The sequence below is a fragment of the Nyctereutes procyonoides genome, unplaced genomic scaffold (genome assembly GCF_905146905.1).
Source record: "Nyctereutes procyonoides isolate TBG_1078 unplaced genomic scaffold, NYPRO_anot_genome, whole genome shotgun sequence".
Taxonomy (NCBI): Eukaryota; Metazoa; Chordata; class Mammalia; order Carnivora; family Canidae; genus Nyctereutes; species Nyctereutes procyonoides.
The window spans coordinates 73501633-73573721 of NW_026575125.1; the positions used below are offsets into that span (position 1 = coordinate 73501633).

The following is a 72089-nucleotide window of genomic DNA, read 5'->3' on the forward strand; positions in this document are numbered from 1 at the left end:
ATCCATGCAGGGACCCCGATGTGGGACTCCATCCCGGGACTCTGGGATGACGCCCTGAGCCAAAGTCAAATGCTCAGCCGCTGAGCCACCCAAGCATGCCTAAAAAGATTTTATTTATTTATTTATTTATTTATTTATTTATTTATTTATTTATTTGAGAGAGGGATGGAGGGAGGGTGGGAGGGGGAGAGAGAGAGAGAGAGAGAGAATGAGCTGGGGGAGGGGCAGAGGGGAAGGGAGAAGTAGACTCCCTGTTGTGCAGGGAGGCCAACATGGGGCTTGATCCCAGGACCCCGAGATCATGACCTGAGCCGAAGGCAAATGTTTAACTAACTGAGCCACCCAGAATGCCGCTAGTATAGGCATTTTAACAATATTTGTTCTTCCAACCTATGAGCATGGAATGTCTTTCCATCTTTTTGTGTTCTCTTTCTTTCATCAGTGCTTTATAGTTTTCACAGTACAGTTCTTTCCCCTCTTTTGTTAGGTTTATTCCTAGGTATCTTATGGTTTTGGTGCAATTTTTTTTATTTTTTTTTATTTATTTATGATAGTCACACAGAATGAGAGAGAGAGGCAGAGACATAGGCAGAGGGAGAAGCAGGCTCCATGCACCGGGAACCTGACGTGGGATTCGATCCCGGGTCTCCAGGATCGCGCCCTGGGCCAAAGGCAGGCGCCAAACCGCTGCGCCACCCAGGGATCCCGTTTTGGTGCAATTTTAAGTGTGACTGAGTCCTCCATTTCTCTTTCTGCTGCTTAATTATTGGTGTATAGAAATGCAACAGATTTCTGTATGTTGATTTTGTATCCTGTGACTTTACTGGATTTGTATATCAATTCTAGCAATTTTTTGGTGGAGTCTTTTGGGTTTTTCATATAGAGTATTATGTCAAATAGTGCAAATAATGAAAGTTTGACTTCTTCCTTGCTGATTTGTATGCTATTTATTTATTGATTTATTTATTGTTGCCTGATTGCTGAAGTTAGGACTTCCAGTATTATGACAAATAACAATGATGAGAGTGGATGTCCCTGTTTTGTTCCTGACTATGGACAAAAAGCTCTCAGTTTTTCCTGATATTAGCTGTAGATTTTTCATATATGGCCTTTATGATGTGGAGGTATATTCCTGCTACAACTACTTTGTTGAGGGTTTTATCAGGAATGGATATTGTACTTTGTCAAATGCTTTTTCTGCATCTATTGAAATGATCCTATGCTTCTTATCCTTTCTTTTTTTAATTATATGTATCACATTGATTGATTTGTGAATATTGAACCACTCTGGCAACCCAGGAGTAAATACCACTTTATCATGGTGAATTATTATTATTTTTGTAATTATTTTTTAGTGTATTGTTGGATTCAGTTTGCTAGTATTTTATTGATAATTTTCGCATCTATGTTCATCAGGGCTATTTGACATCAACCATAGTTTCTTCTTTCTAGATATGTCTCCTGAGGCAAGGAAACAGAAGCAAAAATAAACTTTTGGGACTTCATCAAAATAAAAAGCTTCTGCAAAGTGAAGGAAACAATCAACACAGCTAAAAGGCAGCCTGCTGAATGGGAGAAGATATTTTCAAATGACATATATGATAAAGCATTAATATCCAAAATATATAAAGAACTTACAAAACTCAACACTCCCAAAATGCATAATCCAATTAAAAAATGTGCAGTAGACATGAACATTTTTCCAAAGAAGACATCTAGATATTCAGCAGACACAATGAAGAGATGCTCAATATCACTCATCATCAGGGAAATACAAGTTAAAACTACAATGAGATATCACTTCACACCTGCCAGAATGGCTAAAATCAACAAGACAAGAAACAATAGATGTTGGCAAGGATGTGGAGAAAGGGAAACCCTCTTGCACTGTTGGTGGGAATGCTAACTAGTGCAGCCACTCTGGAAAACAGTATGGGGGTTCCTCAAAAAGTTAAAAATAGAACTACCCGAAGATTCAGCAATTACACTGCTAAGTATTTACCCAAGGAATACAAAAATACTCATCCAAAGGGATACATGCACCTGGATATTTATAGCAGCATTATCTATAATAGCCAAATTATGGAAATATCCCAAGTTTCCATTGACTGATGAATGGACAAGAAGCAGTAAATATTTACAATGGAATGTTACTCAGCCATAAAAAGAATGAAATCTTGCTATTTGCAGTGGCATGGATTGAGCTAGAGAGTATTCTGCTAAGTGAAATATGTCAACCAGGAAACAGATTCTTAAGTATAGAGAACAAACTGATGGTTATGAGAGGAGAGGTCGGTGGGGGCATGGGTTAAATAGGTTATGGGGATTTAAGAATGCACTTGTGATGAGCACCAGGTGTTGTATGGAAGTGATGAATTACTATATTATACACCTTAAACTATTTTCTACTGTATGTTAACTAACTGGAACTTAAGTAAAGACAAAAAAATAAAATGTACAGGACCCCTGACTTTATAATATTTGTGGGAATTTATCTTTGATAAACTTTGCTTGATAAAGCCACTTGATAAATAATGCCATTATGGATTTTGCTCGTAAATAATGCCACTATATACTTCATAAGTGTGTGTTTTTTAAAGCAGTAGTTGGGATAAAAGGATGGAGTGAGAGAACTGAGGAAACTGTCAGAAGAATTGTTAAAGCAATGGCTTTTTGTGGCTTTGACTGCCTAGCACAGACAGAGGGCTTATACTGAGACTATGGGGGTTGAACAGAGGGATGTGGCAAATCTGGAGGTTAATGTTAAGGTCAGCAAGAGCATTGGCAATAGAACTGAGGAATGAAATTCATGCTTACATTAGTTTTTCCCTGGGAGTTTCCCTCCTGGAGGACATCATCACCCTTTCTGCATTTAATCATTGTGCTTGGAAAGGCAGTTAGGATCACAGAAGCCTGAGGTGTAGAGAAGAAGTAGAAGTGTTAAGACATAATACATGACATCTGCTTGCTTGGGAGCTGAGAGATACTCCAGTGCCTATTGTATGCCAGGCACTGTGGCTGCTACCTTGTCTGGCTTGTCAGCTTTATCCTCTATATTACTGTGGTGTAGGGAGTTATCACATCCATTTTCTAGGTAAAGGGACTAGGGCAAAATTCAGTGAATTATCTTGTCTGGGGTCACACAGCCACTAAATGAATAATCAATCAGAGATGAGAACCAAAGTCCTAACTGCCAATCCTATATTCCTTTCAGGATACCATGGAGCCTCAATTAGAAATCCAATAGTTATAAGTCAGGTGATACAGATATACTGAATTACTGTGTAAGGTAGTGGATATTCTTTATTTTTGATAATCAGGTCCCAGTCTTTTCTCTCTGATGAGTTAACTGCATCATCTTGGACAGTTCCTTGGAGTTCTCATTTCCCAGTTGAATTACATGTAAAAGCCCTGGATTTAGGGAGGATCTTCTAGTCCTATTTAACTTATTTTTTACATCAGTTTAATGTTTCACTGTTTCCTCATTTTAGCAATTAAAGTATCAATGTACAGGCACTCACTCAAGAACATCAGATGCAGAACTTTTCTAAACTCAATCTTAGCTGATGAACAGATGTGAGATAAGAGGTTCTGATTGAAGTGGATTTCCAAGACCTGGATCTGTTTTGTTCCATGGCAGACACACACACACACACACACACACACACACACACACCCCAATGGGGTGTCAAATATAAGGAGAGGAGGGGACCTAGATGTGTGAGATGTGTGACAGCCATGTCCCACCATCAGGACAGTCAGCTGTTTGGACCACTCTGAATGCACTTCCAGTTTCATCAAGCCTGAAGTCTTTTGTCTCTCTAGTCTGTCTCTCCAGTTGTGTTTGTGTGTCTGTATAGGAGGTATACAAAATATCTTAGTGCAGTGGTGACAGAAGCCTTATGTTAGCAAGTGCAAAGAGCAGAATCAGACTGAACTTTGCCTTCCTTTAATTCCCTCAATTTTTGGGAGGTTTGAAAAACTTTTCACATACTTGATTGCCATTTCTGACTTGAATGGCTTGTTTTTATTCATTGCCAATTCATTTTCTTTATGTTCCTCTCCCATCATTTTATTGTTTGGTTGGATGTTAGGGACAGTGTTCCACTGAGCTGGGAACAGAAGAAGTAGTACATTCATTTTACAAATATTTGTGGAGTACCCCACTTTGTATCAGGCATTGTTCAAGGTCAGGAGAATCAGCAGTAAAGAAAACAGTTACAAATTCCTGCCACCCTGAAGCTTATATTATGGTAGTTATTGATTTTAAATATTGGAAAATTACTTATGGTGTCCAAAAAGAAATTTATTGGCACTGTTCTAGATGCAAGCGATATAGCGGTAAACAAAACAAAAATTTCTTTCCTGCTGCAGTTCCATTTGGGAGTCAGTCTGATAATTTGAACATGGTGGACCTAAGCATCTTTGAATTAAAAGTTCATTGACCAAAACCAGTGGGCTCACATGTTTATTTAAAAAAAATTATATTTTTTGTGATGGTTTATTGAGATAGTATTCACATATCATAGAATTTATCATTTATAGTATACAACTCAATGGTTTATAGTATATTTACAGATACATGCAACCACAATTTTAGAACATTTTCAGCACCATAACTAGAAATTCTGTACTCTTTAGCTATCATTCTCTTATCCTCTCATTCTTCCCATAGTCCTAAGCGACCACTAATGTACTTTCTGTTTATATGGCCATGCTTATTCTGGACACATCATATAAATGGAATCATACCATATTGATAGTCAACAATATATGACTTTTTGCATCTGGCTTCTTTCACTTAGCATAATGTTTTCAAGGTTCATCCATGTTATAGTGTGTATCATGTACAAATAGTATTATGTAGTGTGTATCAATGTACAAATAATATCCTATTATATGGATATACCACATTTCATTTATCCATTTATTCAGTGATGGGCATTGGGTTATTTCCACCTTTTGGCTATTGTAAATATTGTTGCTATTAAGTTTAGTGTGTAAGTTTTGTATGAATGCTTATTTTATTTTTTAAAGATTTTATTTATTCATGAGAGACACAGAGAGAGAGGCAGAGACATAGGCAGAAGGAGAAGCAGGTTCCCTGAGGGGAGCCTGATGTGGGACTCCATCCCAGGACCCTGGGATCACAACCTGAGCCAAAGACAGACGCTCATCCACTGAGCCACACAGGTGTCCCTGAACGCTTATTTTAATTCTTCTGTGTATATACCTAGAAGTGGAATTGCAGGCCACATCTTCATTTTTAAACCAAAACAGATATTATTTGTGCAAATTGACCAAAAGGAATGCACAAGTAAATAAACAGAACTGTTTTCATGGCATTACCAAATGGCTGATATGAACAAGAGCCAGCATGGAATATGGACAAATAGGATATCTGAAATTTTGAGAGAGGGCAGTTAGCAGTTAAGTTAATGTTGTTCCATACTTCACAAATAAAAGTTACAATTACAGAAAGCAGCCCGAGTTACTTTTGTTACTGAAAACACAAATTCACTAAGTCCATTCCCTGATTTTAGGCACTTAAAGTTGTATTAAATATTTGCAACACAATTCTTGTAAAGGCATAAATCAACCCACTCTGAAAACAGGCAAAACCTGCCTTTGAGTTTCCTAATTCAGACTACTGTGTATCTCTTAAAGTGAGCTGGCACAATTGGAATGCTATTCCTATATAACTTCACTCATTGGGTCAGAGGAACATATCATAGCCAGAGGCAACTTGACGCAGAATTGAATTTATTTAATACTTATTGTATTCAATTACCCCATCGTGACCTGCCAAGAGGAAGAATACAATCCTTTTTCTGATAAGAAAAGATGACATTACTAAATATAGCAAATGAAAGTTCATTATATCCTATCAAACATTCTTGTAGTCTGTCATTAAAAAGTCACTTCAAATATGCCTCTCCTTTAAGTGCTTAAATGTTCTAGAATGTGTGTGTATATATTATATATATGTGTGTGTGTGTGTATACTATATATATATGAATATATACGTATATATATAATATTCTACTTAGAAAGGTTGTGTAGCACATTAGTGATGTGACATGGAAAACTTATAACTCCAGGAAGGCTAAACTCAAAACCTAAGGTGGCCACATTGGTAATGTAAATAATGAAAGTTGGTATATGTAAAAATCAAGGAAAGAACATTTGCTTCTACATTTGAATACTCTCCCTCCAGTTTTCTTGAAATGAACAACACTGTCCTTTGGTACCCTACTTTTGGTTAAATGGAGGCAAGAAATATTTCAGTTTTCTCTATACTGCAAGAAAATCAATAGCATAAGAGCAAAATAGAAACTAACGTTCTGTGTCAGTGTGAGGAGTCACACATTAGAGAGTGATAAATACTATGGTGAATGTCTGATGAGGGAACTGCTATCAGCTCCAGCCAGCTGTTTTCCTGAGAGAATGTAAAAATGTAGGCCCCATGTGGCCAAACCCAATTTTTCAAGATAAGCCAGAAAGCTGTATTTATATATGAAATCTCCCATTTTTTAAGTGTTGACAATTATTTAAATAATTAAACGTTATGTGGAAAAAATTGTGGCCCTCAGGTCATTAATTTTTGTCCTCTGTTGTAAACTAATATGAATTGAAGGAATATAAGACATTTAAACTAGATAAGTTAAAATCAAAAGACAGATTTGATTAATATTTCACAATTATCTTTGTATAAAAAGAAAGTCAATTAGAAAATCATAAGTAGAAAAAGAAAGGGAATGAAATTAAAAACTGAAACATGAAGAAGCTGACATTACATACTTTATCCAGATATAGTTGATTTAGTAACCATATATATGTAGATATATGAAAGTTTTCATTGTTTGGGTTATATGGAGATTAATGAAAATGTTTACCAAAATTTCAGAACTATCAAGGATAAATATAATATTCAATGAGAAAAATGGGGACACTACAGCCAGCCTCCCAAAAGCCCTCCTAAAATAAGAATCGTTCTCATTTTTGACATGCCATGAGTAGTGTAAATATGGCTTTCTTGTATTATACAGGGATTCTCAGTTTATAGGCTCTTGTACAATGACCACAGTCTCTCTTTTGGCAAGAAGTGATGATATGTATTTCATATATCAGGAAATCAAGGGACAAACCATGGTACAGAGAAAAGACTAGGAATAAAACTTTTATTCATGCAAATCTCAATTACAAGTTCACATAGTGAAAGCGGAAATGTTAACCAGATGTCTAGAATACAGAAAGTCAGCACTAGTCTTTGCTAAGCCTTGAATACTATTTTAAAAATCTTATTAATGTAAAAGACTCAGGATACCTTTTGCCTTCATTTATAAAGTTTTATCTGCTAGTACATGGACTGGACAGTGTTTACAGAGAAAAAAATCTATTTGTCATTTGACTCTGAAAAAAACTCTACCAGTTCAAAATTCTCACTGCCAAAACTAAGCAGGAAGCATACAAAAACATAATTTCTTACTGAATAATTTTTCTCAAAATTAAATATTTTATTTTAATGTACTCACTAATGAAAGATTGAACGACAATATTTTTGCTTGTTGGTAATATAAATACAGACCCATACAAACTGAGAACAAAATGAAGGTTGCCTTCATTCCTATTTAAAGGATATTTGACTCCCATCCTCCAAGAAAGCAGTCTCAACATGAATACTTTCTATTAAATTCTCAAAATAAATATGGCTGAATACAAAGCATCCTTGTTCTCCCATTGACCCAATTCATTTTCATACACTGGAAATAAATATGGTTTGGCAGAAGGCATGAGAACAGTGTGTTAAAGTGAAGAAGTGAATGTCCACAATGAAAAGGCAATAGACTGTCTACTGAAAATATTAACTTCTACATTGAACATTAAACTGAGAATTCAAAAAAAACAGAAATAAAATAAACTGAGAATTCCAATTTTATTATTTTCTAGTATAATGGTGCCCAAATTTGATCACTATGCACTTAGATCAGCAAAATTATGTAGGGTCTTTATCTCTGTATAACTGCTCTAGTTGTTCTCACTGGCTTCTGTTGCACCTGGCTTTGCCTACTCCAGCATTCTTTGTTCCCCTGAAAATACTTAGTCTCTGAAGTTAGCCTTGTCCTACAGCCAACCATTCTCCATCACGAGGTTTTGGTTATGTGAGTGGTGGTGGATGGGGTAGGAGGCAAAAAGCAGTGGTGGCTTACTTGATCCTACTGCCAGCAGCCTGGCACTAGGTTGCTCCCTGCACTAGTGATTGCTGAGATGTGACAGATTTTGGCTGCAATTTTTCCCAGCCCTTTTATCAATGTAGTGTTTTCATAAATAATTAAATGTATCTTTATTATCATATGTACATACATACAATACTTTATCATGTGTATGTATAAATGGAAAATAGTAGTGAAGGAGATAGATATTGCTGAGTAGCAAAATTCCTGCCTAACAGGATTTTGATGAAGAATATCAGATAAACTATAGAAAGTGTCTGGTCCTCTTTTCTATAAAAATGGGATTTTGATGTAAATGAAATAGCATGCCTGTAATAAAGAGCATATGAAAATATACACAAAAGAGATGAAATGTATGCACATTTTTGAGCTTTGGCGCTATTTTTTTTTCAGTGTAGTATGTTTCCCGATGGGGTTGGAAAGAGGAAAGGATATTAAATAATGAGTTATCTTGTCTGATTCTCTAGTCCTCAGTTCAACAGCAGAGAAACACATACACATACACACACTCACTCTTACATATAGAAAGGAATTATAGTCATATCTCCAAGTGAGCATGTCCTATAAGTAGTTGGAAAAGAGTCTGGGGATCAGAGGGAAGACTGGGAATGACACATGGACTCAAGCTACCTGTGTCCCACATATATGTGCTGAACAAATGAATGGCTGTAAGTCATTATCAACAAATGAAACTATATACGGTTTGAATCTTTATATATTATATCTATATATTCTATATATTTTTTCATATATATGTATAAATTCCTATGTATTAATTAAAAATATTTAGATCTATTTATTTCATATTGTCTTTGTGTCTACAAAAATTGATACTTTTCCTTTGCAACAAAGATAGCATATTGAAATAATCACCACCTGCTGGTCAGAACCAGAATATATCTCTGTATATCTCTGGAGGTGGCTATGCAAGAATTTGGGGAGGATCTCTGGCCTGACCCAACAAACCCAGGTTTTTGGAGACTTGAATGGGACAGGCAGGCCTTCCTGAAGAATCAGATGCTACCTGGTTCTCTGAACTTGTGACAGGAAGTTCCATCCCTGTTTAATAAAGAGAAAGCTGCCAGTGTGAGTGTCTCTGAGGGAGTGTGTGTCTGTATTATGTGTGTGAGCATTTGTCTATGTATGTGGCTATTTTGGGCCATATCCTTTTAGACACACTTGTACATATACATATACTTCTGCACTTTGGGGTATTATCACAATAACTGGGATTACATTGTGTATACCTCATGTGTTTATTTTTTTAACTTAGCAATTAACTATGAATTACTTTTCAGGTCAACAGATTATATGAAATCAGGGATCAGATCATAACAAGTTGTTTCCTGTTTTCCAAGATTTATTCTCATTTACCTTCCTCAATTATAAAGCTAATGTATGTTTGTAATTGAAAGAAATCAAACAATATAGGTACATTTACATGGAAAATAAAATGATCTTATTTCTACCTCCTTTATCCTGCTGAACTATCCTTTGTCAATGGTGTGGAGCACATTTTGCAGATGCTTTTCTGAAATGTATATGTGCAATATACAAGCAGATGCACAATATGTATGAGCAGATATGCACACTTTTTTCGTAAGAATGGGGTGTCAGCAAACTTTATCATGCAATTTATCTTTTTTAGCTATGGATAAAATTACCAGGACTTTTATTTATAGGTTTATTGTTGTTGGATATCTTTTCATAAGTTTAATTACATTCCTATAGTTTTTTTAGATATTTTGTTTTCATTTATGTATCTCTTTCCTGATTCAAGAGAATTGCTTGTGTACAAATTATGTGTTGCTGTAAATGTGAATAATTTCCCTAATTTTTCATACATCTTTTAATTTTTAAAGCTCGTTGACTTTTATGATGAACTCATTTGACATTGTCAATTCATTATCAAGGTTTTGAAGGAGTGTTTTGAAAAATGTTTATTGCTGAACTAAGGAATTAATCATGATTTTGTTTTACATACTGTTTCATACCCTCCATTCAAAGTAGAATGTTTCATCTTGCCAAATGAGTATTTTTTTCCATTGGAAAATAAAATTTAATTAGAAGCTCATGCCATCTGGTGACCAAATCCAGAATTGCAATTTGGCCTCACTTGAGCAAGAGGCCTGAAAAGGAGGGAGAGAGGTAAAGAGGCTTTCCTGGTGGAAGCCCTCTGGAGAAAACTTTCTGGGGTTTATATGGCAAAGGAAGTATTAAGTGGTGATACAGAGCCCATGGATATTAACTCTTGTGATAGGGAGTTTTCTTTGGCCTTCTCTCAGATTAAATGAATGAATGCATGTATGTGTATGTTATAAATATAAAGCTGTGTGTAACTTTTTAAAAAAATGATCTATTTATTTTAGAGAGAGGTGGGAAGGGCAGAGGGAGAGGGGAGAGAGAGTCCCAAGCAGACCTTGCTACCTGATGCTCTAGATCCCATGACCCTGAGATCATGACCTGAGCTGAAGCCAAGAGATATTTAACCAACTGCGTTATCCAGGTGCCCCTGTGTGTAATTTTTCCATTTTATAATATATTTAACACATTTAATGTTTGAAAATATATAACTCAGCATTATTTTTAAAGGAATTTTAATTAATTAATTAATTTGTTTATTTATAGCATGAGCTGGCAGAGGGGCAGAGAATCTCAAGCAGACTTGACGCTGAGTGCAGAGCCAGATGTAGGGCTCGATCTCACGATCCTGAGCCGAAATCGTGAGTTGGATGCTTAACCAACTGAGCCACCCAAGTGACCCAGCCTTAGTTTTGTAAGTAAAAAAACAACTAGCTTTATCTTTTGCTCTCATAATTTTATCTTACTTTATTAATTAAAGATCACTGCACAGTGGCACCTGGGTGGTAGAGTTGGTTAAACATCTGAGTCTTGGTTTTGACTCAGGTCATTATCCCAGGGTCATGAAATGGAGCCCTACATTAGTCTTCACACTCAGCACAGTCTGTTTGGAGTTCTCTCTCCCTCTCCCTCTGCTCCTCCCCACCCTTGCCCCATCTCTAAAATAAATAAATCAATCTATAAAAAACATCAGTGCACATGTACCCCAAAGTCCCAGAAACACAGAAGAAATATACATTTGTGAGAATTATCTTGTATCTCCCTTCTTCAATTTCCATGTCCCACCTCTAAATAATCACTTGGTATATTTGTTAATATTCTCCATATATGTTGGTGTGGGATTGTTTATAATTTAAAATATGACACATGTGTGTTCTTATGAAAATAGAAAATTTTCAAAAATTAGGTTATGTTGCACATTATGTTCTATATCTTGTTTATATATCTCAATGCCTCTATTACATTTATTTTCATTTAGTTTTTGGTATGGTTGAGCAATTTTACACGTCTGATTGCCATTCATTTTTCTTCCTTGAATTACCTGTTGGTACATGTGAACATGGCTCTTTCATTTAGTCAGATTTCCTTATTTGGAAATTAATGGTATATTAATTATGTCTGTAAATTATTTTGCAAATGTGTTGTGTCTGGTACAGACCCTTCTCTCTGCACTGATCCCCTACCTGCCGATTTTCCCCCTGGACTTACACTACTGAACTGTGACCAATCCCTTCTGCCTTTAGAAAGCTGACCTTTACTAGCACCCAGGTCTTACTTCTGAGATCCAAACCACTGTTCTAGGGGCACTATATCTGTGTACATTGTGGCCCTTTTGCTCTGACCCTGGGCAGTTTTGTTCACTAGCCTTCTCAGTACAGAGTTGTAGACATTTAAGTATGGCAGCTCTTAATATGAATTGTATATTTTAAAATAAGAAAGAAGAAGGAAAACAGTCATTTCAGAATAAGGGTCATTATGATTTTATTAGTTTCATAAACAGTATTTAAAAATAACATCTTTGGGATTTTATTTCCTTAGCCAAATTAATATGTCAGGATATTAATCCTCTGGCCAGGACCCCTACACCAACTAGAAGATACTCATTATTAATTATTTGATGTATATGCTGTTGTTCTTTTCCAGTATATATCCTAATAAAATGCACAGATAGTTATCCAAATATAAACTATATATTTTTACAAACTTGTGATCACTCTCTCATATTGTGTTGATATTTACGTGTTTCACTTAGAATGAGAGCTCATTTGGCATTTCATTGGTTATATGGTTGGGCATGTTTTTAATGATTTTATGGGGCATTGAATGAGATTTTATGGGGCATGTTGCTTTGAATGAGAATTCTCTGTTGTAATCTTTGGGTCATTTTTCTGTTGATTGAAAGATTGAAGATGTTAACCTATCTACAATGTATCTTCCAAATATTCTCCCCACCTTTTTATATACTTTGTACTTTCAAATTTCGCTATATAGATGGTATAGCACATATACACAGACATGTATATACAGTGTGTGTATATATATATCTGTAGTATATATACAGACACATACTACCATATATATGTGAATATATATTCAAATATAAAAGCAGTAAAGCTCATTGTTCAAGCAAAACCCTAAATAATACACTTAGCTTCATTGACTCCTTGCCCACATAACAGAGCAGGAAAACACTGGCACTTTGCGTAATTCCAGGTTTTAAGCTCCTGAACAGTAATTTACAAGTTTATTTTCCCTGGGGAAAGTTATTTCACTTCTCTTAACTCCTATACCCTAATCTGAATAATGTCAACAATGAACAGCAACTTGAATAGCTGTAAGGATTAAGTTAAAGTATAAAGTACTCACTCACTAAAGTCTCTGTATAAATGTCAACAACCTTTTCTAGTTCACCCTCCAAAAAGGAAAACAGCTCTGCTGTCAACATCAACTTTGCTTCACACCTCAGAGACCAGATCGACTATATGGTTTGTACATCTGGGCATCCTGGCACAAGGTTCCATCTGTGTAATGAATATCTCATTGAGTAGCCATGTGATCATGACTCTAGGAGAGTTTAAAACAGTCAGTACTTAACCTTTGAAAACCCAATCTTGCAAAGGGAAGCTGTTGGATATATTGTGGAGAGAGAGAGAGAGAGAGAGAACACCCTATTCTTGCTCCTGACTCCATGTGTGACTCTGGAAAAGCATAGTGCTCTGTGGGCCTATTTTGACCATCTGTAAAATGGAAATAACAATACATTCCTCACAGGGCTCTGGTGGAGAGAAACAGAGAAAAGCCTATAGAAACATCTGGCACATTGTAGGACTTGGGTAAACATCAGTAGTGCCCAACCTGTCTTCTCCCTCTCATAAACTATTTGACTTTAAAGAGCATATCTCCCATAAACCAAAGAGCATATCTCCCATAGAGAGTATCCAGAACTGTAGCCAAGGAAGAGAAGCATACAGACATTTACCTGGTGTCATTCCTGTGTTGTGGGATGAATTAAATGAAGAATTTTGAGAAAGGTAAGAGAATAAATTGCTCTTATTCCTGGTGTTTTCCTGTTCCCTCCTTTCACCTTCTCGCTTGTTACTGGTGGAGCAGTTTCTGAGCCTCAGAAAAAGAGGGCATATATGAGGAAAAAGCAATAAAAGGTCTACTGGAGAGAAGAGTAGCTTCAGGAGGCCTGTGCCCATGCCAAACCACAGGATCTAGAGTGAGTCACTTCCCCAGTGCTGGCCTCAGCCATAACACAGAAGAAATATAACATAGGAAAAGTGGTTCAGGAAATGGTTTTGACCATGGGCCCTTTGAGTTACAAGATGCATGATCTTTAGTAAGCAGGTTCCTCTCTCTGAGTCTTACCTTTTTCTTGTATTTAGTGGGAGTCAGGATGGTACCTGTCCCTTAAAGTTGTAGTGAAGATTAAATGAAACACTACATTAAAAGCAATCAGAGCAAGTGCTGAGTACATCTTTGTGTCATTCATTCTAATTATCACTACTCCTCCCAGCCATTCGAAAGGGGAGTTGCGCAGGTGGGCTTCACATTGCCACATAGTGTAATAGTTCTGTGGTGCTGTAAGTTCATCACTGCTGGGAACAGAGTGGTTGACATACAGATTAAAGAAACATTGTAGAAAGCTCATGAGCAGGACCAGGTATTTATTTCCATTTTATAATATGAAACAGGTGTGACATTTCCAAAGCTATGGATTAAGATGCATTGTTCAAGAACTGGGACAGGTACAGTTGTAAAGGTTCAATAAAAATCAAAAGTTAAAAAGTCGATACATGTCTTTATATATCTGTCCAAGCCCATAGAATGTATACCACCAACCGTGAACCCTAATGTAAACTATGGACTTTGGGTGATTATGACTTATCAATGTATGACTCATCATCAGCGGCAATAAATGTGCCACTCTGGTGAAGGATGTTGATAATGAGGGTGGTTATACATTTGTGGGAGCAGGAAGCAATTTTCCCTCAATTTTGTTGTGAACTTAAAACTGCTCTGAAACAGGGACACCTGGGTGGCTCAGTGGTTGAGTATCTACCTTTGGCCCCAGGGTCCTGGGATCGAGTCCCACATCAGGCTTTCCACAGGGAGCCTGCTTCTCCCTCTGCCTATGTCTCTGCCTCTCTCTCCGTGTCTTTCATGAATAAATAAATAAAATATTTTTTAAAAATTGCTCTAAAACAATAGTCTTTTAAAAATCAAAGTTAAATGCTTTCCTTGTACCCAGTGGTTTAATACTAATTACAAAAATTAAGAAGACGGTTATAACATAAAAACTTCATATATGATATCACAGTTCTATGAAACGTCGGTGTAATGTATATACTCTATGTGTGCATATATGCAAACAAATTAAAGATGAAGGAATGGAACACAGCAAAGTGTTACTCTTTGTTTTCCAGTGATGGTGGGATTGCTGATTATTGATGTTTTCATCTCTGTAGTTAACGTATTTTAATTGCTTGGTAAAATGAATATATATTTATGATAATGAACTTTAGCCCTGAAAGTTTTATTTGCTACTTATCGAAAATATCAAATATACTAAATATTACAAAAAGCTGTAAAATAAACACGTGTACTGACAACCCAGGTTAAGCAATAAATGTGACATATGCTTTGAGTCCATCCCCTTAATTGCACATCTGTCTTCCCTACCCCCCAAATGTAACTAATAACTATAATGAGGTGTTTGTATGCTCCATAAATTGCTTTATACTGGAACTGTGAATGAAAACATCCCTTAAAAATGTTATACACACACATGAATAAATACATATACATATATATTCATACTGTATGTGTCTTTATCTTCCATTTGATAATTTGATATTGTATTACATTTTTGGATGTATATAAGGCCTGACTCCTGTGGTTTTAAGACATTCACTTTTATTACTATACAATATTACACTGTAAGAATGAATCACAATGCATTTTTTGGACCACCTTTGATGGACATTTTGGTTTTTTCTACACCTTTGCTCCCACAAACAATGCTGAAATGAACATTATTATAGATGAAGCCATGTGTCCACTTGCCGTATATTCTCTAGTTCCTTACTACTCAAAGTGTGATCCATGCAATAGCGGTTTCAGCATTACCTGGCATATTAGTTAAGGTTTTCCAGAGAAACAGGGCCAATAGCTTATGAGTGTGTGTGTGGGCATGTGTGTGTGTGTGTGTGTGTGTGTGTATTTCCCTTTTATCTTTCAGTTTTATTGTGACATTATTGATGTACAGCACTGTGTAAGTTTAAGGTATACAGCATAATGGAGTGACTTACATATATTGTAAAATGATGACAGTGGGTATACTTAACATCCACCCTCTCACATAGATATTTTAAAAAGCAAAAAAATTTTTTTTCTTGTAATGAGAACTTTTAGGATTTCCTCTCTTAGTAATGTTCAAATACACCATAAAGCAATGTTAACTATAGTCATCATGTTGTACATTACATCCTCATTACTCTTTTATGTTATGACTGGAAGTTTGTACCCTTTGATTACTTTCATCCAATTTCCAGACCTCTAATCCGCTGCTTCTGGTAACCACAAATCTGATCGATCTCTCTCTTTTTTAATGAGTTTAATTTGCTTTGTTTTTGGATTCCATATATAAGTGAGGTCATATAGTATATGCCTCTGTTTTTCTCTGACTTATTTCACTTAACATAATGCCTTCAAGGTGCATCCATGTTGTCACAGATGGTCAAGTTTTTTTCTTTTCTATGGCTAATAGTTTATATATATATATACACACACATATATATAATTTACATATTATTACATATATATATATATAATCCCCACAATGCACAAGGGTTCCCTTTTCCCAACAATTGCCAGCATTTATTATCTCTTGTCTTTATTTTTAAAATATTTTATTTATTTATTGGAGGGAGAGCATGAGCTGGGAGGGGAGAAGCAGACTCCCTGATGAGCAGGGTCCTGGAATCAGGATGTGAGCCAAAGGCAGACACTTTACTGACTGAGCCACCCAGGAGCCCCTATCTCTTCTCTTTTTGGTGATAGCCATTCTCAGCAGTGTAAAGTGGTATCTCATTGTGGTTTTGATTTGCATTTCCCTGAAGATTATTTTTTTAAACTTTTCTTTTTTTAATTTTTATTTATTTATGATATATATATATATATATATATATATATATATATAGAGAGAGAGAGAGAGAGAGAGAGAGAGAGAGGCAGAGACACAGGCAGAGGGAGAAGCAGGCTCCATGCACAAGGAGCCCGACATGGGATTCGATCCCGGGTCTCCAGGATCGTGCCCTGGGCCAAAGGCAGGCGCCAAACCGCTGCGCCACCCAGGGATCCCCTTCCCTAAAGATTATTGACGCTGAGTTACGCTTTCATGTATCTGTCAGCCATTTCTATATCTTCTTTGGAAAAATGTCTTCAGGTCTTCACTCATTTTTAATCGGATTGCTTGCTGTTATCGAGTTGTATGGGTTCTTTATATACTGTGGATAGTAAACTTTTATATGACATATGATATGGGCTTTGCAAAATTTTCTCCCATTCCATAGGGTTTTTTTTTTAATTTTGTTGTTGATCTTGTTTTTTTTTTTTCCTGTGCAGAAGCTTTCTAGTTTGATGTAGTTTCACTTGCTTATTTTTTATTTGGTTGCTTGTGCTTAAGGTGTCATAGCCAAGAAATCATGGCCAACATTCATATCAAGGAGCATTCTTCCCTGTTTTTTTTTCTAGGAGTTTTATGGTTTTAGTTCTTACAAATGGTGTAACATAGAAGTCTAGTTTTATTCTTTTACATGTGAATACCTAATTTTCCTAGTACCATTTATTGAAGAGATAGTCTATTCTCCACTGAGTATTCTTGGCTTGCTTGTCAAAGAATAGTTAACATATATGCTCAGCTTTATTTCTGAGCTCTCAATCCTGTTCTATTGATCTATGTGTCTGTTATTATGCCAATACTGTGTGGTTTTGATTACTATAGCTTTGTGATATAGCTTGAAATCAGGAAATGTGATACCTTCCAGTTTGTTGTTCTTTCTTAGGATTGCTTTGGTTATTTGGTGTCATTTGTGGTTCCATATGAATTTTTTTTTATAAATTAATTTTTATTGGTGTTCAATTTACCAACATACAGAATAACACCCAGTGCTCATCCCGTCAAGTGTCCCCCTCCGTGCCCGTCACCCATTCACCCCCACCCCCCGCCCTCCTCCCCTTCCACCACCCCTAGTTCATTTCCCAGAGTTAGAAGTCTTTATGTTCTGTGTCCCTTTCTGATATCTCCCACACATTTCTTCTCCCTTCCCTTATATTCCCCTTCACTATTATTCATATTCCCCAAATGAGTGAGAACATACACTGTTTGTCCTTCTCCGATTGACTTACTTCACTCAGCATAATACCCTCCAGTTCCATCCACGTTGAAGCAAATGGTGGGTATTTGTCGTTTCTAATGGCTGAGTAATATTCCATTGTATACATAAACCACATCTTCTTTATCCATTCATCTTTCGATGGGCACCGAGGCTCCTTCCACAGTTTGGCTATTGTGGACATGGCTGCTAGAAACATCGGGGTGCAGGTGCCCCGGCGTTTCATTGCATCTGAATCTTCGGGGTAAATCCCTAACAGTGCAATTGCTGGGTCGTAGGGCAGGTCTATTTTTAATTCTTTGAGGAACCTCCACACAGTTTTCCAGAGTGGCTGCACCAGTTCACATTCCCACCAACAGTGTAAGAGGGTTCCCTTTTCTCCGCATCCTCTCCAACATTTGTTGTTTCCTGCCTTATTAATTTTCCCCATTCTCACTGGTGTGAGGTGGTATCTCATTGTGGTTTTGATTTGTATTTCCCTGATGGCAAGTGATGCAGAGCATTTTCTCATGTGCATGTTGGCCATGTCTATGTCTTCCTCTGTGAGATTTCTCTTCATGTCTTTTGCCCATTTCATGATTGGATTGTTTGTTTCTTTGGTGCTGAGTTTAATAAGTTCTTTATAGATTTTGGAAACTAGCCCTTTATCTGATATGTTATTTGCAAATATCTTCTCCCATTCTGTAGGTTGTCTTTGAGTTTTGTTGACTGTATCCTTTGCTGTGCAAAAGCTTCTTATCTTGATGAAGTCCCAATAGTTCATTTTTGCTTTTGTTTCTTTTGTTTTCGTGGATGTATCTTGCAAGAAGTTACTGTGGCCAAGTTCAAAAAGGGTGTTGCCTGTGTTCTCCTCTAGGATTTTGATGGAGTCTTGTCTCACATTTAAATCTTTCATCCATTTTGAGTTTATCTTTGTGTATGGTGCAAGAGAGTGGTCTAGTTTCATTCTTCTGCATGTGGATGTCCAATTTTCCCAGCACCATTTATTGAAGAGACTGTCTTTCTTCCAGTGGATCGTCTTTCCTCCTTTGTCGAATATTAGTTGACCATAAAGTTCAGGGTCCATTTCTGGATTCTCTATTCTGTTCCATTGGTCTATGTGTCTGTTTTTGTGCCAGTACCACACTGTCTTGATGACCACAGCTTTGTAGTACAATCTGAAATCTGGCATTGTGATGCCCCCAGCTATGGTTTTCTTTTTTAAAATTCCCCTGGCTATTCGGGGTCTTTTCTGATTCCACACAAATCTTAAAATAATTTGTTCTAAGTCTCTGAAAAAAGTCCATGGTATTTTGATAGGGATTGCATTGAACGTGTAAATTGCCCTGGGTAGCATTGACATTTTCACAATATTAATTCTGCCAATCCATGAGCATGGAATATTTTTCCATCTCTTTGTGTCTTCCTCAATTTCTTTCAGAAGTGTTCTATAGTTTTTAGGGTATAGATACTTTACCTCTTTGGTTAGGTTTATTCCTAGGTATCTTATGCTTTTGGGTGCAATTGTAAATGGGATTGACTCCTTAATTTCTCTTTCTTCAGTCTCATTGTTAGTGTATAGGAATGCCATTGATTTCTGGGCATTGATTTTGTATCCTGCCACGCTACCAAATTGCTGTATGAGTTCTAGCAATCTTGGGGTGGAGGCTTTTGGATTTTCTATGTAGAGTATCATGTCATCGGCGAAGAGGGAGAGTTTGACTTCTTCTTTGCCAACTTGAATGCCTTTAATGTCTTTTTGTTGTCTGATTGCTGAGGCTAGGACTTCCAATACTATGTTGAATAGCAGTGGTGAGAGTGGACATCCCTGTCTGGTTCCTGATCTTAGGGGAAAGGCTCCCAGTGCTTCCCCATTGAGAATGATATTTGCTGTGGGCTTTTCGTAGATGGCTTTTAAGATATCGAGGAAAGTTCCCTCTATCCCTACACTCTGAAGAGTTTTGATCAGGAATGGATGTTGTATTTTGTCAAATGCTTTCTCTGCATCTAATGAGAGGATCATATGGTTCTTGGTTTTTCTCTTGCTGATATGATGAATCACATTGATTGTTTTACGAGTGTTGAACCAGCCTTGCATCCTGGGGATAAATCCTACTTGGTCATGGTGAATAATTTTCTTAATGTGTTGTTGGATCCTATTGGCTAGTATCTTGTTGAGAATTTTTGCATCCATGTTCATCAGGGATATTGGTCTGTAATTCTCCATTTTGGTGGGGTCTTTGTCTGGTTTTGGAATTAAGGTGATGCTGGCCTCATAGAATGAGTTTGGAAGTACTCCATCTCTTTCTATCTTTCCAAACAGCTTTAGTAGAATAGGTATGATTTCTTCTTTAAACGTTTGATAGAATTCCCCTGGGAAGCCATCTGGCCCTGGACTCTTGTGTCTTGGGAGGTTTTTGATGACTGCTTCAATTTCCTCCCTGGTTATTGGCCTGTTCAGGTTTTCTATTTCTTCCTGCTCCAGTTTTGGTAGTTTGTGGCTTTCCAGGAATGCGTCCATTTCTTCTAGATTGCCTAATTTATTGGCGTAGAGCTGTTCATAATATGTTTTTAAAATCGTTTGTATTTCCTTGGTGTTGGTAGTGATCTCTCCTTTCTCATTCATGATTTTATTAATTTGAGTCTTCTCTCTCTTCTTTTTGATAAGGTTGGCTAATGGTTTATCTATCTTATTAATTCTTTCAAAGAACCAACTCCTGGTTCTATTGATCTGCTCCACAGTTCTTCTGGTCTCAATTTCGTTGAGTTCTGCTCGAATTTTAATTAACTCTCTTCTTCTGCTGGGCGTCGGGTCGATTTGCTGCTTCTTCTCTAGCTCCTTTATGTGTAAGGTTAGCTTTTGTATTTGAGTTCTTTCCAGTTTTTGAATGGATGCTTGTATTGCGATGTATTTCCCCCTCAGGACTGCTTTTGCTGCATCCCAAAGATTTTGAACAGTTGTATCTTCATTCTCATTAGTTTCCATGAATCTTTTTAATTCTTCCTTAATTTCCTGGTTGACCCTTTTATCTTTTAGCAGGATGGTCCTTAACCTCCACGTGTTTGAGGTCCTTCCAAACTTCTTCTTGTGATTGAGTTCTAATTTCAAGGCGTTATGGTCTGAGAATATGCAGGGGACGATCCCAATCTTTTGGTATCGGTTCAGACCCGATTTGTGACCCAGTATGTGGTCTATTCTGGAAAAAGTTCCATGTGCACTTGAGAAGAATGTGTATTCAGTTGAGTTTGGATGTAAAGTTCTGTAGATATCTGTGAAATCTATCTGGTCCAGTATATCATTTAAAGCTCTCGTTTCTTTGGAGATGTTGTGTTTAGAAGACCTATCAAGGGTAGAGAGAGCTAGATTGAAGTCACCAAGTATAAGTGTATTATTATCTAAGTATTTCTTTACTTTGGTTAATAATTCGTTTAAGTATTTGGCAGCTCCCACATTTGGGGCATATATATTGAGGATTGTTAAGTCCTCTTGTTGGATAGATCCTTTAAGTATGATATAGTGTCCCTCTTCGTCTCTCACTACTGTCTTCGGAGTGAATTTTAGTTTATCTGATATAAGGATGGCTACCCCTGCTTTCTTTTGAGAACCATTTGAATGGTAAATGGTTCTCCAACCTTTTATTTTCAGGTTGTAGGTGTCCTTCTTTCTAAAATGAGTCTCTTGTAGACAGCAAATAGATGGGTCCTGCTTTTTTATCCAGTCTGAAACCCTGCGCCTTTTGATGGGGTCATTAAGCCCGTTCACGTTCAGAGTTACTATTGACAGATATGAGTTTAGTGTCATCATGATATCTATTTAGTCCTTGTTTTTGTGGATTGTTCCACTGAACTTCTTCTTAAAGGAGAATTTTAAGAGTCCCCCTTAAAATTTCTTGCAGAGCTGGTTTGGAGGTCACATATTCTTTCAGTTCCTGCCTGTCTTGGAAGCTCTTTATCTCTCCTTCCATTTTGAATGAGAGCCTTGCTGGATAAAGTATTCTTGGTTGCATGTTCTTCTCATTTAGGACCCTGAATATATCCTGCCAGCCCTTTCTGGCCTGCCAGGTCTCTGTGGAGAGGTCTGCTGTTACCCTAATATTCCTCCCCATGAAAGTCAGGGACTTCTTGTCTCTTGCTGCTTTAAGGATCTTCTCTTTATCTTTGGAATTTGCAAGCTTCACTATTAGATGTCGAGGTGTTGAACGGTTTTTATTGATTTTAGGGGGGGATCTCTCTATTTCCTGGATCTGAATGCCTGTTTCCCTTCCCAGATTGGGAAAGTTTTCAGCTAGGATTTGTTCAAATACATATTCTGGCCCTCTGTCCCTTTCGGCGCCCTCGGGAACCCTATTAAACGTAGGTTTTTCTTCCTTAGAGTGTCATTTATTTCCCTTAATCTGTCTTCATGGTTCTTTAATTGTTTATCTCTTTTTTCCTCAGTTTCCCTCTTTGCCATTAACTTGTCTTCTATGTCACTCACTCGTTCTTCCACCTCGTTAACCCTCGTCGTTAGGACTTCTAGTTTGGATTGCATCTCATTCAGTTGATTTTTAATTTCTGCCTGATTGGATCTAAATTCTGCAGTCATGAAGTCTCGTGAGTCCTTAATGCTTTTTTCTAGAGCCACCAGTAGCTGTATAATAGTGCTTCTGAATTGGCTTTCTGACATTGAATTGTAATCCAGATTTTGTAGCTCTGTGGGAGAGAGGGCTGTTTCTGATTCTTTCTTTTGAGGTGAGGTTTTCCTTCTAGTCATTTTGCTCAGTGCGGAGTGGCCAAAAACAAGTTGTATTGGGAAAAGGAGAGAAAGAGAGAGAAGGAAAGAAAAGAGAAAAAGAAAAAAGAAAAAGAAAAGAAAAAGGAAAGAAGAGAAGAAAAAGGGAAAGAAAAAGAAAGAAAGGTGAAAAAAAAAGGGGGTGGGGGAAGCAATCAGAAATCAAAAAGAAAAGAAAAAAGAAAAGAAAAAAAAAACACGGGGGAGTATTTCTGTAGACTTTAAGTCCCTTGACTTCCCCTGGAACTGGTCCGTCCAGCTGGTCTTCTGGGGGAGGGGCCTGTTGCGCTGATTCTCAGGTGTTAGCACTTGGGGGAGCTGCTCTGCCCCTGCCTGCTGCAGGGCTCAGCGGGGGTTGTTTACCCCGTGAGGTCTCAGGAGGAACAGTTGCAGTTGCTATGGCAACTCTGGAAGCCTGGATTCAGCCTCCGCAGGAACTACGGGGCTCCGGGCTCTCGGCTCTCCGTCCGCACGGCCTGGAGGCTCCGGGGCGGGGCCGCTGATCTGCTCAGCTCGGGGCAGGGGCAGGAGCGTCCTTGCTGTCCTGGGCCCTCCCGGCCTCTGCCTGTCCCGGGGGGAGGCCGGATCCTGGGCTGTGTCCCGGCGCCCTGTGCTCCGGGGCCTGTGTTGTTGGATTTGCGCTCCCGCCCAGCAGCTCCCTCCCTGGAGCCGCTCCCGAGCCCCTCCGAGCTGCTCCGGTCGGTCCCTCCGTGCGCGCTGCAGCCCTTAGGGAGCTCGGAGCACTCTCCTGCGCTCGCAGGTGTCTGTTAGTGTCCCCGGGAGCCCGAGGGCATCCCCGCCCTCCTGGGTCCTGCTCCAACTCCCTGCGAGCCCCTTTCCGCCCGTCCGGGAAGGTTGGTGCAGTTCCTGCTCCTCCGGGACGGGGCTCTCCTGTCCTGGGGACACTCGCCCGGCCTCAGCCCGGCTCCTCCGGGGCCCCTCCCCCTCGGAGGCCTTTTGTTCCTTTATTTCTTTTTCCCCGTCTTCCTACCTTGATAGAAGCGCGAACTCTTCTCTCTGTAGCATTCCAGCTGGTCTCTCTTTAAATCTCAGGCCGAATTCGTGGATTTTCAGGATGGTTTGAAGGTTATCTAGGTAATTTGTTGGGGACAGGTGATTTGGGGACCCTACTCCTCCGCCATCTTGCCCCTCCTCCGGTTCCATATGAATTTGAAGATTTGTTTAAATTTCTGTAAAAAAATCCATTAGAATCTTGATATGGATTGCGTTGAATCCATAGATAGCTTTGGGTAGCATGGGCATTTTAACAATATTAATTCTTTCCATCCATGAAACAGGATGCCTTTCCAATCATTTATATTTCCTTCAATTTCCTAAATCAGTGTTTTATGGTTTTCAGTGTAGTGACCTCTCACCTCTTTGCTTAAATTTATTTGTTAGTATTTTATTGTTTTCGGTACTAGCATAAATGAGATTTCTTTTTTCTCTGTTTCAAAGCTTTATTTAAATTCTAAGGAGTGATCATAAAGTATGATATTGATTTCAGGAGTAGAATTTAGCGATTCATCACTTACATATAACACCCATTGCTCAACACAAGTGCCCTCCTTAATACCTATCACTTGTTCAGCCCATCCCTTACCCACCTCCCCTCCATCAACCCACAGATTGTTCTCTATAGTTAAGAGTCACTTATGGTTTGCTTCCCTGTCCTTTTGCCCCTTCCCCTATGTCCATCTGTTTTGTTTCTTAAATTCCACATATGACTGAAATCATATGGTATTGGTCTTTCTCTGACTTATTTCACTTAGCATAATACACTCTAGCTCCACCCACATTGTTGCAAATGGCAAGATTTCACTCTTTTTGATGGCTGGGTAATAATCCATTATATATTTCACCTCTTCTTCCTCTTTTTTAAAAGATTTATTATTTATTTGAGAGAGAGTGGGGGGAGGCAGAGGGAGAGTCTTCAGGCAGATTCCCTGCTGTACATGGAGCCTCAAGTGGGCCTTGATCTCACCAGCCATGTGATCATGACCTGAACCAAAACCAAGAGTTGGATGCTCAACTGACTGAGCCACCCAGGCTCCCCTATACCACCTCTTCTTTATCCATTCATCAGTTGATGGACATTTGGGCTATTTTAATAATTTGATCGTTGTTAATAACAACACTATAGACACCAGGATGCATGTGCTCCTTCAAACCAGTGTTTTTGTATCCATTGGGTAAATACCTAGTAGAGCAATTGCTGGGCTGTAGGATAGTTTTATTTTTAATTTTTTGAGGAAACTCCATACTCTTTTTGGCAATGACTGCACCAGTTTGCTTTCCCTTCAACAGTATACGAGTGTTCCCCTTTCTCCGAATCCTCGCCAAGATCTGTTGTTTCCTGTGTTGTTAATTTTAGCCGTTCTGACTGGTGTGAGGTGGTACCTCATCGTGGTTTTGATTTGTATTTCCCTGATGATGAGTGATGTTGAACATTCTTTCATGTATCTGATGGCCATCTGGATGTCTTCTTTGGGAAAGTATCTGTTCATGTCTCCTGCCCATTTCATAACAGGGTTATTTGCTTTTTGGGTGTTGAGTTTGATAAGTTCTTTGTAGAGTTTGGATAATAACCCTTTATCAGATATATCTTTTGCAAATTTCTTCTCCCATTCTGTAGGCTGCCTTTTAGTTGTGTTGATTGCTTCCTTCACTGTGCAGGAGCATTTTTATCTTGATGAAGTCTCAATAGTTCATTTTTGCTTTTGTTGTAAATGGGATTGTTTCCTCTTTCAGGAATTCACTGTTGGCATATAGAAATGCTACTGATTTTTGCATGTTAATTTTTGTGTCCCGCCACTACTGAATTCATTGATTAGATCTAGCAGTTTGAGGTAAAATCTTTAGGATTATCTTTGTATAAAATCATGTCATCTTCAAATAGAAATAGGTTAACTTCTTCCTTTCCAATTCTGATGCCTTTTATTTCTTTTTAACACCTAAATCCTCTGGGAAGGACTTCTGGTACTATGTTGAGTAGAAGATGTCAAAGTGGGCACCTTTGTCTTAATCCTGATCTTGAGAAAAGCTTTTAACTTTTCACCATTGAGAATGATGTTAGTGGTGGGCTTGTCATGTATGGCCTCTGTTATGTTGAGATATGTTCCTTCTATAACTAATTTGTTAAGAGTTTTTATCACGAATGGATGTCGGAATTTGTCAAAGCCTTTCTCTGCATCTATTGAGTGATCACGTTTTTTTTTCATTCTATTAATACAATGTATCACATATACTGATTTGCAGATGTTGAACCATCCTCACATCCCAGGGATAAATCCCACTTGGTCTTGGTGAATTATCCTTTAATGTGCTGCTGGAATTGGTTTGCAAGTATTTTACTGATATTTTTTGCATCTATGTTCATCAAGGATATTGGCCTATAGTTTTCTTTTCTAGTAGTGTCCTTTTCTAGTTTTGATATAAAGGTAATGCTAGCCTCGTAAAATGAATTTGGGAGTGTTCTTGCCTCTTCAATTTGTTGGAAGAGTTTGAGAAGGATTGACATTATTTTTTTTATCAATGTTTGGTAAAATTCACCAGTGATGCCATCTGGTCCTGTACTTTTCTTCATTGGGAGGGTTTTTTGTTTTTGTTTTTGTTTTTTTAATGGTCATCCAATCTTCTTATGCATAATTGGACTGTTCAGGTTTTTTTTTAAATTTCTTCTTGATTCCATCTTAGTAGGTTGTATGTTTCCAAGAATTTTTCCATTTCTTTTGGGGCTGTCCATTTTGTTGGTGTATAGTTCGTCATTCTTTATTTTTTTTCTTGATTAGGGAGTTGGCTTATGCGATTGTGGAACCTGACAAGGCCCAGGTCTGCAGGATAGGCTGTCACGTGGCTGAAGACCTAGGGAAGAGCTGCAGTTCAATTTTGAAGGTGGTTTGCTGGCAGAATTCCCTCTTCCTTTAGGAAGTTCTGTCTTTTCCTCTATTCAAGCCTTCAACTGATTGAACATGACCCACCCACACAATGAAGAGTAATCAGCTTTTTTTTAAACTGCTGTTGCAAGGTAACTTTTAAATTTTTTTCCTTTTTTATTCATTTTTTAATAATAAATTTATTTTTTATTGGTGTTCAATTTGCCAACATACAAAATAACACCCAGTGCTCATCCTGTCAAGTGCCCCCCTCAGTGCCCACCACCCATTCACCCCCACTCCCACCCTCCTCCCCTTCCACCACCCCTAGTTCGTTTCCCAGAGTTAGGAGTCTTCATGTTCTGTTTCCCTTTCTGATATTTCCTACCCATTTCTTCTCCCTTCCCTTCTATTCCCTTTCACTATTATTTATATTCCCCAAATGAATGAGACCATATAATGTTTGTCCTTCTCCGATTGACTTACTTCACTCAGCATAATACCCTCCAGTTCCATCCACGTCGAAGCAAATGGTGGGTATTTGTCATTTCTAATGGCTGAGTTATATTCCATTGTATACATAGACCACATCTTCTTTATCCATTCATCTTTCGATGGACACCGAGGCTCCTTCCACAGTTTGGCTATGGTGGACATTGCTGCTATAAACATCGAGGTGCAGGTGTCCCGGCGTTTCATTACATCTGTATCTTTGGGGTAAATCCCCAACAGTCCAATTGCTGGGTCCTAGGGCAGGTCTATTTTTAACTCTGAGGAACCTCCACACAGTTTTCCAGAGTGGCTGCACCAGTTCACATTCCCACCAACAGTGCAGGAGGGTTCCCTTTTCTCCGCATCCTCTCCAACATTTGTGGTTTCCTGCCTTGTTAATTTTCCCCATTCTCACTGGTGTGAGGTGGTCTCTCATTGTGGTTTTGATTTGTATTTTCCTGTTGGCAAGTGATGCAGAGCATTTTCTCATGTGCATGCTGGCCAGGTCTATGTCTTCCTCTGTGAGATTTCTCTTCATGTCTTTTGCCCATTTCATGATTGGATTGTTTGTTTCTTTGGTGTTGAGTTTAAGAAGTTCTTTATAGATCTTGGAAACTAGCCCTTTATCTGATACGTCATTTGCAAATATCTTCTCCCATTCTGGAGGTTGTCTTTTAGTTTTGTTGACTGTATCCTTTGCTGTGCAAAAGCTTCTTATCTTGATGAAGTCCCAATAGTTCATTTTTGCTTTTGTTTCTTTTGCCTTCGTGGATGTATCTTGCAAGAAGTTACTGTGGACAAGTTCAAAAAGGGTGTTGCCTGTGTTCTCCTCTAGGATTTTGATGGAATCTTGTCTCACATTTAGATCTTTCATCCATTTTTAGTTTATCTTTGTGTATGGTGAAAGAGAATGGTCTAGTTTCATTCTTCTGCATGTGGATGTCCAATTTTCCCAGCACCATTTATTGAAGAGACTGTCTTTCTTCCAGTGAATAGTCTTTCCTCCTTTATCGAATATTAGTTGACCATAAAGTTGAGGGTCCCCTTCTGGATTCTCTATTGTGTTCCATTGATCTATGTGTCTGTTTTTGTGTCAGTACCACACTGTTTTGACTACCACAACTTTGTAGTACAACCTGAAATCCAGCATTGTGATGCCCCCAGATATGGTTTTCTTTTTTAAAATTCCCCTGGCTATTCAGGGTCTTTTCTGATTCCACACAAATCTTAAAATAATTTGTTCCAATTCTCTGAAGAAAGTTCATGGTATTTTGATAGGGATTGCATTAAACGTGTAAATTGCCCAGGGTAACATTGACATTTTCACAATATTACTTCTGCCAATCCATGAAAATGGAATATTTTTGCATCTCTTTGTGTCTTCCTCAATTTCTTTCAGAAGTGTTCTATAGTTTTTAGGGTATAGATCCTTGACCTCTTTGGTTAGGTTTATTCTTAGGTATCTTATGCTTTTGGGTGCAATTGTAAATGGGATTGACTCCTTAATTTCTCTTTCTTCAGTCTCTTTATTAGTGTATAGAAATGCCCCTGACTTCTGGACATTGATTTTGTATCCTGCCACACTGCCAAATTGCTGTATGAGTTCAGGCACTCCTAGGGTGGAGTCTTTTGGGTTTTCTATGTGGAGTATCATGTAATCGGTGAAGAGGGAGAGTTTGACTCCTTCTTTGCCAATTTGATTGCCTTTAATGTCTTTTTGTTGTCTGATTGCTGAGGCTAGGACTTCTAGTACTATGTTGAATAGCAGTGGTGAGAATGGACATTCCTGACTTGTTCCTGATCTTAGGGGAAAGGCTCCCAGTGTTTCCCCATTGAGAAAGATATTTGCTGTGGGATTTTCATAGATGGCTTTTAAGATGTTGAGGAATGTACCCTCTATCCCTACAGTCTGAAGAGTTTTGATCAGGAATGGATGCTGTATTTTATCAAATGCTTTCTATGCGGCTATTGAGAGGATCATATGGTTGTTGGTTTTTCTCCTCTTGATATGATGAATCACATTGATTGATTTACGAGTGTTGAACCAGCCTTGTGTCCCGGGAATAAATCCTACTTGGTCATGATGAATAATTTTCTTAATGTACTGTTGGATCCTATTGGCTAGTATTTAGTTGAGAATTTTTGCATCCATGTTCATCAGGGATATTGCTCTTTAATTCTCCTTTTTGGTGGGGTCTTTGTCTGGTTTTGGAATTAAGGTGTTGCTGGCCTCATAGAACGAATTTGGAAGTACTCCATCTCTTTCTATCTTTCCAAACAGCTTTAGTAGAATAGGTATGATTTCTTCTTTAAACGTTTGATAGAGGAGGAGGGGCAAGATGGCGGAAGAGTAGGGTCCCCAAATCACCTGTCCCCACCAAATTACCTAGATAACCTTCAAATCATCCTGAAAATCAACGAATTCGGCCTGAGATTAAAGAGAGAACAGCTGAAACGCTACAATGAGAAGAGTTCGAGCTTCTATCAAGGTAGGAAGAGGGGGAAAAGAAATAAAGAAACAAAAGGCATCCAAGGGGGAGGGGCCCCGCAAGGAGATAGGCTAAGGCCGGGGCAAGTGCCCCCAGGACAGGGGAGATCCGTCCCTGAGAAGCAGGAGCTCCACCAATCTTCCCGGGCGGAAAGGCGCCCGCAGGGAGTTAGAGCAGGACCCCAGGAGGGCGGGTATGCTCTCAGGCTCCCTGGGACACTAACAGACACCTGCGCCCCGGGGAGAGTGCGCCGAGCTCCCTAAGGGCTACAGCGCCCACGGCGGGACCCGGGAGCAGCTCTGAAGGGCTCGGGCAGCGGCTCCCCGGAGGGGGCTGCACGGCTCCGGGAGCAGCTCGGCGGGGGCGGCGGCTCGGGCAGAGGAAGACGCTCCGCACGGAGGGGGCTGAGCGGATCCGGGAGCAGCTTGGAGGGGCTCCGGCGGCGGCTACGCGGAGAGGGGGCTGCGCGACCGGGAGCGTGAATCCAATAGCGCAGGCCCGGGAGCACTGGGAGCCGGGACACAGCCCAGGATCCGGCCTCCCCCCGGGACAGGCAGAGGCCAGGAGGACCCAGGACGGTAAGGACGCTCCTGCCCCGAGCTGAGCAGATCAGCGGCCCCGCCCCGGAGCCTCCAGGCCCTGCAGACAGAGAGCTCCGGAGTTACTGTGGGAGCTGAATCCAGGTTTCCAGAGCTGTCTCCGCCACTGGGGTTGTTCCTCCAGGGGCCTCAGGGGGTAAACAACCCCCACTGAGCCCTGTACTAGGCAGGGGGCAGAGCAGCTCCCCCAAATGCCAACACCTAAAAATCAGCACAGCAGGCCCCTCCCCCAGAAGACCAGCTAGACGGACCAGTTCCAGAGGAAGTCAAGGGACTTAAAGTCTACAGAATCAGAAGATACTCCCCAGTGTTTTTTTTTTTCTTTTTGATTTCTGATTGCTTCCACCACCCCTTTTTCCCTTTATTTTTTTTCTTTCTCTTTTTATTCTCTTTTTTCCTTTTTTTCTTCCTTTTTCTTCTTTTTCTCTTTCCTTTTCTTCTCTCTCTTTCTCTCCTTTTCCCAATACAACTTGTTTTTGGCCACTCTGCACTGAGCAAAATGACTAGAAGGAAAACCTCACCTCAAAAGAAAGAATCAGAAACAGTCCTCTCTCCCACGGAGTTACAAAATCTGGATTACAATTCAATGTCAGAAAGCCAATTCAGAAGCACTATTATACAGCTACTGGTGGCTCTAGAAAAAAGCATAAAGGACTCAAGAGACTTCATGACTGCAGAATTTAGATCCAATAAGGCAGAAATTAAAAATCAATTGAATGAGATGCAATCCAAACTAGAAGTCCTAATGATGAGGGTTAACGAGGTGGAAGAACGAGTGAGTGACATAGAAGACAAGTTGATGGCAAGGAGGGAAACTGAGGAAAAAAGAGACAGACAATTAAAAGACCATGAAGACAGATTAAGGGAAATAAATTACAGCCTGAGGAGAAAAACCTACGTTTAATTGGGGTTCCCGAGTGTGCCGAAAGGGACAGAGGGCCAGAATATGTATTTGAACAAATCCTAGCTGAAAAATTTTCCTAATCTGGGAAGGGAAACAGGCATTCAGAACCAGGAAATAGACCCCCCCTAAAATCAATAAAAGCCGTTCAACACCTCGACATTTAATAGTTAAGCTTGAAAATTCCAAAGATAAAGAGAAGATCCTTAAAGCAGCAAGAGACAAGAAATCCCTGACTTTTATGGGGAGGAATATTAGGGTAACAGCAGACCTCTCCACAGAGACCTGGCAGGCCAGAAAGGGCTGGCAAAATATATTCGGGGTCCTAAATGAGAAGAACATGCAACCAAGAATACTTTATCCAGCAAGGCTCTCATTCAAAATGGAAGGAGAGATAAAGAGCTTCCAAGACAGGCAGGAACTGAAAGAATATGTGACCTCCAAACCAGCTCGGCAAGAAATTTTAAGGGGGACTCTTAAAATTCTCCTTTAAGAAGAAGTTCAGTGGAACAATCCACAAAAACAAGGACTGAATAGATATCATGACACTAAACTCATATCTGTCAATAGTAACTCTGAACGTGAACGGCCTAATGACCCCATCAAAAGGCGCAGGGTTTCAGACTGGATAAAAAAGCAGGACCCATCTATTTGCTGTCTACAAGAGACTCATTTTAGACAGAAGGACACCTACAACCTGAAAATAAAAGATTGGAGAACATTTTACCATTCGAATGGTCCTCAAAAGAAAGCAGGGGTAGCCATCCATATATCAGATAAACTAAAATTTACCCCGAAGACTGTAGTGAGTGATGAAGAGGGATACTATCTAATACTTAAGGGATCTATCCAGCAAGAGGACTTAACAATCCTCAATATATATGCCCCGAATGTGGTAGCTGCCAAATATTTAAACCAATTAATAACCAAAGTGAAGAAATACTTAGATAATAATACACTGATACTTGGTGACTTCAATCTAGCGCTTTCTACCCTCAATAGGTCTTCTAAGCACAACATCTTCAAAGAAACGAGAGCTTTAAATGATACACTGGACCAGATGGATTTCACAGAGATCTACAGAACTTTACATCCAAACTCAACTGAATACACATTCTCTCAAGTGCACATGGAACCTTCTCCAGAATAGACCACATACTGGGTCACAAATCGGGTCTGAACCAATACCAAAAGATTGGGATTGTTCCCTGCATATTCTCAGACCACAATGCCTTGAAATTAGAACTAAATAACAACAAGGGATCCCTGGGTGGCGCAGCAGTTTAGCGCCTGCCTTTGGCCCAGGGCACGATCCTGGATTCCGGGGATTGAATCCCACGTCGGGCTCCCAGTGCATCGAGCCTGCTTCTCCCTCTGCCTGTGTCTCTGCCTCTCTCTCTCAATCTGTGACTATCATAAATAAATAAAAATTAACAAATCATTAAAAAAAGAAGTAAATCACAACAAGAAGTTTGGAAGGACCTCAAACACGTGGAGGTTAAGGACTATCCTGCTAAAAGGTGAAAGGGTCAACCAGGAAATTAAGGAAGAATTAAAAAGATTCATGGAAACTAATGAGAATGAAGATACAACCATTCAAAATCTTTGGGATGCAGCAAAAGCAGTCCTAAAGGAGAAGTACATCGCAATACAAGCATCCATTCAAAAACTGGAAAGAACTCAAATACAAAAGCTAACCTTACACCTAAAGGAGCTAGAGAAGAAACAGCAAATGGACCCTACACCCAGCAGTAGAAGAGAGTTAATTAAAATTCGAGCAGAACTCAATGAAATCGAGACCAGAAGAACTGTGGAACAGATCAACAAAACCAGGAGTTGGTTCTTTGAAAGAATTAATAAGATAGATAAACCATTAGCCAACCTTATTAAAAAGAAGAGAGAGAAGACTCAAATTAATAAAATCATGAATGAGAAAGGAGAGATCACTACCAACACCAAGGAAATGCAAATGATTTTAAAAACATATTACGAACAGCTAAAAGCCAATAAATTAGGCAACCTAGAAGAAATGGACACATTCCTGAAAAGCCAGAAACTACCAAAACTGAAACAGGAAGAAATAGAAAGCCTGAACAGGTGAATAACCTGGGAGGAAATTGAAGCAGTCATCAAAAACCTCCCAAGACACAAAAGTCCGGGGCCAGATGGCTCCCAGGGAATTCTATCAAACGTATAAAGAAGAAACGATACCTATTCAAATAAAGCTGTTTGGAAAGATAGAAAGAGATGGAGTACTTCCAAATTCGGTCTATGATGCCAGAAACACCTTGATTCCAAAACCAGACAAAGACCCCACCAAAAAGGAGAATCACAGACCAATATTCCTGATGAACATGGATGCAAAAATTCTCAATAAGATACTAGCCAATAGGATCCAATAGTACATTAAGTAAATTATTCACCATGACCAAGTAGGATTTATCCCCGGGACACAAGGCTGGTTCAACACTCGTAAAACAATCAATGTGATTCATCATATCAGCAAGAGAAAAACCAAGAACGATATAATCCTCTCATTACATGCAGAGAAAGCATTTGACAAAATACACCATCCATTCCTGATCAAAACTCTTCAGGGTGTAGGGATAGAGGGAACTTTCCTCGACATCTTAAAAGCCATCTTACGAAAAGCCCACAGTAAATATCATTCTCAATGGGGAAGCACTGGGAGCCTTTCCCCTAAGATCAGGAACAAGACAGGGATGTCCACTCTCACCACTGCTATTCAACATAGTATTGGAAGTCCTAGCCTCAGCAATCAGACAACAAAAAGACATTAAAGGCATTCAAATTGGCAAAGAAGAAGTCAAACTCTCCCTCTTCACCGATGACGTGATACTCTACATAGAAAACCCAAAAGCCTCCACCCCAAGATTGCTAGAACTCACACAGCAATTTGGTAGCGTGGCAGGATACAAAATCAATGCCCAGAAATCAATGGCATTTCTATACACTAACAATGAGACTGAAGAAAGAGAAATGAAGGAGTCAATCCCATTTACAATTGCACCCAAAAGCATAAGATACCTAGGAATAAACCTAACCAAAGTGGTAAAGGATCTATACCCTAAAAACTATAGAACACTTCTGAAAGAAATTGAGGAAAACACAAAGAGATGGAAAGATATTCCATGCTCATGGATTGGCAGAATTAATATTGTGAAAATGTCAGTGTTACGCAGGGCAATTTACACGTTTAATGCAATCCCTATCAAAATACCATGGACTTTCTTCAGAGAGTTGGAACAAATCATCTTAAGATTTGTGTGGAATCAGAGAAGACCCCGAATAGCCAGGGAAATTTTAAAAAGAAAACCATATCTGGGGGCTACACAATGCCAGATTTCAGGTTGTACTACAAAGCTGTGGTCATCAAGACAGTGTGGTACTGGCACAAAAACAGACACATAGATCAATGGAACACAATAGAGAACCCAGAAGTGGCCCTGAACTTTATGGTAAACTAATATTCGATAAAGGAGGAAAGACTATCCACTAGAAGAAAGTCTCTTCAATAAATGGTGCTGGGAAAATTGGACATCCACATGCAGAAGAATGAAACTAGACCACTCTCTTGCACCATACACAAAGATAAACTAAAAATGGATGAAAGATCTAAATGTGAGACAAGATTCCATCAAAATCCTAGAGGAGAACACAGGCAACACCCTTTTTGAACTTGGCCACAGTAACTTCTTGCAAGATACATCCACGAAGGCAAAAGAAACAAAAGCAAAAATGAACTATTGGGACTTCATCAAGATAAGAAGCTTTTGCACAGCAAAGGATACAGTCAACAAAACTAAAAGACAACCTACAGAATGGGAGAAGATATTTACAAATGGCGTATCAGATAAAGGGCTAGTTTCCAAGATCTATAAAGAACTTCTTAAACTCAACACCAAAGAAACAAACAATCCAATCATGAAATGGGCAAAAGACATGAAGAGAAATCTCACAGAGGAAGACATAGACCTGGCCAACAAGCACATGAGAAAATGCTCTGCATCACTTGCCATCAGGGAAATACAAATCAAAACCACAATGAGAGACCATCTCACACCAGTGAGAATGGGGAAAATTAACAAGGCAGGAAACAACAAATGTTGGAGTGGATGTGGAGAAAGGGGAACCCTCCTGCACTGTTAGTGGGAATGTGAACTGGTGCAGCCACTCTGGAAAACTGTGTGGAGGTTCCTCAGAGTTAAAAATAGACCTGCCCTACGACCCAGCAATTGGACTGTTGGGGATTTACCCCAAATATTCAGATGCAATGAAAGGCCGGGACACCTGCACCCCGATGTTTCTAGCAGCAATGTCCACAATAGCCAAACTGTGGAAGGAGCTTCGGTGTCCATCGAAAGATGAATGGATAAAGAAGATGTGGTATATATATATATATACAATGGAATATTACTCAGCCATTAGAAATGACAAATACCCACCATTTTCTTCAACGTGGATGGAACTGGAGGGTATTATGCTGAGTGAAGTAAGTCAATCGGAGAAAGACAAACAGTGTATGTTCTCATTCATTTGGGGAATATAAATAATAGTGATAGGGAATGTAAGGCAAGGGAGGAGAAATGTGTGGGAAATATCATAAAGGGAGAGAGAACATAAAGACTCCTAACTCTGGGAAACGAAGTAGGGGTGGTGGGAGGGGAGGAGGGCGGGGGATGGGGGTGAATGGGTGGCAGGCACTGAGGGGGACACTTGGCGGGATGAGCACTGGGTGTTATTCTGTATGTGGGTAAATTGAACACCAATAAAATTAATTTATTAAAAAAATAAAAAATAAAAAAGTAAACGTTTGATGGAATTTCCCAGGGAAGCCATCTGGCCCTGGACTTTTGTGTCTTGGGAGGTTTTTGATGACTGCTTCAATTTCCTCCCTGGTTATTCACCTGGGTTTTGTATTTCTTCCAGTTCCAGTTTTGGTAGTTTGTGGTTTTCCAGAAATACATCCATTTCTTCTAGATTGCCCAATTTACTGGCGTATAGCTTTCATAATATGTTTTTTAAATCATTTGTATTTCCTTGGTGTTGGTAGTGATCTCTCCTTTCTCAGTCATGATTTTACTAATTTGTGTCTTCTCTCTCTTCTTTTTAATAAGGTTGGCTAATGGTTTATCTATCTTATGAATTCTTTCAAAGAAGCAACTCCTGGTTTTGTTGATCTGTTCCATAGTTCTTCTGGTCTTGATTTCGTTGAGTTCTGCTCGAATCTTTATTAACTCTCTTCTTCTGCTGGGTGTAGGATCTATTTGCTGTTTTTTCTCTAGCTCCTTTATGTGTAAGTTTAGCTTTTGTATTTGAGTTCTTTCTAGTTTTTGGATGGATGCTTGTATTGCGATGTATTTCCCCCTCAGGACTGCTTTTGCTGTTTCTCAAAGATTTTGAATGGTTGTATCTTCATTCTCATTAGTTTCCATGAATCTTTTAACTCTTCCTTAATTTCCTGGTTGACCTTTTTATCTTTTAGCAAGGTGTTCCTTAACCTCCATGTGTTTGAAGTCCTTCCAAACTTCTTGTTGTGATTTAGTGCTAATTTCAAGGCATTATGGTCTGACAATATGCAGGGGATGATCCCAATCTTTTGGTGTTTGTTAAGACCTGATATTTGACCCAGTATGTGGTCTATTCTGGAGAAAGTTGCATGTGCACTTGAGAAGAATGTGTATTCAGTTGAGTTTGGATGTAAAGTTCTGTAGATCTCTGTGAAATCCATCTGGTCCAGTGTATCATTTAAAGCTCTCTTTTCTTTGGAGATGTTCTGTTTAGAAGACCTATCGAGTGTAGACAGTGCTAGATTGAAGTCACCAAGTAGAAGCGTATTATTATCTAAGTATGTCTTAATTTTGGTTATTAATTGATTGATATATTTGGCAGCTGCCACATTCGTGACATATATATTGATGATTGTTAAGTCCTCTTGTTGGATAGATCCTTTAAGTATGATATAGTGTCCCTCTTTATCTCTCACTACAGTCTTTGGGGTAAATTTTAGTTTATCTGATATATGGATGGCTACCCCTGCTTTCTTTTGAGGACCATTTGAATGGTAAATGGTTCTTCAACCTTTTATTTTCAGGGTGTAGGTGTCCTTCTGTCTAAAGTGAGTCTCTTGTAGACAGCAAATAGATGGGTCCTCCTTTTTTATTCAGTCTGACACCCTGGGCCTTTTGAGGGGTCATTAAGCCTGTTCACGTTCAGAGTTACTATTGACAGATATGAGTTTAGTGTCATCATGATATCTATTCAGTCCCTGTTTTTGTGGATTATGGTGTCCAATGGAACACCATTGGACTTCTTCTTAAAGGGGAATTTTAAGAGTCCCCCTTAAAATTTCTTGCAGAGGTGGTTTGGAGGTCACATATTCTTTCAGTTCCTGCCTGTCTTGGAAGCTCTTTATCTCTCCTTCCATTCTGAATGAGAGCCATGCTGGATAAAGTATTCTTGGTTGCCTGTTTTTCTTATTTAGAACCCTGAATATATCCTGCCAGCCCTTTCTGGCCTGCCAGGTCTCTGTGGAGAGGTCTGCTGTTACTCTAATACCCCTACCCATAAAAGTCAGGGATTTCTTGTCTCTTGCTGCTTTAAGGATCTTCTCTTTATCTTTGGAATTTTCAAGCTTCACTATTAAATGTCGAGTTGTTGAATGGTTTTTATTGATTTTAGGGGGGGATCTCTCTATTTCTTGGATCTGAATGCCTGTTTCCCTTCCCAGATTAGGAAAGATTTTCAGCTATGATTTGTTCAAATACATATTCTGGGCCTCTGTCCCTTTCGATGCCCTCAGGAACCCCTTTAAACGTTATGTTTTTCTTCCTCAGGCTGTCATTTATTTCCCTTAATCTATCCTCATGGTCTTTTAATTGTTTTTCTCTTTTTTCCTCAGTTTCCCTCTTTGCCATCAACTTGTCTTCTATATCACTCAGTCATTCTTCCACCTCGTTAACCCTCGTCGTTAGGACTTCTAGTTTGGATTGCATCTCATTCAATTGATTTTTAATTTCTGCCTGATTAGATCTAAATTCTGCAGTCATGAAGTCTCTTGCGTCCTCTTTGCTTTTTTCTAGAGCCACCAGTAGCTTTATCATAGTGCTTCTGAATTGGCTTTCTGACATTGAATTGTAATCCAGATTTTGTAACTCTGTGGGAGAGAGGACTGTTTCTGATTCTTTCTTTTGAGGTGAGGTTTTTCTTCTACTCATTTTGCTCAGTGCAGAGTGGCCCAAAACAAGTTGTTTTGGAATCGCCAAAAAAGAGAGAAGAGAAAGTAGGAAAGAAAAGAAAAAAAGAACAAGAAAAAGGGAAGAAAAAAAGAAAAAAAGGGAAGAAAAAGAGAAAATGAAGAAAAAAGGAAAAAAAGGGTGGGGGAAGCAAAATATCAAAAGCAAAACAAACAAACAAACAAACAAACAAACAAAAACACCAGGGGGAGTATCTTCTGATTCTGTATACTGTAAGTCCCTTGACTTCCCCTGGAACTTTCTAGCGCTGCTTGGTCAATAAGTTGTTTTTCCCCTGTCAGTCTAGCTGGTCTTCTTCGGAAGGGCCTGTTTTGCTGATTTTCAGGTGTTAGCACTTGGGGGAGTTGCTCTGCCCCCTGCCTGGTGCAGGGCTCAGTGAGTGATGTTTAAGCTGTTTATCCTGTGAGGCCACTGTGAATCTCAGTTGGGTTGTTTACCCTGTGAGGCCCCAGGAGGTACAACCACAGTGGCGGTGTCCAACTCTGGAGCCCTGGATTCAGCTCCCGCAGTAGCTACTGAGCTCTCAGTCTGCAGGGGCCTGGATGCTCTGGGGGTGGGGCCGCTGATCTGCTCAGCTTGGGGCAGGAGCGTCCTTGCTGTCCTGGGCCCTCCTGGCCTCTGCCTGTCCCGGGGGGAGGTCGGATCCTGGGCTGTGTCCCCAGCGCCCTGTGCTTCCGGGCCTGCGCTGTTGGAATCATGCTCTAGCCGGGCAGCCCCCATCTCCGTGGAGCCTCCGTCCGAGCCCCTCCGAGGTGTTCCCGGGTCCAGCTGTGCACGCGCTGCAGCCCTTTAGGGAGCTCGGCGCACTCTTCCCGGGGCGCAGGTGTCGTTAGTGTCCCAGGGAGCCTGAGGGCATCCCCGCCCTCCTGGGTCCTGCTCTAAATCCCTGCGGGCGCCTTTCCACCGGGGAAGATTGGTGCAGCTCCTGCTTCTCCAGGACGGTGCTTTCCTGTCCTGGGGGTACTCGTCCCGGCCTTAGCCTGGCCCCTCGCGGGGCCCCTCCCCCTTGGATGCCTTTTGTTTCTTTATTTCTTTTTTCCCCCCATCTTCCTACCTTGATAGAAGCCTGGACTCTGGGATCCCTGGGTGGCGCAGCGATTTGGCGCCTGCCTTTGTCCCAGGGCGCGATCCTGGAGACCCGGGATCGAGTCCCACGTCGGGCTCCCGGTGCATGGAGCCTGTTTCTCCCTCTGCCTGTGTCTCTGCCTCTCTCTCTCTCTCTCTGTGTGACTATCATAAATAAATAAAAAAAATTAAAAAAATAAAAGCCTGGACTCTTCTCACTGTAGCATTCCAGCTGTTCTCTCTTTAAATCTCAGGCCGAATTCGTAGATTTTCAGGATGATTTGAAGGTTATCTTGGTAATTTGGTGGGGACAGGTGACTTGGGGACCCTACTCTTCCTCCATCTTGCCCCTCCAATCGAGTAATCAGCTTTGCTCCAAGTCTACTGATTTAAATATTAATCTGATCAAAAACAGTCCTCGTAGCAATCCCCAAATAATGTTTGAGCAAATATCTGGGTACCACGGTCTACGTAAGTTAACACAGAAAATTAACCATCACAGCTGGGATTCTGTTACAACTGCAAAATTTCAGACCCTGCCTCAGACACTCCTCTCTCCAACCCCCAGAAATCATGCCATCCTACCATTACATTATTGCCTTTTTTTGATGCCGGTTAGGGTGGTAACAGCCAGACACCATTTCTCCCTGCTTTATTTCAGTGGGGATGTGAGACATTGTCTAATCTTGTATGATCTAGGTTCAAGGCTTCTGCCCTTGGCTATGGTCACTGAAGGGGTGATGTGTTCACATCCAGGGACTTTCTCCAGCACAGGAGTTACAGGGTGGTAGAATCATAGGGAGCAGTGCTTGAAGAGAAATTCTCTGATCATTAAAGAAATGGTACCATTAAGGCCTTATGAGCAGGCAAGTAAGATAAATAGAATCCATATTTAGGAAGCTAAGCAGCAGTTATACACTAGAGCTAGGGGTGGTTTCCCTTAGTTCGTATTTCCAAGAAATTCACACATCCCTATACAGATTCCTCATGTAAATGTACATAGAGAACTAAAAAGTGGCAAGTGTAAGAGATAACTTATGTGAGACCTGCCAACAGCGGCATAATTTGTAAACTGGTGGTACCTCACTTATGCCATCATTTATAGGATGGTCACTTGAAATTTGGTACTACTATTATTGTAATTTCAAAAATAATGCCTGCTTGTGGTCTAAGCACCTGGACATGGAGCACCCTTGTCAGCTCTCTGACGAATGCACTGGGCAAACAGGCTGACTCTTCCTTACTTTCGGTGCTAACATGAGATCCCTCCCACAGTGCACCTTCACAGCTGGGGAGGAGACAGTACAGGGGGTGGATGAAAAGACAAATGTAAGCATGGTGAGAGGTGTGAACAGGCCCATTTCCCGGTCACCTGTGTGCAAATCATAAAATTGTTGATGGTATGCCTTTGAATGCATTCAAACGATTAGGAATAAGAAGCGAAATATGTGAGTCCTCGTCTTCCTTCCTTCCACAACCCTCACTAGCTGGTAGGCAGCCCTTGCAAAGCCCCTGTTGTTTTAGGTCACATGCCTGCTTCTGCAGGCCTCCAGGTAGAGCATCTGACTGAGTGACACTGTTTCCCAAGGCTAATCCCTGGAAGCAGCGTGTGTCCTTTCTCATCAGAATTTTTTGACACACTACCTATGGAATTAGCACCTGCCAGGGACTGCCAGGGTGAATAATGTGGGGGAGAGGGCAGGGTCTTTCAGTCTTGGACTCATTAGGTCATGTTGGGACAGAGGAAGAGAGATCCAGGACACTCAACATACAACGTGCAGCATCATTCTTTATTATGAAACTAAACAGCAATCATATGAGTGGGGAAAATACATGGAACAACTGATCCTCCTGGTGGTATGTCACCTGGCCTGGAACGTAACTTTGGCTTCTTGGTCAGTCAGGCCTCTTTTCCCAGTCATGGGCATGGGCATAGGCTGGAGAAAAGAGAAACGATGACGTGGATATCCAAGGCTTCTTTTAGGTGACTTGTTTGAAGGCCTCCTCTGGGATCTTGCTCTCGTTCTGGAGGGAAGGATTTGAGACATCAGAAGAGCCAGAATCCAGAGTTTCATCCCCAGGCCACCCAGCCTCCACCTTCTTTGCCTTCCGGAAGGCCCAGAAGCACCCATCTGTAACCTGCTTAATGATTCCCAGACCTCACCTTGAACACAGTGAAGATCTGACCAGCTCTGGTGTAGTTCCACTCATTTTCCTGTAGGCACCTGGAATGGGAGAACAGGTGATCTCCATTAGTACCACAGTACAGACACGCTGACCTTGCAATGCTAAATCTGTGCCACTCTTTTGCCGGGGTGCATGTACCAGTATGAACATTATGTGTAATGATGAAGAAAGAACTAGTGAAAATGTCTATCACTGGCCCACTAGAATTTATGCCCACTAGAATTCAAAACAGAAAAATAGAGCTCTCCAAAAGAACAAGGGAACTTAATATATTTTGATAAAGAAATTCAAGAAAATTTAAAAAGTACAAGTTTCCAATCATTTTTTGAGATATAGTACACATAACTTATTTTATTATTTTTTATGCACATAACATTTTAAAGTGTACAAGTCAGTGTTTTCTTAGTCATAAAATTGTGCAACCATCACCATTATCTAATTCCCAAATAATTTTATCACCTTACAAAGAAACTCCTTAAACATTAGCAATGACTCCCTATTCCTCCTCTTTCCCCAGACCCTAGAAACCACTAATTTGCTTTTGGTCCCTGTGGATTTGACTATGCTGGGCATTTCATATAAATGGAATCATACAACATGTGACCTTTAGGGGCTGGCTTCTTTCAGTTAGCATAACGTTTTCAAGGTTCATCCATGTCATGGCATATATCAGCACTGTATTCTTTTTTTTAGGACTGAATAATGTTCTACCATGTGGACGTACCAGATTTGTTTATCCATTCATCAGCTAAAGGACATTTGGGTTGTTTCCACTTTTGGGATATTACAAATAATGCTGCTATGAACGTTCCTGTACACGTCTTAGACTGAACATATGTTTTCATTCCTCCTGGTAGATACTTGGGTGTGGAATGACTGGGTCATATGGTAACTCCATGTTTAACGTTTTGGGGAGCTGCCAAAATGTTTTCCCCAACACCTGCTCCATTTTATATTCTCAACAATAATACATGAGAACTCCAGTTGTTCCACATCTGCACCAACACTTGTTATCATTCATTTTATTGATTAAAGCCAGCCTAGTGGTGTGTAGCAGTAACTCACTGTGTGGTTTTAATCTGCATTAAATCCTTAGTGACTAATGGTGCTAAGAAGTTTTTCATGTGCTTGTTGGCCTCTTGTATACCTTCTTTGGATAAATGTCTATTCAGGCCCTTTCTCCATGTTTTAAATTGGGTTGTTTGCCCTTTTACTGCTGAGCTGCAAGAGTTCTTCATATATTCCTGTCAGATATGTGATTTGCAAATATTTTCTCCCATTCCTTTGGTGGGATTTTTTACTCTTCTGATAGTGTCCATTGGTGCACAACAGCTTTTAATTCTGATGAAGCCCAATTTCTCTATTTTTTTCCTTTGGTTGCTTGTGCTTTTGGTGTCATATATAAGAATCGCTTGCCTAATTAATGAAGAATTACACCGATGTTTTCCTTCATGATTTTTATAGTTTTAGCTCTTACCTTTAGATCTTTGACCCGTTATAGTCTATGTTTGTACACGATATGAATCAGGGGTCAAAACTGATTGTTTTGCATGTGGATATCCAGTTGTCCCAGAACCATTTGCTGAAAATACTATTTTTTTCCAACGGATTTTTTTCAGTACTTTTATTGACAATCAATTGACTGTAAATGTGAGGGTTTATTTGTGGACTCTCATTTCCACTCCATTGATTCATGAGCTGTCCATATGCCAGCATCGCATAGTTCTGATTACTGTACCTTGGTAGCAAGTTTTGAAATTAGGAAGTGTGAGACCTCTAACTTTGTTCTTTTCTTTCAAGCTTGTTTTGGCCCACTTTCATATGAAGTTTAGGATAACCTTGTCAATTTTTGCAGAGAAGCACTGTTACATGGATTTTGAATCTGTAGATTGCTCTAGGTATTACTGCCACCTAAGAATATTAAGCTATTTAGCAATATTCCAACTAATAGAAATGGAACATAGTTCCATTAAAAAATTTTTTTTCAACAGTTTTATGGATTTCAGGGTATAAGATTTGTGATTTTGTTACATTTGTTTCCAAATATTTTAGTACTCTGATGCTATTGTAAGCAGGTTTATTTTCTTAATCTTATTTTTGTACTGTTCATTTCAAGTACATAGAAACACAAATGGGTTTTGTATATTGGTCTTTTATCCCATAATCCTACTGAGTTTATTAGTTCTAGTGGTTGTTTTGGTGGGTTCTTTCAGATTTTCTATATATAAGACAATGTTATTGAGCATTGTACTATTTTTAAAATACTTCACATATATATACTATGATATATTTTCCATGGGCCCACCTTTTTTTTTGAAAGTAAACTATCCTAAGTGCTATTTTTCCAAGTTCCCTGTGAGTTTCTTTGATTCACCCTCCTCCACCCACATCACTGTCCCAATTCACCTTTTCCCCATGCACACCCAACACTTACTTCTGAGACCACTCGAGTTTCATCCCAGATTGAGTGGAGAAAGCCTGTACCATTTCCTGCTGCTCTTGGGAGAGGGTGACCATGGAGCTGGAGGTCAGTGTAGGCTCTTGTTTGGAAAACACACTCTGAGTCTCCTCGGGGGTGGCATCTCTCACAAACAGCTCATCATTCACGATGCACAGACTGGAGGGAAAGTGGGCCCTCAGACAAGTGAATGGATATACAGCTCTAAGTCCTCAACCATGATCCTGGTCTCACTGCCACTCGGCAATGAGATTCCTTCCATACCCCTACTATGCTTGCCCCCCAGATTCCTAGGCTGGTACTTCCACCCCTCCCACAGAGTCTGCGTTTGCAGGAACTACCTACTAGCCTCACTAGATGTATACTTAATCTGCAACCCAGGAAAGATTTTACACTCACATTTATTCCTTATAAAAGCCCAATGGGATGGACAGTCTAATCCCCATTTTCCAAGGAAGAAAATGAGTCACAGAGAGGTCATGTGACTTAACCAAGATGACACACACCTAGTGAGTGCTGGGATCAGGAAGTGAACACAGTGCTCTAACTCCAGAACCCATGCTGTTAACCACCAGACTAGACTTCTCCTGTTGGCTTTTCAGAACACTGAGAAAACCAAGATGTCTAAAATACCACACTCCCACACCCCTGAGCTCAGGCTGAGATGAGCATTACTACCTACAATGTAGAACTTACGTGGAATCACTGACAGGGGTAGCGATGAAGGTCCGGGTGAAGGCACGAACGGAACCCTGAGACTTTCCTTCCACTTCAACAACAAACAACAGTATCCCCTTAGAATCACACATGCTTTACATGCCCACACCATGTTCCCCATTTAGAGTCTGAGTTTATAATCATGCTGAAGGGGACAATTGTCCAATGGGAGTCAGGGTGTCTGGTATGGGGATGGCAAGACTAGGAGCAATCTGCTCCCAAGTGACAGGGCCTCTACTATGTGCTATGGCAACCATTTCACACATTCGTTTTATTCATTCTTCACAGATGTCTGAAAGGTGGGCATTATTACCTCCATTTTGTAAATGAAGAAATTTAGAGGTTAAGTAATCACCCCAAGTAGTTCTCAGAGTAAGGATTAGGGATGGCAGCTATCAAACTCCACAGATTGTGTCCCTAATATCCAAGCTGTGTGGGACAGACAGGCATAGATCCAGGTCAAACCAGGATGGTTTTAGAGCAGAGTGGAGGAAAGAAAACTCAGAGGGAATAAGAAAATGAGGAAAGGGATGAAGGAAGCTGGGAGAGTTCTGAGAGGGAGCCCCAGCCAGTGGCGATGGAGCAGTGGGGCATCTGGGGAGGTGCTCTATGCACACTTACCTTCCTTGAACACCCCACTGACAGAGAAGCAGAGCATCTTCTCCTGAAAGGGAAGAGCCCGGGGCTAAGTTACTGACATGTCCTACCCTCCTGTGGCTTTCTGGGGCTGCCCTTGGGAGGAAGCAGGTGCTCACCGTCTGGAACCACATGTCCACCATGAAGGAGCTGAGGTCATGCTGTGTTTTGGGAAGCATATAGAGGGAGCACAGGATGTCATATTTTGTGTGCTTCAGCAGCTGAACACATAGGGCTATTAGGGGAAGGAAAACCAAGCAAAGGTTAGGGGTGGCCACACCCTGGGCCCTATAATTATCCCTTCACCTCCCTTTCCCTGCTCAATCTTCCCCATCACACACGCACAGAAGTCCTTGAGATTCTTCATATTCCTGTTTTCCTTGAAGTACTCGCACAAGTTGCTTCTAGGAGAGAAAGAGAAACAGAAGGTGGATGTCTGGCCAGTGTTGGTGCTTCCAGGAGCTTCCCTGTGTCCCCTGGGGAGACAAAGGCCCCAGGAGCAGAGTGTGAGCTATGCTACTCACGGCACTGGGTCTTTGGGGTTGAAGGGAATGGCCAGGGAGAAGCAGGCCTCATCATGGTAGGCACCGAGGAGACCCTGACGGTTTCCAGAGTCATAGATCAAGTAGTACCTGTGGTGGAGTAATGAGGACAGTCTATTGTGGTCTAGACCCCAAATGGGATTTCAAGATCCAATCAGCAGTCCTGAGCTTGGATAGCCTTGCTCATCCTAGCCATCCCCTTCCCCAGATTCCCAGGAGTACTTACTGCTGCAGGAATTGCAAGACTAGATTTTTCAGTTCCTCAGATCCTTTGTAGCTTTCCTGGAATCAAAAGACATTTGAGACTATGTGGCTGATAAAGCCTCCCTTGTAAAGCCCCAAATGTTTGATCATTTTCCCTCACCTTGGAGGGCTGTATTGAATATGGCATGTCAGTATCAATGATATCTGGTGGGGTTAAGTCCTGGCCATCCTGGAGAAAAGAAGAAAAAGTCAGCAGTGGAGACTAAGGAGGTGGTCATGGATGATCAGGGGAAAAGAGGAGTTCATGAGAGAGTGAGGGTCAGAGGTCAGTTATGAAAGAGCATTGGAAATTATATGAATAAGATTACAGTGGGTGTCTTCATCATGTCAAGACATCAAGTCTTTACTATTATATGCAACTCTTGCTTGTGTATGTGTGCATTTGTGTATGCATGTGTTGGAATTTTTCCAGATCACATATTCATGTCTTTTTCAGGAGTCCTGGTCCCCTAAAATAGATAATTACACAAGCGTGTAATCTAGGCAATACCCAAAGGGCTACAGGGCAGGTGTGAAGGTGATCAATGTTAGTAAGAGACAATGATGAATGTAGGCACTTACCAGGCGTAACAGCTTGGGAAAACAATCCCTGATGGCACTGTCCAAAACCCAAAATAGAAAGAAATGACTGATAGGTCCGGAAACCTTCCTCCCTCCCTTTCCCTCCCTCCCCTCCCTCTCTTTCCACTGGGTAGCTCCCACCTGACTGCCCTTAGTCCCTTCTTTAGTGCCACAAGAAACAACACTTGGAGCCTAGGCACCAGGGCTGTTGTCCCCTCCCTACCTCCCTTCATTCCTCCAGATCCCTATCTAGGACTCCAAAGAGGAAAGGGAATAGAGTGGGAGTCCAGGGCTCTGCTACCTCACTAGGGATCCAGCATTCTTCATGGGCACGACATCACTCTTGACATGAAAGGTCCAGGATGCTGGGGCAGGGAGGTGAGTGAGGCAAGGCCAAGGAGGCAGGGAAGGAGAGAGAGGGGGATGAAGACAGAAGAGGGGTTGCAGGTAGGAGGGGAGAGGTAGTAGAGACATAGGGGAACTAGAGATAAAGAAGGAAGAGAAAGCAAAGCAAAGGGAAGGGAAAGAAGCTCAACCATGGTGGTAGGGATCAAGTAGAAAAGAGAAGTGGTGGAAATGGCTCCACAGCTGCAACCCTTTCCTTCATCTGCCCTGGCTGGCCCTAGCTCCAGAGGTGGGAATGAAAAACATACAGATGTTGGGCTGGGGGTCCATTAGATGCTGGTTGAAACTTTGTCACCTGTGTGACCTCAGACTAAGCTGGGCATGAGACCATCCCCAGAAGTAGAAGGTCAAGCTCCAGGTCATCATGTGTCTGAGGGTCTTTGGCCTCCTCACATGATCACTACCTGCCCTCCTGATGGCCTCTGCGCACCTGTGCCTGTTTCAGTTGGTTTCTACTCCTGAGGAATCATATCTGTCCTGGGCTACACAGAACTTCTCTGAAGGACCAGTTGGGATGATATGATGTGTGGAGGGAGATGACAAGGATGTGCCCTAAGAAGCCTGTCCTTCTGTCTCCTCAAGTACTTCTGCTCTTTGCCTTCCATCATTGCCTTGGAAAGCCCTCTGCTTATTGGCAGCCACCTGCTTCTGTCTCGTTTACTCAAGGATCCCTGGTTTCTCCCTAGGAGGGCTCAGCTCCTGGGTCCAAGGAATGGATGCCATGATGGCAGCCATTCATAGCCTCGGCCTTCAGCATGGGGCAGGAAAACCACTATGGCAGCTTGAGATTAGAGTGGGGAACTCTTTTGGAGTAAGGGAAGGAGGTCGCCTCTCAGAAAAAGGAAGGGAAGCCCCATCTCAGCAGGGAGTAGGAAGACCTGTCTCAGCATTAGGCTTTGGGCTGGAGGACCCTTCTCAGTCCAGGGCACCAGCTTGTGGCTCTAGGGTAGTCATTCCTAGTCCTGGTGAGGAAGAGGAGCCCTGTTTCCTGGAGCACACTCTTGGAGGGTATTCTAAAGAACACTGAATGCATAAGGAGTGCACTTGGTATACTAATAAGCTTCAGTGTTATATGCAACCGATGAAGCACTAAATTCTACCTCTGAAAATAATAATATACTATATGTTAACTAAATTGAATTTAAATAAAAAATTTTTTTACATTTTTTTAAAAAAGAACACTGAACACAGAGAGATGGAAATAGACCCCAGACCAGAACAGGTGAGCAGGTCAGAGGAAGGAAACTCCTTACAGGTGAGGGGCACAAAGAAAGGAGAAGGTGGGGCCTATGGTCCTTCCAGAGGACCAGGGTTGCACCTTCCTGCATATATGCATTCTCAGGCAGTTCAAGTTCCCAGGGCCAAAGGTTCCCAGGAAGGGTGACAGGGGTTCACACTGACCTTATGTAGGTGGGCTTGTCTGGAAAGGTGTCACACAAGGGGTTTCCTTCTAGCCAAAGCTCTTCAAGATTCAGCCCTTTCATCTTGTTTAACTCCCACACCAAGTTCAGCTGAGAAATATGAGGAGGAAACTGGAAAGGAGTCCAAGGGAAAGAGAGACACACGAGGGCCCCTGCACCCCTAGCCTTCACCTTTCCACACAGGTACCTTCTCTTGCCTCCTGTCATTGCTCTGATGAGCACTACCACCCACTATGAACCCCAACTTTGATCTAGTTTCCTCTTCCCACCTCATTTTTGGAGAGGTTCAGAATCTTGACTCTGGGGGCCTTTTCTATAATGTCAGACAGGCCATCCAGCCCATACAATTTGTTGTTGCTCAAGTTCAAAGACAATAGCTGTTGGTAAAAGAGGAGTTAGAGAGACAGTTACTATCTAGGGCCTCAGAGACAAATCTGTTCTCCACCCCATGAGTTCCACCCCCTAACGTTAATAACAGCACTGGGTCTAAGGCCTCACCTCAGGGAAATTCTCTTCAATGATCTGTAGGGTGGCAGCCATGCAGTTTCTTCGATTCAGGATTATATCAATATCATGGCCCACCAAATCTTCAGGAAGTAAAGAGGAGGCAATCAAAAGGCTGAGAGTGGTCCAGAGCCAGCACCAGCCCCTCTCCACATTACCATCTCCCAGTCTCCCTCCCAGGTAGATACCTATGGTCTAACCCGCCCTAGAATTACTACCATCAAGTAAGTATACCTGGGTCAAAGCGGAGACTCTGGAGATCAAGAGCTTGCTGGGAGACATCATAGCGTTTGTTCATGGTCAGCTGCAGAGAGAGTTAGAGCCACTGGAAGACTCTGATGTGGATAGGAAAATTGGGGGCTGGAGGAAGAAGAGGTGCATCTGAGTGTGTGCACACAATGGGCCTTGAGTCTGCATTACCTTTAGCTGTTCCATTTCTTCTGGCTCCAACTTGTACCGCACAGAGTAGGGTACACTTGAGGGATTGACAAAGATAGATATCTGCAGGAAGGAGAGATGGGTTAAGCACCAAGAATTTCATTCCAAAGATGTCCAGCCCCTGCTCTGTCCTTCTGCCACAGGACTAGGTAGAGGTAATACTCTAAACACATACCTTCCGGTTCTCCTCGTCAAAAATCTTGTAGCTCACATCCTTCAATGCAGAGGCAGTGCAAACATCCTGGACAAAGAACCGGGCCTGGTTTTTAATGTAGTGGAACTACAGGAAGGGGAGGCAATGATAATTTTAGAGCATAGAGTCATTCTACTCGGTGGGCTCCCCCTGCCCACCACTTCCCTGTGCCCACTCATCTGGCTTCACCATCCTCTTACATCCACTGGAACAAAGGGGACACTGCAGTGTCTCTGAATTGAATTCATTAGCCATGCCTTGTCGTACTTTTTCCCATAGGGAATCTAAAGGTTAAAAGAAGGGATGGGGGTAAAGAAACACACATGGAATTAAAGCTGGAAAACAAACCCAACAGCATCCTTGTCTGACCTTCTAATGAGCTGTACAGAGCTTCTAAAGAAAGAAGCAATGGCATTATTTCTTATTTTTCTGCCAAATGTGGGTTTCCTAAACCCTCCAATGGAGAGAAATTTCCATTGGAAATCTCTCCTCCAAATATTGCCATAAGGTTGTATAATGTGGTCTTCCTTTTTAATAAGGTCCATGATAGTCTATCTAATATTCAGACCTTGCCAAGACACTCACGGTGATCTTGAACCAGCTCCCTGAGATTCCATCTTGTGTGTTCTCTTCCACTTCTCTCTTCAGATTTTTTCTATCTCTCCACACAGTAATATGGATATGGCCTTCATTATGCCATTTCACTCTCCTCTTATTGCGTTGGGTGTTATAAGGAGTGCTGTGGAGGGGAATTGGAGAGGAGAAGGGTGGCCATAAATGTAAGTCTTCTTCCATACATCCTCACTACTCTGTCACCAGAACTACAATTAAGATTGTTTAACCATTATTCCACTTCTAGCATTCTTCAGTTTTCCAGTGAAAGGAGAAAACGAAGACCAGGGAGAGCAAAAGAGTTGCAGAGTCCCAGGGGCTGCTACATGCAAACCAGGCTGCCTGTTCACTTACTGTCTTACTTGGGGGTCCTCCTGGACATCCCCCATCGACACATTTTCATTATCCTCCTGGAGGTGTGAAGGCTGCGGCTCATATCCACCACGTTCATAATGAGAGTTCCTCTTGTCAAAATTACCTTGGAAAGAACTCCAAACTTTCTTTCTTCCTTGAGGTGAGCTACCACCATCATTGTATTCTCAAAAGGGGAACAAAAATACAAGTTTGAAGACATTATCAGTGGTCCACTTAGCATGTACCATGTCTTATGCTAACAACACAGTAGGGCAAACAGGGTGTCAACCTGCCCTCAGGGTCCAATCCCACAAATCTCAGAAAGGAAACTCCTCTGCCTGCCCATATAAAACACCCTTATTTGATAGACGGCACTATCAGGGAGGAATCACAGGGGAGGAGGCAGAGGAAGAAGAAACTGTACTGAACCTTTTAAAGAATGAAGCATGATTTATTAAAAGAGAGAGAGAGAGAGAGATGTGTGTGTGTACCTGTCTCAGAGGAAAGTAAAAGTGTGTGCATGAGCATCTGCATGTGCGTATGTTAATCTTATCTGTTTTACATTTGTATAATTATATTACAGATACATGTGTTTCAAATCACGTTGGAAAGTGCATTGTCATACAAAAGTGGACCCTAATGTACATTTTTTTTCATGTATTATGTACTATATATGTATATCTAATTTTTGCTTCTTGTTTTTTTAAATGCCCTGTATTTTTTTTTTACATTTTGGCATTTTAATATTTGAATTGATTTTCACATTTAAAGTATTAGAATTCTCTATACAGTGTATTTCTAATTAAAGCCAAATTATCCAGTGGAGCATAGCTTGGGATTTAGGACAATTCCAAGATTTGAGTCCATGCTGTACAGCTTCCCAGAAGAAGCACATATAGGAGACTATTTCCTAAGGATATTTACACCAATAATATACTTCTCCACTAGCAGTGCAGTAGAGTCTAATTTCCTACAGTATGCTTGACCATTCAGAAGTTATTCTTATGCTTTGACCCACACATTTCACTTTTAAAATTTAACATAAAATTATTCTATGCTGAAATATATACATATAATTATATCACTGTGCTTTTTATAGGCTCTTTGACAGAAAGACCAGTGGCTGATATTGACAGAAGAGGGGTAGAAATTATTGTCTCTAGAATCAAGGATAGATGGGGAAGAAGGAGCATGGGTACCTGACATACAGAGGAAAAAGGCCAAGGGATAGATGTATGGGCCAGAAAGATGAGGGTGATCACTGGGAAGAGAATGAAACACAAATGGAAAAAAGCCTATGAGGAACCAAATTCATCCTGGCAATATGCATCATTCTAGAAGCGTTCCTTTCTTTCCATGTATAACTTTTCTGTCTCTGTTACCTCATTTTCAAGCTGAACATCAGAGAAACAGTTTACACATAGCCTAAGAAAAGATAGATCATATAGGGGAACAGCATGAAGTGATGAGTCTCTTGGACAGAGGGCTAGAGTTCAGATCATGTTGGTCCCAGATACTACAGCCATGATTGCCCACTGGACTTTGGGTACTACCCCAGTGCTCATTTTAGCACTAACACAGATCACACATCATTGGTTATGGGCATAGGATCTGAGGTCAGATCAATCAGAGTTTGAATCATGCTACTAAATTCTATGGTTCAGGGAAAGTAACTTTGACTCACCTTGTTCTTTTTCCCTTAAATTGAAAACAGTAACAGTTTGCCTCATAATTGTGAAAACTGAGTTAATATATGGAAATACATGGAAAACACATGGAGAAAGCACTGTAAGTAAGTTATCTATTGCTAGGTCAGTACTTAGTACAACATCTGGTGCTCAGTAAAGGATGAATGTGTGTCATTTGCATTCATTGTTACTAGTCCTCTGGGAAATGAGAAGGGAAACAGACAGGTGTATGGGAGAAGGTTGTGGTGTCAGCTATTAATGTATTTCATAAAGTAGCAACAGTAAAACAGGATAGCCCTGGTGGGAAATGATATGGCATCGATCTGATTAAGAGAACCAAAATAAAAAGCTTAGGCTCTGAAAGAGCCACACAGAAAGATCTGAAAGGGAGCTTACATTCTCAGTTCCAATATTTTCGCTAAAAATGTGTTATTATTTAAAAAGGGTGGGGCATCTGGGTAGCTCAGTTGGTTAAGTGTCTGACTCTTGATTTCAGCTCAGGTCATGTGAGATCAAGCCCTGCATTAGGCTCCATGCCGAGCTTAAGATTCTCTCTCCCTCTCCCTCTGACCCTTTTTCCTACTTGTACTCTCTCTCTCTTTCCCCCTCTCTCTCAAAAATAGTAAAATTAAAGTGATAGGTTCAAAAACTAAAACAGAATACTCCTGACACCTTATGACACTATGTGAAAAAAGAATACAAAACTGTATATTACAGAGTGATATCAGCAACATGCTTGACCAGGAAGCTACAGGCCTTCTTCCCCCACAGAGATACTGAGTTAACAATATATTAACCAGAATACCTCTGTAGGAACTCTGGAGATCAACAGAAAATACAGCATCCAAGCCCTTATAAAACCAAGAAGGGATTTTAGCAAAGGGGTAGTGAAATTCATGTTGTTTTGCAGGATTGTTCATGCCCCTATGCCTTTGTGTAATACCACAGAACAACTAGGAGGAAGCGGCCCATATTTCCTCTCCTTCCTTGGGATGGAAATAAGAGTGGACCATGTACTCAACATTCTGGCTTATTAGGAGGCTGATCCAGGATGATCAGAGGCAGAGACATAGGCAGAAGGAGAAGCAGGCTCCCTGCAAGGAACCCAATCTGGGACTTGATCCCAGCACCCTGGGATCAGGTCCTGAGTTGAAGGCAGATGCTCAACCACTGAGCCACCCAGGCATCCCTCTGTCTTGTTTAAATTAGAAAAATTACTGGACTTGCATAAAAGTTTAGAAAGTGCTGAAAACAGAGGTGAATACTAGATTAGAGCTTCAGTTTCACAGGCAGATGCCAGGGAGAGCAAGAGACCATAAAAGGTATGAAAAGTCCTAGAGCTTCCAGCAAGGTTGACCTTAGTGACAGTCATCCCCTGAATGAAGCCTGTACACAACAACTGGCAGAAGTGGTTGCCTTTTCAAATGCCCAAGTCTTAAAAAATTACAAGGCCTACCAAGAAACAGGGAAATATGGACCAATTAAAAGAATAAAATTAAAAACTCCAGAAACTGACTGCAAAAAAGGTAGACCTATGAGTTATCTAACAAAGAATTTAAAATAACTGTCCTAAAGATGTTCAATAAGCTAAAAGCGAAAACAGACAACTAGACAAAACAGGAAAATAAGGTCTGAACAAAATGAGAACATCAAACAAAATGATAGAAACTACTAAAAAGAGCAGAAATTCTGGAGCCAAAAAACACAAGAACTGAAAATTTTGTAAGAGGGGTTCAACAGTAGAATTGGTTAGGCTGAAGAAATAATTAATGGGTTTGAAGACATATCATTTGAAATCACTGAGTCAGAGAAGCAAAAAGGTAAAAGAATAAAGAAAAGTAACGAGACCTATGGGACTTATGAAACATTATAATGAAGAACAATAATATGTGCATTAGGGGAATCCCAAAAAGAAAAGAGAAATGGGTAGAAAGCTTATTTGCAAATATAATGGCCCAAAACTTCCCAAACTGGAGAGACATGGACATGAAGATTCAAGAAGCTGAAGAAAGTCCAATTAGGATAAATTCAAAGAGAATCATAATCAACTACATTATAAAATTGTCTAAAGTCAAAGACAAGGAGAGAATCTTGTAAGCATCAAGAGACAGGCAATTCATCATGTACAATGGAACTTTTTACAAGATTATCAGTTATTTGTCAGCCAAAATGTTGCAGGCTAGAAAGCAGTGAGATGATATACTCTTAAGTACTAAAGTAAAAAAATTAAGTATCAACCAAGAATACTATATCTGGCAAAATTTCCCTTAACAAATGCAGGGGAAATGAAAACTTTTCCAGATAAACAAAAGCTGAGGGAATTTATTATCACTAGAATTTATCTTCAAGAAACACTAAAGGGAGTCAAAGTTAAAATGAAAGACTAGTAACAGAAACACTAAGCTGTATGAGAATATCAGGGTCTTCAGTAAAGGTAAATACATGGGCAAACATAGTAACCTGTACTATTGTAATTTTGGTGCATTTAATGACAATGAAAATTTAAATGACAGAAATATTTTTAAAAACATATAAATATGTTAATGAATATACAATATATAAAGATGTAATGTGCAACTTCAATAGCATATAGTGGGGGTGGTGGAGGTATAAAGCAGTAAGTTTTGTATGCAACTGAAGTTAAATTGTTATCAATTTAAAACAAATGCTATAACTGTAAAATATTTTATGTAATTACAATGAGAACCACAAATAAAATATCTATAGAATATATGTAAAAGCAAATGAGAAAAGAATAAAAGCACATCACTACAAGATATCAATTAAATACAGAGGAAGAGAGTGACAGAGCAAAGTAGGGATAAAAAAAGCCACAAGACATACAGAAAACAATGAACAAAATGGCAATAGTAATTTCTCCTCCATCAGTTATTGCTTTAAATGTAAATGGTTTTATCTTCCCAATCAAAAGACGTAAATTGGTTGTATGGATTGCAAAAACAGGATCCAACTATATGCTGTCTACAAGAAATTCACTTCTATCTAAAGACATACATAAACTAAAAGTGAAAGGGTAGAGCAGCAATGGCTATACTAATACCAGACAAAATAAATATACATTAAGTCAAAACTGCCAGAAGAGACAAAGGTCATTTTACAATAGTAAAAGGAGCAATTCACCAAGATGATATAACAATTATTTATGTATTTATGCACTAAACTACAGAGTTCCTAGATATATGAAGCAATCTTTGATAGAACTGAAGGGAGATATAGACAGCAACACAATACTAGTAGGAGACTAATATCTAACTTTCAATAATGGATAGAACAAACAGATGGAAGATCAATAAGGAAATAGAGCGCTTGAGCAAGAGTATAGATTAATTGGGCCAAAACAAACATATACAAAACACTTCAGCAACAGCATACATTCTTCTCAAGTGCACATGTGACATTCTCCAGGATAGAGTGCATGTAAGGCCACAAAATATTTTTTTAAATATTTTATTTACTTATTCATGAGAGACACAGAAAGAGAGAGGCACAGACACAGGCAGAGGGAGAAGTAGCCCCATGCAGGGAGCCCGATGTGGGACTCAATCCTGGGACTCCAGGATCACACTCTGAGCTGAAGGCAGATGCTCAACCGCTGAACCACCCAGGCGTCCCACCACAAAATAAATCTTAACAAATTCAATAAGAATATTGAAATAATACAAAGCATCTCTTCCAATCACAATGGAATGAAACTAGAAATCAGTATGATGGGGAAAACTGGAAAAATCCATGAATACATTGAAATTAAACAACACACTCATAAGCCAATGGGTCAAAGAGGAAGTCACAAAGGAAATCAGAAACTATTTTGAGACAAATTAAAATGAAAATGCACCATACCAAAACTTACAGGGTGCAGCATAAGCAGTACTAACAAGGAAGTTTATATTTATAGTTTTAAGTGTGTACATTAAAAAGATGAAAGATCCCAAATCAACAACATATTTTATACTTCAAGAAATTAGAAAAAGGACAAGCTAAACCCAAAACTAGCAGAAGGAAATAATTAAATAAGAGCAGAGATAGGGATCCCTGGGTGGCGCAGTGGTTTAGCGCCTGCCTTTGACCCAGGGCACGATCCTGGAGACCCGGGATCGAATCCCACATCGGGCTCCCGGTGCATGGAGCCTGCTTCTCCCTCTGCCTATGTCTCTGCCTCTCTCTCTCTCTCTCTCTCTCTCTCTCTCTCTCTCTCTGTCTCTCTGTGTGTGTGACTATCATAAATAAATAAAAATTTAAAAAAAAAGAGCAGAGATAAATTAAATAGAGAAAAGAAAAATAAGAAAAAAACAGTGAAACTTTAGAGTTGGTTTTTTGAAAAGATAAACAAAATTGACAAACCTCTAGATAAATTCGCTAAGAAAAAAAATAAAGATCCAAATAACTAAAATCAAAAATGAAAGAGTGACATTATAGCTGATACTACAGAAATGAAAAGCACTGTAAGAGTATACTATGAATAATTGTATAGCAACAAATTGGAAAACCTAGAAGAAATAAATTCCTAGAAAAACAAGACTCAATCACAACTGCAGTAGAAAATCTGAACAGATCAGTAGGGAGCAAGGGGAGTGAATCAATTATCAAAAGTCTTCCAATAAGAGAGGCGGGGCAAGATGGCAGAAGACTAGGATTCCCCAAGTCACCCGTCCCCACCAACTTACCTACATAACTTTCAAATCATCTTGAAAACATACAAATTCGGCCTGAGATTTAAAGAGAGAACAGCTGGAATGCTACAGTGAGAAGAGTTCGCGCTTTTATCAAGTACAACTTCTTTTTAGCCACTCTGCACTGAGCAAAATGACGAGAAGGAAAAACTCACCACAGAAGAAAGAATCAGAAACAGTCCTCTCTCCCACAGAGTTACAAAATTTGCATTACAATTCAATGTCAGAAAGCCAATTCAGAAGCACAATTATAAGGCTACTGTGGCTCTAGAAAAAAGCATAAAGGATTCAAGAGACTTCATGACTGCAGAATTTAAATCTAATCAAGCTGAAATTTAAAATAAATTAAATGAGATGCAAATCAAACTGGAGGTCCTACCAACGAGGGTTAACGAGGTAGAAGAATGAGTGAGTGATATAGAAGACAAGTTGATGGCAAGGAAGGAAGCTGAGGAAAAAAGAGACAATTAAAGGATCATGAGGAAAGGTTAAGAGAAATAAATGACAGCCTCAGAAGGAAAAATCTACGTTTAATTGGGGTTCCAGAGGGCGCTGAAAGGGACATTGGACCAGAAAGTGTATTTGAACACATCATAGCTGAGAACTTCCCTAACTTGGGAAGGGAAACAGGCATTCAGATCCAGGAGATAGATCCCCCCTAAAATCAATAAAAATCGTTCAACACTTCGACATTTAATAGTGAAACTTGCAAATTCCAAAGATAAAGAGAAGATGCTTAAAGCAGCAAGAGACAAGGGATCCATAACTTTTATGGGGAGAAGTAGTAGGTTAATAGCAGACCTCTCCACAAAGACCTGGGAGGCCAGAAAAGGCTGGCAGGACATATTCAGGGTCCTAAAAGAGAAGAACATGCAGCTAAGAATACTTTTTCCAGCAAGGATCTCATTCAGAACGTAAGGAGAGATAAAGAGCTTCCAAGAAAGGCAGAAAGTGAAAGAATATGTGACCACCAAACCAGCTCTGCAAGAAATATTAAGGGGGACTGTGTAAAAGACAGAGGAAGTCCAAGAAAACAATCCACAAAAACAGGGACTGAATAGTTATCACGATGACACTAAATTCATATCTTTCAATAGTAACTCTGAACGTGAATGGGCTTAATGACCCCATCAAAAGGCGCAGGGTTTCAGACTGGATAAAAAACCAAGACCCATCTCTTTGCTGTCTACAAGAGACTCATTTTAGACCTAAGGACACCTCCAGCCTGAAAATAAAAGGTTGGAGAACCATTTACCATTCAAATGGTCCTCAAAAGAACCAGGGGTAGCCATCCTTATATCAGATAAATTAAAGTTTATCCCGAAGACTGTAGTAAGAGATGAAGAGGGACACTATATCATACTTAAAGGATCTATCCAACAAGAGGACCTAACAATCATGAATATTTATGCCCCGAATGTGGGAGCTGCCAAGTATATCAATCAATTAATAACCAAAGTTAAGACATACTTAGATAATAATGCACTTATACTTGGTGAATTGAACACAGCACTTTCTAGAATCGACAGATCTTCTAAACACAACAACAAAGAAACAAGAGCTTTAAATGATACACTGGACCAGATGGATTTCACAGATATTTACAGAACTTTACATCCAAACGCAACTGAGTACACATTCTTCTCAAGTGCACATGGAACTTTCTCCAGAATAGACCACATACTGGGTCACAAATCAGGTCTTAACCAATACCAAAAGATTGGGATCAACCCCTGCATATTTTCAGACCAAAATGCTTTGAAACTACAACTAAATTACAAGAAGAAGTTTGGACGGATTTCAAATAAGTGGAGGTTAAGGACCATCCTGCTAAAAGATGAAGGGTCAACCAGGAAATTAAGGAAGAATTAAGAAGATTCATGGAAACTAATGAGAATGAAGATACAACCATTCAAAATCTTTGGGATACAGCAAAAGCAGTCCTGAGGGGGAAATACATCGCAATACAAGCATCCATCCAAAAACTGGAAAGAACTCAAATACAAAAGCTAACCTTACAACTAAAGGAGCTGGAGAAAAAAAGAGCAAATAGATCCTACACTCAGCAGAAGCAGAGAATTAATAAATATTAGAGCATAACTCAATGAAATAGAGACCAGAAGAACTGTGGAACAGATCAACAAAACCAGGAGTTGGTTCTTTGAAAGAATTAATAAGTTAGATAAACCTTCAGCCAGCCTTATTACAAAGAAGAAAGAGAAGACTCAAATTAATAAAATCATGAATAAGAAAGGAGAGATCACCACCAATACTAAGGAAATACAAATGATTTTAAAAACTTATTATGAACAGCTATACGCCAATAAATTAGGCAATCTAGAAGAAAGGGATACATTTCTGGAAAACCACAAACTACCAAAACTGGAACTGGAAGAACTAGAAAACCTGAACAGGCCGATAACCCAGGAGGGAATTGAAGCAGTCATCAAAAATCTCCCAAGACACAAAAGTCCAGGGCCAGATGGCTTCCCTGGGGAATTCTATCAAACGTTTAAAGAAGAAACCATACCTATTCTACTAAAGCTGTTTGGAAAGATAGAAAGAGATGCAGTACTTCGAAAATCATTCTATGAGGCCAACATCACCTTAATTCCAAAACCAGACAAAGACCCCACCAAAAAGGAGAATTATAGACCAATATCCCTGATGAACATGGATGCAAAAATTCTCAACAAGACACTAGCCAATAAGATCCAACAACACATTAAGAAGATTATTCACCATGACCAAGTGGGATTTACCCCCGGGATGCAAGGCTGGTTCAACACTCGTAAAGCAATCAATGTGATTGATCATATCAACAAGAGAAAAAACAAGAACCATATGACCCTCTCAATAGATGCAGAGAAAGCATTTGACAAAATACAGCGTCCATTTCTGATCAAAACTCTTCAGAGTGTAGGGATAGAGGGAACATTCCTCAACATCTTAAAAGCCATCTACGAAAAGCCCACAGTAAATATCATTCTCAAACTGGGAGTCTTTCCCCTAAGATCAGGAACAAGACAGGGATGTCCCCTCTCACCAATGCTATTCAACATAGTACTAGAAGGCCTAGCCTCAGCAATTAGGCAACAAAAATAAATAAAAGGCATTCAAATTGGCAAAGAAGAAGTCAAACACTCCCTCTTCGCCAATGACATGATATTGTACCTAGAAAACCGAAAAGACTCCACCCCAAGATTGCTAGAACTCATACAGCAATTCGGCAGTGTGGCAGGATACAAAATCATTGCCCAGAAGTCAGTGGCATTTCTATACACTAACAATAAGACTGAAGAAAGAGAAATTAAGGAGTCAATCCCATTTACAATTGCACCCAAAAGCAGAAGATACCTAGGAATAAACCTAACCAAAGAGGTAAAGGATCTATACCCTTATAACTAGTGAACACTTCTGAAAGTAATTGAGGAAGACACAAAGAGATGGAAAAATATTCCATGCTCATGGTTTGGAAGAATTAATATTGTGAAAATGTCAATGTTACCCAGGACAATTTACACGTTTAATGCAATCCCCATCAAAATACCATGGACTTTCTTCACAGAGTTGGAACAAATCATCTTAAGATTTGTGGGGAATCAGCAAAGACCCAGAATAGCCAGGAGAATATTAAAAAAGAAAACCATAGCTGGGAGCATCACAATGCCAGATATCAGGCTGTACTACAAAGCTGTGGTCATCAAGACAGTGTGGTACTTACAGAAAACCAGACACATAGATCAATGGAACAGAATAGAGAATCCAGAAGTGACCCTCAACTTTATGGTCAACCAATATTCGACAAAGCAGGAAAAACTATCCACTGGAAAAAAAGTCTCTTCGATAAACGGTGCTGGGAAAATTGGACATGGAGAAGAAAGAATCTAGACCATTATCTTACACCATACACAAAGATAAACTCAAAATGGCGAAAGATCTAAATGTGAGACAAGATTCCATCAAAATCCTAGAGGAGAACACAGGCAACACCCTTTTTGAACTTGGCCACAGCAACTTCTTGCAAGTTACATCCATGAAGGCAAAAGAAACAAAAGCAAAAATGAATTATTTTTCCTTAATCAAGATAAAAAGCTTCTGCAGAGCAAAAGAAACAGTCAACAAAACTAAAAGACAATCTACAGAATGGGAGAAGATATTTGCAACTGACCTTTCAGATAAAGGGATAATATCCAAGTTCTATAAAGAACTCACTAAACTCCAAAGAAACAATCCAATCATGAAATGGGCAAAAGACATGAAGAGAAATCTCACAGAGGAAGACATAGACATGGCCAACAAGCACATGAGAAAATGCTCAGCATCACTGGCCATCAGGGAAATACAAATCAAAACCACAATGAGGGGATCCCTGGGTGGCGCAGTGGTTTGGCGCCTGCCTTTGGCCCAGGGCGCGATCCTGGAGACCCGGGATCGAATCCCACGTCGGGCTCCCGGTGCATGGAGCCTGCTTCTCCCTCTGCCTGTGTCTCTGCCTCTCTCTCTCTCTCACTGTGTGCCTATCATAAATAAATAAAAATTAAAAAAAATATTAAAAAAAAAAACCACAATGAGATACCACCTCACCCCAGCGAGAATGGTTAAAATTAACAAGACAGGAAACAGCAAATGTTGGAGAGGATGTGGAGAAAGGGAACCCTCTTGCACTGTTGGTGAGAATGTGAACTGGTACAGCCACTCTGGAAAACTGTGGAGGTTCCTCAAAGAATTAAAAATAGATCTCCCCTATGACCCAGCAATTGCCCTGCTGGGGATTTATCCCAAAGATACAGGTGCAGTGAAACGCCGGGACACCTGCACCCCGATGTTTATAGCAGCAATGTCCACAACAGCCAAACTGTGGAAGGAGCCTCGGTGTCCATTGAAAGATGAATGGATAAAGAAGATGTGGTCTATGTATACAATGGAATATTACTCAGCCATCAGAAATGACAAATACCCACCTTCTGCTTCGGCGTGGATGGACCTGGAGGGTATTATGCTGAGTGAAATAAGTCAATCTGAGAAGGACAAATATTATATGGTCTCATTCATTTGGGGAATATAAAAATTAGTGAAAGGGAATAAAGGGAAAGGAGAGAAAATGAGTGAAAATATCAGTGAGGGTGACAAAACACGAGAGACACCTAACTTTGGGAAATGAACAAGGGGTAGTGGTAGGGAAGGTGGGCGGGGGATTCGGGTGACTGGGTGATGGGCACTGAGATGGGCACTTGGCGGGATGAGCACTGGGTGTCATGCTATATGTTGGCAAACTGAACTCCAATAAAAAAATAAATTAAAAAAAACAAAAATAAGAAAAAAAGGAAAAAAAACAAAAACAAAAACCTAACAACGTAAAGTCCAAGACCAGATGCCTTTCAATGGAGAACTCTATCAAATATTTAAGGAAGAATGAATGCCAAATGAAACTGCTCCAAAAAATTAAAGAAGGAACACTTCCAAACTTATTCTATGAGACCAGCATTACCTTTATACCAAAGCCAGACAGAGACTATAAGAAAACTATAGGACAATATTTCTGGTGAATATTGATGCAAAATCCTCAAAAAAATGAGCAAACCAAATTCAACAGCATATTAAAAGATTTACACATCATGATCAAGTGCAACTTATCCTTAAGATGCTTAAGATAGTTCATCATGTGAAAATCAATCAATGTAATATGCTACATTAACAGAATGAAGGACAAAAACAAACTGATAGTTACAGTTATGCAGAACATCATTTTACATAACACATTTTCATAATTAAACACTCGACAAAATAGGAATAGAAGGAAACATCAGTAATCAGGAGAGGGATGCAAATATAGACCACAATGAGATATCACCTACACCTATCAGGATGGCTACAAAAAACAAAAAATATACAGATCAAGTGTTGGTGAGGATGTGAAGAAATTGGAAGCCTTTTGCACTGTTGATGGAAATACAAAATACTGCCTTTATGGAAAATAGTACAGAGATTACTCAAAACATTAAAAATAGAATTACCATATGACCCAGCAATACAATTCTGGGTATATAGTTACAAGAATTGAAGGTAGAGTCTCAAAGAGATATCTACATATGCATGTTCATACCATTATTTATAAACAGTCAAGAGGTAGATGGTAAAATGTTCATTGACGGATGAATTTTGGTATATACATACAATAGGATATTATTCAGCCTTAAAATGGAAGAAAATCCTGTCACATGATACAAGATGGATGAACCTTGAAAACATTATGCTAAATTAAATAAGCTGGTCATAATAAGACAAATACTGTATGATTCCACTCTTATGAGTTATCTTAGGTATTCAAATTCTTAGAAATGGACAATAGAATGGTGGTTATCAGGGGCTGGGGGAAAAGAGCAAACAAAAGTTGCTGTTTAATCTATAGTTTCAGTTTTGCAAGATGAAAAAGTTATGGAGATTGATCTCACAACAATGAGAGTATACTTAGCAGTACTGAACTATATACTTAGAAATGATTATGTTGGTAAATTTTGTGTTCTGTGTTTTTTTTTACCACAATTAAAAAATATACATTATAATACATTACTTAGAAGTAAGTATTAGTGAAAGTTCATGTTTTTATTTATAAAGAAGTCAAGATAAAAACATAAAAATATCAATTGTGTTTATAAATGTGTGGTTGGAATGCAGATAGTTTTAGACTTTCATGTTTACCACTGCACTTGTATACAAGGCTGTGTTCAGGTTTTGTCAGGTGCTCAGGGGGAAGCACTATTCCTATTGACTCACTACACAGTGAAATAGAAACAATTTATTATTGATAATCAGATCCCTCTGTCTTCTCTCTGATTAATAAGCTGCAACAATTTGGACAATTCACCAAATTTATCCTGATCCCAAATTACTTATATGTAAAAATCAGGGATTAGAGCTAACCACCATCTTGATCAGGATATAAAGCATATACCACACTTCAAAGGTTCCCAATAAGTCTATCTCTCATTTCCATGTAAACCTTGATCTAAATTTTGTCATTACATACTCATCTTGCCGGTTCTAGAATGTCGTATGAATGGAATCATACATCCTGTATGCCTTTGTGTCTGGCTTCCTTAAGTCAGCACAATGGTTTTGAGATTCACCATGTTTTTGCCTTTTTATTGTTCAGTAATATATCATTGTATGTATCTGTATACCTTTGATATTGTTTCAATGAGATTTTAGGAAGAAATGAAAGTAGATATTTATGTTAAATCAGCCATTTTTCTTGATCAGTTTTCTATTGTTTTATAATGGATATCATTTCTTCCTTTATCACTCCTTTTCTCTCTAGAAAATATTATCTTAAGGTCCTGTTCAGCTTTTTCTATTTTTAAAATATTTCTTTAGTGCAAATAATTTGATTTGTTGAGTTTGTTCTGTTGCTTCCATCCTTACCCTGGGTTTTGATTGTCTCCTGCAAAGAAAGCTTCACTGCCAAGTCAGTGCTATGCTCATGGGTGCTTGGCTTTCATCTACACCTTGTTTATTACTATTGGCATATTATATATATTTATTAATGTAATATTATTATTCCAAAACTATAACTATAAAAATTTCAAATGAAATATAGTTAAATACTTGCATTACCATCATTTAAATTACTCAGTTCTGAACCTTGTTCATACACTGGAGCCACTTGGGGATTTTGAAAAAAGAGGGAGGAGTTAAGATGGCTGAGTAGTAGGGGGATCCTAAGTTTGCCTCATCCCTCGAACACAGCTAGATAAATATCAAATCACTCTGAACACCCAAGAAATTGATCTGTACTGAGAGAACAAAACTGCACATCTATAGGTAGAGAAATGATCACCTCGTGGAAGGTAGGTGCTGCAGAGAGTTGATTTAGGGGAGAAAAGACCTGCAGGTGCTGCAAAGTGGAGGGCGCTTTGATCAAGGAGAGAAGGGGAAGGGGGTGGGAGAAAGGGAGGGGGACAGCAGATAAGGATTACACAAGAAAAACATCCCCAAAACCACTGACTGGGAAAGGAGAGGGGTTGAGTACTGCAAGTTATAAGCAGCAGAGTGCAAAGTCTAAAGTTTTAGAAGTCTATGCCATCACCAGGGTCATGCCTGGGGGCTTAGTGGTGCTCCTGTGGGGAAGGAGGGCAGAGACCCTGGAGTAGGCACTGTGGTCTGAGATGCCCTAGGTCACACAGTGAGAAACAGTTCTTGGAGTGCATTTGGGAGTGGTGGCACAGCCTTACTGGGGACAAAAGAACTGGCAGTGCGAACATGCTGCCCTGTTGCCTAGCACAGGAACAAAGACACAGGTTGAGGGCAGCAAACCTTGGTGCCAACTTTTTGCCATGCTTTATCACAAACTCCAAACTGCATCATGGTTGTGCCACTGCTCCTCTGGGACAAACCCTCAAACCACAGATTTGTGGTGAGACCCTCTTCCAGAGGAGCAGTGCAGGTTCAGGCCATGTGGGTCTCTAAAATTTGGAATTTTGAAACCAAGCTGAATGCCTGAGATAAAACACAGGAGTACTGTGCCACCTGGCAAGCAGACAGCTCAGACACAGGCAGGGTGAAGGCAGGGATCTGACAGAAGCCAGGGACACAAGAGGAGTGACTGTATGCTCTTCTGTGAAGAGTGGCAGGTGCGAACTCCCTGCTCCAGAGAGGAGAGTGGGTTGAGGCCATTCCCTATCCCCTCCAATCAGCATTGAAAGACTTCAGTGAGCAACACAGTGCCCCCAGCAGAGGCCAGAACTGCTTACAACAAGCCCGGGCCCTGCACCTGGCTGGAGCATCTTTCCTTAGGCAAGTCCTCCCATGAATCAGTACAGCAGGCCTCACCCCTAGAAGATCAGCATAAACCCCTTGCAGGCACCAAGTTTACTGATCATAGGGTGCTGCAAAGCTTCAGCTCTAGGAGAAGTAGGATCTAGCTTCTTCTTTTTTAGAATCTAGCTTCTTTTAACAAGCAGACCAAAGGACACGTAGTTATGCCACACAGTGAACAAGGCCTCAGACATGAGAATTTCAAATAATTCTCGTGTGTCATAGAATATTATTCTTTTAAATTGAAGAAATAAAAAATAATAATATAAAGTTTTCTTTTTTAATATAAGAGGACTATTGAGAAATAATTCATGAAAAGGAAAAGGTACTGTTCAATCCTAATTAGTTATAGAAATGCAAAGAATTGGAAATAATAGCAAACCAAATCCAGCAATGGGTAAAACAGATAATACAACATAACAAAGTTGTGTTTAACTCAAACTTTCAGTGGGGTTTAACATTAGGAGATCCATAATATAATCCAGCATATTAATAAGATAAAGGAGCAGGGAAAGGATAATCATCACAAATATTTCAGAAAAAAAGGGCATACAATAAAATTCAATAACCAATCAAGATTAAACAGCAACAACTCTCAGCTAACCAAGAATAGGGCAATATTTCTTTAAACTAATAACAGGTATTAAAAAAAAAGGACTCCAACGAACACCATACATAATTGTGAAACATTAAAAGCATTCCATAATATATCAGAAGAGGCAAGAATGTCTCCTTTAATCAGTTCTTTTTTTAAGATTTTATTTATCTGAAAGAGGGCCTGAGTGGGGAGATAGACAGAGGGAGAAGGAGAGAATCTTAAGCAGACTCCAATCTCAGGCAGACTCCACACTAAGCTCAGAGCCCAACATGGGGCTCAGTCTCACAACCCTGAGATCATAACCTGAACCAAAATAAAATCAGTCGCTCAACCAACTGAGCCACCCAGACACCCCTCATATAATCAGTTCTGTTCAACATCTTACTGAGTCTCCTAGGCAGTGAGTGAGTGAAGTTAATAAAAATAAATAAATGCATACATACATAAATTAGTAAGTGTGTAAAAGTGAAGAAACAAAACTGTCTTCATAAAAAACCTCAGAGAACCACAGAAAAGTCTAAGAATAGAGATTAACCAATTTATTGGATGTAATACTAATATACACAAAAGAATTTTTAAAATTGAAAATAATATTTCATCATGAATGTATCATCTACAATAGCAAAAGGATTTGGTTCTCTGAAATATTCTATGAATTGGCCCACACTTGGTAACTCCTTCACTTGTAAACTCCATGATGTTCTGTTACAGCAGCCTGAATGGACTAAGACACTACCTCTCTCTTTGATATTCAAATTACATATTAGCATAGTTATCTTAAAAATATGACAATGTAAAAATCCTTTTACCTTCACTTCTGTATTTTTTATATTTCTCATATGGAAGAACATATTTTTGTTGTTGCTGTCTTTCAGACATAGCATTTTGTGTGTCAAACCTGGAAGTGCTGAAATGAGAAAAAAATAAAGTGGATATAATATAATAAAAATATTATACATGACAATATTCTTTATCAAACAACATTTCAAAACTCCACAAATGAAACACAATCCTTTACTTGTTGAATTTTACTCATTCACTACCATATATATGTTCTTTATTAAATGTATCACCTGTAATTTTAGTTAATATTTTTTTCTTAAACAAATTTACTATTTTTTCCACATGAAGAACAGGAGGAAGGGAAAGTTTTCAAGGATTCTAAGAAGCAATGGTTAGAAAATCAGGAGGAAAGTCAGAAGCAAATAGTGTCTGATTGGCTTAGTTTAAGCCATTTAGAGATCTCTAACACAAAAAATATGCACCCAATGTGTACTTTGAAAAACTGTTGAACTACAAAGCAAATATAAGAAAGACATTCTAAAACTTCATATAATGGCTACTGTCACACTTAAAAATATTTTGAGCATAGTTGAGCTTTCATCTTTATACTGAAAAAATATCCAATTTTTAATTTTTATTTTATTTTATTATTTTTATTATTTTTTATTTATTCATGATAGAGAGAGAGAGAGGCAGAGATACAGGCAGAGGGAGAAGCAGGCTCTATGCCCGGAGCCTGACGCGGGACTTGATTCCGGGACTCCAGGATCGCGCCCTTGGGCCAAAGGCAGGCGCCAAACCGCTGAGCCACCCAGGGATCCCCAATATCCTTTTTTTTTTTTAAAGTCTCTCTTCTTCTGTTTCTCTACAGAATTAAAGAGAAAGAAATTAAGGTCAGATTTGGAATTGTTTATATGAATTTGCATCTAGAAGGTCTCCCATGTCTTTGATAACATGGTCAGACAAGGGCAGAGGAGTCCAATACAGACCGCTAATATAGCAGGGTGATAATCAAGAATAGGGCTTTAGTGTGGGGGTGGGGAAGAGGAAAGGGAAGGGGGTCCCACCGCGTTTCTAGAGATGAGAAATCGACAAGAAATCTAGAGAAGTCCATGAACCCCTCCTGCGTCCTCTCAGGGCAATTCTCTGAGTAAACATCTAGTATTTACTGGTGCCCCACCCACTCAAGTGCGGCTTGCCACGGAGGGCTATAAAAACTGATGGAAAGGTTGGAATCTGAAACAGTCTCACGAAATTCTCCCTGTGCCAGGGTGCAAACCGTGGTTATAAAGGTCTTTTGTACAAATAGGTCTGACTCCAAAAAGCTAAGTTGAAGACACTTCAGGAGATTCCACACACTTAAAGGCACACTCTCACACGACCGGAGGGAGCTCACATGACTGTAGGATCAGCGTAACCCGCAGTTGTTGGGATCTACCTGACTTCCAGGGCCTTGACTGGCAGGGTCCACATGACAGAGAGATCGAAGTCGCCTCACGGTTCAGAATACCTCAATTTTCGCTTGACTGAGAAAGCTGAGCCTCACGTGACCATGGGATATAGACGACCAACAGGGATTGGGTAGTGGAGTGTTCACGTGACTGCCACGCACTGCAGACATATGGCTGCGACTCAGCTCTACAGAGTTCCACGATCCTTATGTGATAAGGATAAATAAACCTGATATATGGCCATAGCATCCATATACGACCATCAGAAGCAGGACACCCATGTAACTTTGAGAGCCGAGACTTCCAGATGCCACTAACTAGTAAGGGCCACATGATAGGAAGAATCCACGTGATGGGCAGGATTTAGGAGTCCGTGGTGCTGTAGTGATTTAAAGCTGAATCTACCGCAGGATCACAGTGGCAACCAGTCCAGATCTGAGACCAGGTGAACTCAGAGTTCAGAAGCCCATGGTGTTGACATGACCAGTATGTCTGGGCCTGCCACATAACTGTCATGTCCACATGATGGCCGTATTCATGTGACCACAGCATTAGGAACTCACAATGCTCACATGCTGGGTCAGCTCCGTGACAGTTGGGTACAATAACAGTAGGGCTCTCTCAGGCTGCATGTTTTAGGAGACCATTTTCTTCATGAGATCCGGAGATTTGAGATTGCGCACATTCCTGGGCTCCCTAGTGATGATGGCGGCTCCAAATGACCTTCCTCAGGACACAAGCTTGGGCTTTACCTGCCCCACCCCTTCTTTTTTTTTCACCCCTTCTTTAACATGCTAATCCTATGTATTTTTCTTTTTTTAAAATGGTACAACCACTTTATTTTTTTAAAAGGTTTTATTTATTCACGAGAGACATATATATATATATATATATATATATATATATATATATATATAGAGAGAGAGAGAGAGAGAGAGAGAGAGACAGACAGACAGACAGACAGAGACAGACAGGCAGAGGGAGAAGCAGGCTCCATGCAGGGAGCCTGACGTGGGACTTGATCCCAGGACTCCAGGATCACGTCCTGGGCTGAAGGCAGCGCTAAACCGCTGAGCCACCTGGGCTGCCCTCCTGTGTATTTTTTTAATAAGACATGAAATTTAACACATAAGTTATTACATAGCAATGAAACAGGTCCTCCCTAAAACTGTAACAATTGCCATACTTGGGCAGCCCGGGTGGCTCAGCGGTTTAGCGCCACCTTCAGCCCAGAGCGTGATCCTGGAAACACAGGATAGAGTCCCACGTCAGGTTCCCTGTGTGGCGCCTGCTTCTCCCTCTGCCTACGTCTCTGTCTCTGTGTCTCTCATGAATAAATAAAATCTTAAAAAAAAAACAATTGCCATACTATAAAGATTACTTCAAAAGCCTAGGCAGTTAAACAGCGAATACCCACCATTTGCTTCCCTGTGGATAGAACTGGAGGGTATTATGCTGAGTGAAGTAAGTCAATCGGAGGAGGACAATCATTATATGGTTTCACTCATATGGGAAACATTAAAAAAAAACAGTGAAAGGGATTATAGGGGAAAGGAGAGAAAATGAGTGGGAAAAATCAGAGAGGGTGACAAAACATGAGAGACTCCTAACTCTGGGAAATGAACAAGGGGTAGTGGAAGGGGAGGTGGGCAGGGGGATGGGGTGACTGGGTGACAGACATTTGAGGGGGTCACTTGATGGGATGAGCACTGGGTGTCATACTATATGTTGGCAAATTGAACCCCAATTAATATATATATATATATATATATATATATATATAAGCATTATTGACCTAATTTCATGCAAGTCTAAAAGAAATTAAAGTAAATCAAATAAGTGAATTTTAGCTGTTAATTTGAAAAAATGTAAAACAGTTACTATGTGTCAAGGGCTTAAAATCTTAACTCATTTAATAGTGGTAATTCTATAAAGTAGGTACTATATTATTCTTATTTTCACAGATGAAGAAGTTGAAGAACAGATGTGTTAAGTCACTTACCTAAGAAGTCAGAATTTATAGGTGTCAAGATCAGGATTGACACTCTGGATCCAGACTTTGTGTTCTGATCACTCACCAGATTCTCCAAAGAAAATTAATACTAATTCAGCCTTCCTTATTCAGACTAAGTGGAAAGCCATCCTCAGTTTCTGAAAAGTTGAGATAATGGAGGACCTCTTTGAAATCATTTAAATAAATTCAAGTACTACCAGTAATTGAAACAAATCAATTTTAAGGGCTAATTTAGGCCCTTAGATTTATTTTAACATGTAAATATAATTGTAATAATATATGAAGTATTCATTTATATAATAGGTGGTACATAATGCTAAATGCTAGTTGAAAACATCTCCTTTTTTAAAATAAATACCAAAAAGAGAAATTTTGCAGAATTTTAAAAAAGATTTTATTTATTCATGAGAGGAACACAGAAAGAGGTAGAGATATAGGCAGAGGGAGAAGCAGTCTCCCCACAGGGAGCTCAAGGCATGACTTGATCACAGGACCCCGGGATCAGGCCCTGAGCAGAAGGCAGACGCTTAACCACTGAGCCACCCAAGTGTCCCAATATGCAGAATTTAAACATCATATCTGGCTCTTGGCTAGAATTACAAAAATTAAAAATGGGTGGAATCTGAATTAGATATTACTGTGTTTCTACTTTGAGCTTTCCTAGAACAGAAAAGGGGGAAGAAGAACACACAATATAGATTTTTTTAAATTGCAGTTTTATGAACACCTCTTTTGCTGATTTGTGTGGAAAACTGAAGCTTTGTTATGTAGATCCATAATATATTTGTTTTTTTAAAGATTTTATTTATTTATTCATAAGACACACACAGAGAGAGAGAGAGAGAGAGAGAGAGAGAGAGAGAGAGAGAGAAAGGCAGAGACATAGGCAGGGGGGAAAGCAGGCTCCATGCAGGAATCCCGATGTGGGAATAGATCCTGGGACTCTGGGATCACACCCTGAGCCAAAGGCACATGATAAACCACTGAGCCATCCAGGCCTCCCTCCACAATATATTTGATGTGGCCTTTCTCATCTACTGACTTTGGCAAACTTAATGCTATACTGGCAATGGTATTATTTTGCTGGATCCCTGCAATACAACATAGTTACATAAATAACCTGAAGAAAATTCAACAGACCAAATTTTGCAGCATGATTAAATTTTAATATTTTAATAAGGAGGACAACAAACTGGTTTTTAAATTTTTATTTAAATTCAATTTTTATTTAAATTTTTATTTAAATTCAATTTGCCAGCATAGAGTATAACACAGACTGTGTGTTTGTAGGTTTTTTTGTATATTTTTAAAT

At 39.9% G+C, this 72089-nt stretch overlaps 1 protein-coding gene across 1 annotated transcript; it reads right to left on the reverse strand.

Annotated features, from left to right (window-relative positions):
* Positions 1-41356: 41356 nt before the first annotated feature.
* On the reverse strand, positions 41357-50785 carry LOC129518600 (nuclear RNA export factor 2-like). The gene is made up of 20 exons (XM_055338779.1): positions 50736-50785; positions 50355-50508; positions 49970-50053; positions 49752-49856; positions 49559-49639; positions 49373-49442; positions 49133-49221; positions 48904-49011; positions 48615-48724; positions 46809-46845; positions 46348-46416; positions 46210-46265; positions 45966-46073; positions 45787-45845; positions 45561-45676; positions 45427-45469; positions 44785-44857; positions 44065-44247; positions 41608-41668; positions 41357-41468 (listed from the first exon to the last, which is right to left on the reverse strand). Exons 1-20 carry the CDS (start codon positions 50768-50770, stop codon positions 41424-41426), a joined length of 1686 nt encoding a protein of 561 aa, XP_055194754.1. The 5' UTR covers positions 50771-50785; the 3' UTR covers positions 41357-41423.
* Between the last annotated feature and the right edge of the window lie 21304 nt (positions 50786-72089).

Bases quoted from the DNA above. Each gene is read 5' to 3' on its own strand.
- LOC129518600 (XM_055338779.1), bottom strand. From the start codon at position 50,770: ATGGGGGATGTCCAGGAGGACCCCCAAGTAAGACA. The intron at 45,470-45,560 runs GTGAGCACCTGC...CTTCCCTTTCAG, and splicing joins TGGACATGTGGTTCCAGACG to GAGAAGATGCTCTGCTTCTC. The intron at 41,469-41,607 runs GTGAGGTCTGGG...CCTTCCCTCCAG, and splicing joins AGATCTTCACTGTGTTCAAG to AACGAGAGCAAGATCCCAGA.